Consider the following 72,089-nt stretch of genomic DNA (forward strand, 5'->3'; position numbering starts at 1 on the left):
TTGAAAGCAAATTCCTAGCTAAGCGGCAGGGGCCTTATGAGGTGGTTGAGAAAGTTGGGGAAGTTAACTACAAAGTTCACCAGCCTGGGAAAAGAAAATCTATCCAGTTGTATCATGTGAACTTGTTAAAACCATGGAAAGATCGAAACTCCCTGGAAATGACTTGTTTGGTGGTAGAGGCTAAAACTAACAGTCAGGATGTCACAATTGCGGAGACCCTCTCCAAAAACAGCAATGCAAGGTACTGCTACAACAGAATAGGGATTTGTTCTCAGATTTGCCAGGTCTCACTAATTGTATTGAGCATGAGATTCAAACAAAACCACATGTTCGAGTAAACATAAAACCCTATAGAATCCCTGAGGCTCGTAAGGAAGTAATATCACAAGAGATCAAAAGGATGTTAGAGCTAGGAGTGATTGAGGAGTCCCGAAGTGGGTGGTCCAGTCCAATAGTTTTGGTACCAAAACCATCTGGAAAATGGCGGTTCTATAATGATTACAGAAAACTCAATGAGGCTTCGGAGTTCGATGCCTACCCTATGCCAAGAGTAGACGAACTCATTGAGAGGTTAGGTCCAGCGCGGTATATTACTACGTTAGACCTAACAAAAGGGTATTGGCAGATCCCTCTATCAAAGGATGCTAAAGAAAAGACTGCCTTTTCCACACCTGAAGGGTGTTACCAGTATGTAAGGATGCCATTCGGTTTACAAGGTGCCCCAGCTACGTTTCAAAGGGCTATGGACAGGATCTTAGGCCCTCACAAAAAGTATGCAGCTGCATACCTGGACGATATCGTCATCTTTAGCCCAGATTGGGAGAGTCACCTGGGTAAAGTTCGAGCCATACTAGATTGCCTAAGAACAACCGGATTCACCATAAACCCCCAAAAATGTGCCATGGGTATGGAAGAGGCCAGATATCTCGGGTATGTAGTAGGGAGAGGTCTAATTAAACCCCAGATTAACAAAGTGGAAGCAATTCAAACCTGGCCACGTCCACTTACAAAAAAACAGATAAAAGCTTTCTTGGGAATAGTGGGCTATTACAGACGATTTGTACCAAATTTTGCTACGATAGCTGCCCCGCTAACGGAACTTACAAAAGGTACAAAGTCAGTCATGGCTAGATGGACCCCGGAAGCTGAACAGGCATTTAACGAGCTTAAGCTACAGTTGTGCCAGCAGCCAGTATTAGTGGCCCCAGATTTTAGTAAGGAATTCATAGTGCAGACAGATGCCTCAGAGGTAGGTCTAGGCGCTGTGATGTCCCAAGAGGTTAGGGGGGAAGAACACCCGGTGTTATACCTGAGCCGAAAACTTACCCCCTGCGAAAAAAATTATTCTATTGTGGAAAAAGAATGTTTGGCGATAAAGTGGGCATTGGACTCCCTTAGATATTATCTACTGGGTAGGAGGTTCAGGTTAGTTTCAGATGATGCACCACTAAAGTGGATGTCTGAGAAAAAGGGGAGTAATGCCAGAGTAACGAGATGGTTTCTGACGTTACAGGATTTTAGTTTTTATATAGAACACAGGCCCGGGAAGTTGCATGGGAATGCCAACGCCTTATCAAGGGTACATTGTTTGATGGTAACAGGTGCCTAGCCCCTCGGCTTTAGGCAGAGGGGGAGGGTATGTAGTAACCTAGAGGGGAGAATCGTGGATGGTCAGTACATCTCACTGAGAATGTATGCCTCAGTGATATAATTCCCGGAAATAAGTATACCAGTAACATTAGGTTGCTGGGAGGTTTTCGTTAAAGTGGATTTTGGGTCCGGGTTTTAGGAGTGACCAGAGAGCTTGGGTGGGACAGGTCACTCCCGTACTCCATCCAGGGTTTTCCTACTGTGTGGTTAAAAAGGGTGTGGGAATCTCAGCTGAGGAGATCAAGTGTGCACAGGCTAATTAAAGCTGAACAAGCTAAGAGTGAGGACTTGGTTTCTGAAAGACCCCAGAGAGTGGTGAGACCATATTGTTGTTACCTGATTTGGACTGAACACAGAATGTGGGATTTTATGTTATGCAATATTTGTGGGCTGAAGAAAGCTTAAAGCTAAAGTTTGGACATGTTTATCTTTGTTTGCTGAAATAAACACTGCTTGTAGTGAAGAGTGAACTGACACGCGTGTATGTGTGCACAGTGACAGAGTTAAAACCCCCACAATGGAAGGACAGATGGCAGAATCCTAAAAGTATTTTTACCTGGAACCAAGAGAACCTGAGGTCAAGGCTATCCGTGACGCAAGAGACGCCCAGTCTGGGCCAACCCAGATGTATCCAAGATGTATCCAGGAGGGACAAGTGGGCAGAGCCCCAGGAGATTCGACAGCCGCTGCAAAAGTACATCACACCAATGCAACATGACAAAGTATTCGAGATCGCAGACGTGAAGATATGATGCCAAGCACTGCTCGCTAATTTGAGTTGCCAAGTTGCTGACAAGCCAGGAAGCTATTACTTCCAGTTTTTCATTTTAGCAGCAACGTTATTAAGTTAGAGGGCCAAAGAAAGATCTTAACTAGAGACATGTTTCCAGAAAGTCCAGAGAATGACCAAAACGTCTTTCTCTCTACAGGGGTCATAAAATAAAATAAAAAAAACAATTGTATAATAGGCGTTCTATGAACTGTCGCGTTTATCACTAATACAAGGAACGTAACATACTTGTAGTTAAACTAATCAGAGTTTGTGCGTTAGATTTGTGTCGTAAAAGTACACACAAAGTTGTGATACATTTATTCCAAGGTAAAACTTGCGTTCCCAATCCATAATGATTTGGAGCATTTAGCCCTTTATTGCATTTCAGCATAGTCAACCTTCTAATAACGAAATTGAATATGCTGAAAAGGGGGGATTTGTTGTGCCTTTTCATAGGTAAATGCTTTGATATCCAATTCATTCTAGTCAAGATGGATGTTCATTGTCTTTAAGAGCCATGCTCGACTATAGTTACAATTTTGTATGTCTTGAGTAGGCCGAAGTAAGGTCGCACAAAGGTTTCTGTGTAAAAAGCTTTCTACTCTTCAGTGTTATTCTTCTCATTAATGTACCAGTCTGAGAAGAGGCCTCTCCTTGTCTACTTATAAATTTATGACGGGAGATAAAGATAAGCTCTATGCAGCTGGTGATAATTACCTATACAATTAGGTATTTATTAATGAAGCAAAATATATAATATCTATGTATTCATTTATTGAGCCTTAGTTAGTCCTTAGCATAAAACAATCAGTAGGACATATATATATATATATATATATATATATATATACACTCACCTAAAGAATTATTAGGAACACCCCCTTTGCCTTCAGAACTGCCTTAATTCTATGTGGCATTGATTCAACAAGGTGCTGATAGCATTCTTTAGAAATGTTGGCCCATATTGATAGGATAGCATCTTGCAGTTGATGGAGATTTGAGGGATGCACATCCAGGGCACGAAGCTCCCATTCCACCACATCCCAAAGATGCTCTATTGGGTTGAGATCTGGAGACTGTGGGGGCCATTTTAGTACAGTGAACTCATTGTCATGTTAAAGAAACCAATTTGAAATTATTCAAGCTTTGTGACATGGTGCATTATCCTGCTGGAAGTAGCCATCAGAGGATGGATACATGTTCTCATTCTGTTTACGCCAAATTCGGACTCTCCCATTTGAATGTCTCAACAGAAATCGAGACTCATCAGACCAGGCAACATTTTTCCAGTCTTCAACAGTCCAATTTTGGTGAGCTCGTGCAAATTGTAGCCTCTTTTTCCTATTTGTAGTGGAGATGAATGGTACCCGGTGGGGTCTTCTGCTGTTGTAGCCCATCCGCCTCAAGCTTGTGCGTGTTGTGGCTTCACAAATGCTTTGCTGCATACCTCGGTTGTAACGAGTGGTTATTTCAGTCAACGTTGCTCTTCTATCAGATTGTGAAATACTCAGACCGGCCCGTCTGGCACCAACAACCATGCCACGCTCAAAATTGCTTAAATCACCTTTCTTTCCCATTCTGACATTCAGTTTGGAGTTCAGGAGATTGTCTTGACCAGGACCACACCCCTAAATGCATTGAAGCAACTGTCATGTGTCATAGCAGTCAGGGAGAGCTCTTAGGGTTTTATAGGGCTCACCCATATGCTCCTTAGTTTGGGATCAAGCCAGTCGGATGTTTATTTATAAGTTCCAGCTATCTGCAACATCATCCGTGACGTTATAAACCGCCATAACCGTCTTAAGCATGGATCCGGTTTCAGCCTTGATTGACCGCATGCAAGGTCTTTCGCTGGAGGTAGCAGATCTCCGTAAAACTGTGTCTCAGTTTCAGGTGACTGGTTCTGCTGGCGTTCATGAAGTTTGTTCCGAGCCTAAGATCTCGCTTTCGGATACGTTCTCCGAGGGTAGTGAGAATTTTGTTCGCTTTAGAAAGGCTTGCAAACTCCATTTTCGCCTACTTCCCCATTCTTCTGGTGATGAGGAGCAGAGGGTGGGGATCATCATCTCACTGCTCAGGGATAACGCTCAGTCTTGGGCCTTTTCGCTGCCGGTGGGGGCACGGCCCCTCCGATCGGTGGATGAATTTTTTGTAGCCCCGGGGCAGATATATGATGACCGGATCGTATTGTTCTGGCTGAATCTAAACTGCGTCTTTTATGCCAGGGTAAACAGTCCGAAGAGATATATTGTTGATAATTTCGGAGATGGGCAGCTGATACTGGTTGGAATGATGCTGCACTCCAAAGTCAATTTTGCCATGGTCTTTTGGAAAGATTGAAATATACATTTGCTTTTCATGAGAGACCAGCCTCGTTAGAGTCTGCCATGTCTCTAGCTGTTCGTATTGACAGGCGTCTTAGAGAGAGAGAGGAGACTACTCCTTCCTGTCATATTCAGCCCAAGGACAGTGGGGCTGTCTCATTCAGTGCGCAGGGGTCTCAGTCTCTCTCAATCCCCTCTGAGGAGGAGGCCATGCAGCTGGGTTTGCTTGCTTCTGATAGTAGATGATTCAGCTCTCAGAGGAGGGTTTGTTTCTGTTGTGGGGGTATAAATCATTTGGCTAATGTTTGCCCCTCTAGGAGATTCATGGAGTTTTCTGAGGGTAATAAAAGAAAAACAAAAAGAAAAAACCCTCTAAAAACTTTCCATTTGCTACTATTGCCAAGGTTGATGCGGAAATTGAAGGTTTGCCGTTTGCTTGTAGTTCCCGTTTTCTCCTACCTGCCAGGGTGGCGCTAGACAGCAAGAACATTGTTTGTGAGATTTTTGTAGATAGTGGAGCAGCTGTCAATCTCATTGATAGTCAATTTGCAATAACGCATGGTTTCCAGGTATGCACTATCGATTCCGCTCCACTTTCTCAAAGATCGTTAAAGGGCATAGTTCACAATATCCGTTTGACTGTGGCTGACGCTCATGTTGAGGATATGTCCTGTTTCGTCCTAAGCGGATTAGCTACTCCTCTAGTGTTGGGGCTACCGTGGCTCACTAAACATAACCCCACCATTGATTGGCAAGCAAGGCAAATAAATGGTTGGAGTGAGTCCTGCAGAGAGAATTGCCTTACGGCGTCTCTTTCAGAGGTTTCTACCAAGACTGTACCATCTTTTCTCTCTGAATTTTTGGATGTGTTTTCCTAGAGTGGCGTCCAGGAGTTGCCCCCTCACCGGGAGTACGACTGCCCTATTAATCTCATCCCAGGCGCCAAACTGCCAAAATCCCGTTTATACAATCTCTCCTAACCTGAAAGAGTCGCTATGCGTACTTATATCTCTGAGAGCCTGAGAAAGGGACACATCCGACCCTCGAAGTCACCTGTTTTTTTTGTTAAGAAAAAAGGTGCTTCTTTAAGACCTTCTTCGTGACCCATATCCGCTTCCTCTGATCCCGGACCTGTTTAACCAGATTGTTGGGGCTAAAGTTTTTTCTAAGTTGGATTTAAGAGAGGCATACAACCTAGTCAGGGTCAGGGAAGGGGATGAATGGAAGACGGCCTTCAATACCCCTGAGGGTCATTTCGAGAATTTGGTTATGCCCTTTGGTTTGATAATTGCTCCGGCCGTCTTCCAACATTTTGTGAACAGCATTTTTTATCATTTAATGGGGAAATTTATACTGGTGTATCTAGATGACATTTAGATTTTTTCTCCTGATTTCAATACTCATCGGGACCACCTACGTCAGGTCTTGCTGATTCTGCGGGAGAATAAATTGTACGCTAAACTGGAAAAATGTGTGTTTGCGGTTCCGAAGATTCAATTTCTTGGTTATCTTCTCTCCGCTTCTGGTTTTCGAATGGACCCTGAGAAGGTCCGCGCTGTGCTTGATTAGGAGCTTCCTGAGAATCAGAAGGTGCTGATGCGGTTTTTGGGTTTTGCCAATTATTACAGAAAGTTCATTTTGAATGATTCCTCTGTTGTTAAGCCACTCACTGATATGACTAAAAAGGGGGTAGATTTTTCCTTGTGGTCGGTAGATGCACTTAAAGATTTTTCTAGTATCAAAGAGAGTTTTGCTTCCGCTCCCATTTTGGTACAACCTGATGTCTCTCTACCTTTTATTGTTGAGGTGGGTGTGGGTGCGGTCTTATCTCAGGGTCTCTCTCCTGCCAAATGGCGACCGTGTGCCTTTTTCTCAAGGAAACTCCCCTCTGCAAAGAGAAATTACGATGTGGGAGATAGGGAGTTGTTGGCCATCAAATTAGCTTTTGAAGAATGGCGCCATTGGTTAGAGGGAGCCAGACACCCTATTACCGTGTTTACCGACCATAAGAATCTGGCCTACTTGGAATCGGCCAAGCGTCTGAACCCGAGACAGGCCAGACGGTCTTTGTTCTTTTCTAGGTTTAATTTTGTTGTCACGTTCCGCCCTGGGGTTAAAAATGTGAAGGCGGATACCCTGTCACGTTGTTTTCCGGGAGGGGGAACTTTGAAGACCCGGGTCCCATTTTGGCTGAAGGGGTGGTCGTCTCTGCTCTTTATCCTGATTTGGAGGCAGAGGTTCAGGGAGCCCAGGCAGAGGCTCCTGATCTTTGTCCTCCTGGGAGGTTGTTTGTGCCTCTCGCTTTACGACACAAGGTTTTTAAGGAGCACCACGATACTGTCATTGCTGGGCACCCGGGGAGTAGAGCCACAGTGGATCTCATTGCTCGGAGATTTTGGTGGCCGGCTCTTCGTAAGACGGTTGAGGGTTTTGTGGCAGCTTGCGAGACCTGCGCTCGTGCCAAGGTCCCTCATTCACGGCCATCGGGTTCTCTCCTCCCGTTACCCATTCCTTCCCGTCCTTGGACGCATCTGTGCATGGACTTCATTATGGACCTGCCTCGTTCCTCGGGGAAGACTGTGATTCTGGTGGTAGTTAACCGTTTTAGCAAAATGGCGCATTTCATTCCCTTTCCTGGGTTACCCAATGCTAAGACGTTGGCGCAATGCGTTTGTTGATCACATTGTTAAATTGCATGGCATTCCTTCAGACATCGTTTCTGGTAGGGGCACGCAATTTCTTTCCAGATTCTGGAAGGCCTTCTGTTATCGCTTGGGGATTCGGTTGTCGTTCTCTTCTGCTTTTCACCCGCAGTCAAATGGTCAGACTGAACACGTCAATCAGAATCTGGAGACATATCTGCACTGTTTTGTGGCGGAGAATCAGGAGGATTGGTATTCTTTGGATTGGTCACTTGCTGAGTTTGCTTTAAATAACCGTCGCCAGGAGTCCTCTGATAAGTCACCATTTTTTGGTGCATATGGGTTTCATCCGCAGTTTGGGACATTCTCTGGAGTGGGGTCTTCTGGTTTACCTGATGAGGAGAGATTTTCCTCGTCTTTGTCATTTATTTGGCAAAAGATTCAGGGTAATCTGAAGAGGATGAGTGAGAGATATAAGCGTGTGGCGGATAAGAGACCTGTGCCTGGTCCGGACCTGAGTGTGGGTAATCTGGTGTGGTTGTCTACAAATAATATCTGTCACGACCATGGTCATGGTCGCGACTCCTTGAGCCGCATGCAGTTGCCCGCGGTCTGCTCTTGTTGTCAACCACAGGTGAGGGCTGTTAGTATGTTGCCTCACGTGTGGTTGCCGTTGGCAACATGAGGTTGTGGGCAGTGGATCAGCCTGAGCTGGTTGCTAGGCGGTCCGCTGTCTATGCATGCTGTTGCATCAGGCAACATGTGTTTGTGTGCACTTTCTTTGTTTGGTATGCACAGGATTAAGTTGTATGTGCACTTCCCCTTTTAGTGGCTACCTTACCTTGTCTGGTGTTGGAAGGGATAACTCCCTTCCTAGTGTGTGTCTGTGTGGGTGTGGCTACTTGGGCTATTTAGCTTCTGCTGGATGCCTGAAGCAGGGGGGTACTCCAGCCATGCTGCATGTTGGAGTCATCCTCCTGGTCTCCTTATGCCATCTATCCAGTGAGAGCCACCCTTGTGGTCATTGACGTTAAGTAAATGTCATGATGTTAAGTTTATGTTCCGATGCTGTCTCACCTTAGTGCAGCTATGATGTCCTGGTTTCCTGTGTGATTTGTGATGTGTGCTGTGTCCTTTTATGTTGGTGTGGACATCAGCACTTGTGCACGGGTTCCAGTCAGTGTGTCTGTGGCAGGTAGGGTGGAACTGGTTTAACTTACCTGCCATATCCATATGCTGTATATGTTCCCTTCTACTTGCAGCTTGGCCAGTTGAGACTCCTGTTCGTCCGTGATGTGGAGGAACAGGTCGTCTTACTCTGCTCCTAGTCCAGGGATTTCCTGAGGGCTAGTAGGGACCTGAGGTTCCGGAGTATGAGCCCTCCTACCATCTGGATTGGCTCATACGGTTAGGAGTCAGGGTCAGAGTTAGGGACGCATTAGGAGGTGACCTGCTCCCTGATTCCTGTCCTGGCCTAGCAGCTTCCCATTATCCCTTTAACATCGCACGGCGGGGGGTTTCCCCCACTCTCTGCCGTGACAATATCAATCTGAAGGAGAATATCAAACTGAAGGTTCCCTCATGGAAGTTGGGTCCTAGGTTTATTGGGCCTTACAAGATCTTGTCCGTCATCAATCCAGTTGCCTTCCGTCTTGATCTTCCTCAGAATTGGAAGATCCATAATGTTTTTCACAGGTCCCTATTAAAACCTTATGTCCAACCCACCGTACCCTCCTCTTTGCCTCCTCCTCCGATTTTTGTTGATGGCAATCTTGAATTTCAGGTCTCTAGGATTGTGGATTCTTGCATTATCCGCGGTTCTCTCCAGTACCTCGTTCATTGGGAAGGTTATGGTCCTGAGGAGAGGATGTGGGTCCCAGTGGCGGACATTAAGGCCACTCGTCTCATCAGGGCTTTCCAAAGGTCTCATCCTGAGAAGGGGGGCTCAGTGTCCGGAGTCCACCCGTAGAGGGTACTGTCACCGCCAGTTCTGTGAGAAGGTCTGGCAGACGTTCTTCTCTACCTCTTGCATGATGTTCTTTGTTTTGGTTTCACTTTGTCATCTCCTTTCCTTCTCCCAGGTGTCACCAATTTAGACTAATTGTCTCCCTTTATATTCCCTCCCATACTGCCTCACTTTGCGGTTTATACTACTTCCTGGATGAGGTGTTCACTGCTGGAGGCTGTTGCTGCTGTTTGCTAGGATAAGTCTTTTTCTTTATTTGTGTTTCCTTGCTGGCTTGATTCTAGGTGACCCTGACTCCGTCCGTATTAAGTGCAGGGAGCCGGTGGTCGTGTCCCCTCACTATTATAGGGTCTTCAGGTGTCACACAGTCTTAAGTACGTGGGCATGCAATCGTCTACCATTCAGACCCTTGCATGGGCATAGCAGTCAGGGAGAGCTCTTAGGGTTTTATAGGGCTCACCCATATGCTCCTTAGTTTGGGATCAAGCCAGTCGGATGTTTATTTATAAGTTCCAGCTATCTGCAACATCATCCGTGACAATAACCTTGTAACCAATAAACCTGTGTATTATTGTATAATGCAGAACTACATGTTTATCATTAAAGTCATCTCATGTCAAAAATAACTTATTTATCTGAGTAAATAGTCGGACACAGATGTGAATTGTATCAATTAGGTTGTCTTCAATTCACCAGGTCATGATTTTAAGAATTTATGACAAATTTTATATATTTTATTTTGTTATGGTTAATTATTTTTATGACCATAATTAAAAATTCTTAATTGAATTATTACTTCCCGACAGAGGGTGGGTTCCTGCACCCACAAACGCCAGGTACACAATTGTCCAGCCAGGGCACAAAGGTGGAGGATGAGGAGATGGGAGGTGGAGGAACCATGTTTACAGCAGGGTGGCACCCAGACTAGCTCATGGCCATCACCGGTGCATGGCTGGGGTGATACAGAGGACACAGACGATACACCTCCAACAGAGGACAGCTTTTCATTGCCTCTGGGCAGCCTGGCACACATGAGCGATTATATGCTGCAGTGTCTCCGCAACGACCGGCAAATTACCCACATTCTAACTTGTGCTGATTACTGGGTGGCCACGCTGCTGGATCCCCGTTACAAGGACAACGTACCATCCTTATTTCCTTCACTGGAGCGTGATCGTAAGATGCGTAAGTACAAGTGCACGCTGATAGACGCGCTGCTGGTGGCATTCCCACCTGACAGCGTGGGCACAGTGGAAGCACAAAGCGAAGGCAGAGGAGGAAGAGGTCGCCAACGCAGCTGGGGCACCGCCAGCAACTGAGAAGGCAGGGTTAGCATGGCCAAAATGTGGAAAAGCTTTGTCACGCCACCACAACCAGCACCACCAGCTGATATGGAGCGTCTTAGCAGGAGGCAGCATTTCACCAACATGGTGGAGCAGTATGTGTGCACACGCCTACACGTACTGAATGACGGGTCTGTCCCCTTCAACTTCTGGGTCTCAAAATTGGGCACATGGAATGAGCTTGCCCATTACCTTGGAGGTGCTGGCCTGCCCTGCAGCCAGTGTATTATCTGAACGTGTGTTTAGCACGGCAGGGGGCGTCATCACAGACAAGCGCAGCCACCTGTCCACAGCCAATGTGGACAAGCTCACGTTCATTAAAATGAACCAGGCATGGATCCCACAGGACTTGTCTGTACCTTGTGCAGAATAGACATGTATACCTGCCTTAACCAGCCATTGTTATACTGCAGTGCAATTGCTTATTCTTGTATTTTGGATATTTCACACTCTTTTGAAGTGTACCCTAATTTTAAAAAAAAAATATTTTTACCAAAAACCAGTGTTGGCTATCTCATCCTCCTCCACTGCTGCTTCCACCTACACCGCTACATCAACTGCCTCCTCAAACTCCTACTCCATATGGACCTCCACGTCATAAATCAAGTTTTTTTTTAATTTGTACGTATTTTATTTTGTCATTTCACTAATTTGTCAGTTACATTTTTGGGTGAAATTCACCAATTTTTGGGTGCTACATACCCCTGCTCTACCTAGTTGACAGCTTACATTCTTGGGTTGACATTTTACAATTTTTGCAGTAAATAAACCCCTGCTCTGCATAGGTGACAGGGACTGAAATTAGTAAAAATAATCTGTTCCATTGGTGGGTGACATTAACCCATTTCTGGCGATGAAAAACCCCTGCTCTGCATAGGTGACAGGGACTTAAATTTCAAAAATTCGTCTTTAATTGGCCCTTTCATTCGATCCTTCTGCTTTAATAACTTGTCCCACATTTCCGCTTCATCCCATTGTAGCCATTGACCTCCCTTGGATGAGGTCTCCCTTTCTCACGCTCCCTCTCTGGCGTGGAACCCTGATTCGCCGATAACCATGAACAACATGGTAGGCTCAGAAAAGAACATCGAAAGTTGATAAGATATCCAAATGGATCGTGGACGTCACAGGGACGTGCGATCAGGCAGTTATCTAGAGTCAACAGGGCCTCTCCTGGCTAAAGTTTCCAAATCCAAAATACCCCAGTGACATTCCCTATAATTTTTTATTAATCATTCCAATAACAGGGCATCTTTTTTTCCCCATCTTTTTCATAACATACAAATAGGGCATTATTAGACAAATAGAGGCATTAAGTTATAGCAAATATAATATGGGTACGCAGACCCAAATACACAAAAAATAGAGAAACAAAGAGAATTAGAACAAATCTCCAAGAATATCACAATGTAAAAAATAATAAAAAAAACTAAATAAAATACAATATCTTTAGAACATCACTCGCAATATCAAAGGATCAACAGGTGCGAAAAATATCATGCATCTTGCGTGAATTAGAATCTTACATATGACAGTCTGCCTGACCAAATTCTGTTTGTACTTTGCATGAGTAACAATACTTCAAAGACCAAAGAGGGTCTTGTTCAACAACCCACCTATCTCACTATGTTTGTATCCCTAAGCTGTAGTCTGCCCAATCTTCCTTTCAGTTGTTCTAGTAAATACCATTCTGTTAAGGAAAATTGTTTCATTATGAATTGAATCTCATTGTCTGACATGTGCTTGAGAATAAAATGTTTCAATTTTTTTAACAATTTATGAGTGGATCGTTCTTTTGACTGAAATGTTGCCAAACGTTCTAGATGAAATAACTGTTTTAGTTGTGTAATGATAGTGCAAAATGTGGGGATTTCAGGTTACAGCCATTGCTGTAAGATACAACGTTTAACAACCATGCAAATTGAGTGAAAAAGATTAGGAAGGCTTCCCCCATCGTGTTCTTCCCCTTCACAATGAAAAAGGAACAACATTGGGGTCAAACTCAATTTTCTCCCCCATAAGTCCTCCCCCATATCACCCACCTCAAACTAGAGTTTTCTACTACTAAGTCCATGAAAAAGGTCTGTATGACCTATATGACATTTAGGACAGTGTGTTATACGGTCGGGTTTGAGCGGGTGAGAAGGTATATTGAAACCAAAGATGGCCCTATGGATAATTCTCAACTAAGTATCTCTCCATGCCTCATTTATTATATGCTTCCTAACTCGCAACCATCCCTTATGCATCAATTGTGTAATGTTTACTAAACCCAACTGCTCTTCCCATTTTTGAAAACTTCCTTCTCTATCATTTAATAGTTCTTCAGTTCGCAATCTGTAGTATAAGTGGGAGACTGAAGTTCTCCCTCCCAGCTCCAATATTTTGTCCAAAATATGTTTTATTTCCTTGTGAACCATAAGTAGATTTGAGTGTATGGCTGCCTTTACTTGGGCATATTGTATAGTCTTAAAAGGGGTAAGAGATAATTTATCTATCACTTCCGACTCCCTAAGCCATCTGGGCTCCACGGGATGTAGCAAGTGCTTGACCTGTAGGATTCCCTTTAATGCCCATTCTTTAAAAAGACTATTTGTATATCCTTGTGGAAACTCTGGGTTATTCCACAATGGAAGGTGCTTAGATATCCTATATGATAACCAAAACTTTTTCCTCAATTCTCCATGTAGCAATGGTATCCTTGACAGAGTTTTTAATCCAAGCGGGAATGCTAATAAATCTCACGTGTAATAGGGCTACCAAGGACCAGGGAGCGCAGAAACCAGCTTCGAAAGGCAAGGCCATTATTCCAATCAGCAATGTGTCTTGCCATACAAGTCAGGTTATAACCTCTTACATCTGGGAAAGCTATACCACACAATTCCTTAGGGGCCATTAGCTTACGCAAACTTGGGCGCTTGCCGTGCCAAAGAAAGGTTGTGAAAGCTTTGTTTATCCTATTTATGTCAGTATGTTTCAAGAGAATAGGTATAGTTTGTAGGGGATATAATAGTTTAGACATTGACATCATTTTGAGGAGATGATTTCGGCCCATTAAGGATAAAGGGAGGTTGTGCCATTGTCGTAACTCATTAATGATTTTATTTATTAAAGGGACATAGTTTAGCCTGTAAATGGATTTCAAGGTTTTACCCATCTTGATGCCTAGATATTTAATAAATGACTTTGCAACTGGTATATTCTCCACTGTATTCTCTCTTACTCCTGAACCGGCACTTTGCAAAAAGAGAATTTAACTTTTGGAATAGTTTTTTTGTAGTCCTGAGATTGAGCCAAAAGCCGAGAGCATCTGCATTTTTCTGGCTAAATCAGCAATAGGATCCGCCATGAATAAGACAATATCGTCCGCAAATAAGGCCAGGCGCATATTGTGAGGGCCCAATGACAAGCCTTCATATATTGCAGAGGAGTCTAAACATCTAGCCAGTGGCTCAATCGCTAGATCAAAAAGAAGGGGGGACAAGGGGCATCCCTGCCTAGTTCCTCTCTGTAAAGTAAAGCTGTTAGACAAGAATCCTGCCACAGAGAACCTGGCCTTGGGGTTTATATACATTCCCGATAAGACTGAGCGAAAGAGACCTTAGAAGCCCATAACGTCAAAGACCTGATCAAGCCAATGCCAATCTATGCTATCAAACGCTTTTTCTGTATCTAGCGTGACAATAGCCGGATTTTTCCCAGACTATTTCGGGGATCCAGGCAAAGAAAGTGCCAAAAAGACCTTTCTAATATTAATGACTGCAGACCTCCCCTTTATAAAGCCCACTTGTTGAGGTGAGATTAAAGAAGGGAGGATAACTGCCAGCCTATTGGCTAAAAATTTTGATAATTTCATATCATGGTTGATCAGAGAGATCGGTCTGTAAGAGGAAGGGTCCTCCGGTTCCTTCCCTTTTTTGTGAATTAAGCTAATCAAAGCTGTGTTCATATGTTCAGAGATGGTTTGTCCTTCTACTATAGAAGAATAGAGTGTAGCGAGCACAGGAGATATTTGAGTATTTAGGGACTTGAAAAAATCAGCAGAGTATCCATCAGGACCAGGTACTTTGCCAGAGGGGAAAACTTTTATAGTGGACTGGATTTCCACCGCCGTAATTGGGGCATTTAAATTTGCGAGTTGTTGTTCCGAAATTTTGGGGAGGGATAAGGCCTCCAAAAATGCCCTACCCTTTCCCAAATCTCACTCTCTCCTCTGGTAGAAGCGATCAAAGTAATCTCCTAGAAGATTGGTTATCTGCTGTGGTCTGCGCTCCCTAGCCCCATCCCTTCCCTTAATGCAGTGTATTTGGGTCCTTAGGCGCCTGCCTTTTGATAAAGATGCTAGTAATCGTCCTGATTTGTGCCCAAATTTGTGCATTTCAATGTCAAATTTAGTTTTCTTGAAACTTTCTTGCTTGTCAGCCCAAATATCAAACTCTCTCTGCGCCAACACCCATTTACTTTTTGCCTCTGGGGTCTGAGCGGAGAGAAAGTCCACATAAGAGGACCTAAGAGACCCGCTGGCTTTTTGAAAGCGTTCTCTTGCTAGTTTCCTAATGGAGGATGTGTACGCCAACAGACGCCCTCGGAGTACCGCCTTTCCAGTCTCACAAAATAGCATTGGCGACTAAATATGGCCTTTGTTATCGTCCACAAACTCCATCCACCATCCCTGTAGTAATTTATGGAAATTTTCATCCCGTAGCAGGAAGTCAGGGAATCTCCAGATATATTCATTCCCCCTGGGATACTGATCAGTAAGATCTAGGAGAAGAGGGGAGTGATCCGATATTACCATGTCTGAAATTACAACATCAGAGACTCTCGGGAGAACCCCAGGGGATATGAAAACATAATCAATTCTAGACCAACTGTCATGAACATGTGAGTAATGCGTGAATTCTCTATCCTGTGGGTGGAAAAGCCTCCAACAGTCTTGAAGAGAAGTATTAGTGGCGAAATCTGCCAATGTTACCTGCTGCTTTTGGGTTTTATCACTTTTCTTATCCTTTCTTATCCTTCCTTCCTTGTCTGTGTCTACAGAGAGGGTTACGTGAGAGAGGTGACGCGATATAAGGATCAAGACACCCGCTTTTCTACCCACTGCCTCAAAACCCTGTACCTCACCCACCCATAGTTTTTCCATTCTAGGGAAGTCATCCTTCAGTAGATGGGTCTCCTGCAGCAGCGCAATATCTTTAATCGCTTTAGGGGACGCAGAATTTTCATATGCTTGTTTGGGGAGTGCAACCCCTTTAACATTCCATGAAACTATTCTCATGTTACACCGCTGCAGGTAGAGCCATATCCAGAAGTTGTATACGTGTTAGAAAGATGATGCCCCTCACAAGGATCACCTCTCAGGAAGGGGTCACCTCCCAGCAGGGCTCCCCCCTCCACAGTCAGGCCACCCATATGTTGATCCCATAGTTGCAGAGTGGAAAACCAAGAGCTTACAATATAATAAACTAAAAAAAACAAAACTGTAGAACATAGAAAAAACATTGGACAATAACATAACGTCAAGTGACCTTCCTTTTTTCTGGTACTCGCAGCAATAACCTCACCGCCATTCCTTCAACTTATATCACACCCCGCATTGACATTTTCCTACCCCACACAGGACAGTCTTTTTGATCTTCAGTAGTTGGCAAGATGATGTCTGGCTGAAAGTCTTTTCTCTTTGGGAGAATTACGAACACTTGACTGGGAGCCTGTGGGGATACGGTTTCAATCTTGCCGCCCGCGCGGCGCTTCAGAGGCCCTCCGTCTGGTGTCAGCTTCTTTTGGATCCACAAATTGGCAGATTTCACCGTCGCCTTGATTCACTTTCAAAACTGCGGGGTAAATGAGTTGAAACTTGACCCCCAATTTATGCAGACCTGAACAAACAACGCTAAAGGCTCTCCTTTTCCTTGTGACTTCAGCAGAGTAATCGGCAAAAAGGAGCGTTTTGTGGCCCCTCAGGATCAGCGGCTCCCTTCTCATTCTATAGGCCCGCAAAATGTCCTCTTTATCCGAATAGTCCAAGTATTTACAGATAACTTGGCGTGGTCTTTGGTTTGAGTGAGCTGAAGACATATTAGACAGATCTCTTAAAGGGCCCACTCTGTGCGCTCTCTCCACTCTTCTTGTTCCAGGTAGTCCCAACGCCTGTGGCAAATCAGCGTTAAAGAGGCCACGCAACTCCTGAGGCGGGACCGATTCAGGCACCCCCACTAGCCTCAGGTTACTTCTCCGGGACCTGTTTTCTAGGTCCTCAACCGTCTCATGAAGGTGATTAGCCAGCTGCAATAAATCAGTAAATTTAGCGGAAACGTCCGCAGAGTCCTCTTCCAAAAATGCCACCCTTTGTTCCACCTCCTCAAAACGATGGTCATGCAGGGCGACCTCTTCTTGCAGCTTATTCAGAGCTGCTTGTACGGTATTAGAGAGGGAGGCTATTATATCAGGGGCAAGCTGCTTTGCCCCTTCTATGGCTAATAGCTTAATGTTTACTGTACCTCCAGTTGATTCGAATAGATCCGCCTGTGTCTGCAGGCGCGCTGTCCTTTCTCTCTGGTGCCTCGTGCGCCACTGTCTGAGAGGGGGTCGGTGCCATCTTTGATTGTGCACGGCCGTCTGCGGAGGAGTTGCTGTGGCCGGAGAAAGAGGTCTTTTGCCCGCTCCGGAGAAGGTAGCTTTCCCTACAACTGAGGGAGCAGATGAGTATGGAGGATGTGTGTGCAGAGCGGGACTGGTAAGTGTTAGCGGTGAGATGCTAGCTGCCACACGTCCTCACATACCAGCGCCGGAACCGGAAGCCATAACAGGGCATCTTAAGAGTCCTGTATTGTTATTTATCATCACTACCTCCCCGAGTCGGGAGTGGGTAATTGCTGCACGCCCCCTTCTTAACTTGGAAGCTTATGCTTCAATACTTTGTCCCACATTTCCGCTCGATTACATTTAATTTCATCCATTGACCTCCCTTGGATGTGATATCCCTTTCTCAGGCTCCCTCTCCGGCCTGGAACCCTGATTCCCCGCCACCCGTGATCACCATGGTAGGTGCATAAAAGAACATCGAAAGGTGATAGAGAAGATATCCAATTAGATCGTGGACATCACGGGGACGTGCAACATGGTGGACAAGTATGTGTGCACACGCCTACAAATTGGGCACCTGGCCTGAGCTTGCCTTTTACGCCTTGGAGGTGCTGGCCTGCCCTGCAGCCAGTGTATTGTCTGAACGTGTGTTTAGCACGACTGGAGGGGGTTATCACAGGTTATATTTCCCAATGTTTTGGGGTGTACCCGAATTTAAAAAAATAAAAATACATTTAAAACCAAAAAGCAGTGTAGGCTACCTCCTCCACCACCGCTTCCACCTACACTGCCTCCTCAACCTCCTACTCCATATGGACCTTGTCCTCCAAGATCAAGATTATTATTTTGTATTTTTACGTATTTTATGTTATTTTAAGTCATTTCCCTATCCACATTTGTTTGCAGAGCACTTACCACGCTCTGAACCACATGTTGATGCCAAAATGCCCTCTAGCCCTTTCCATGACATTTTTAGAGCCATTACATACCTCACAGGTCCTACAGTACTGGTCTATGTCCTGTGTGATTCCGGGCCAAAAGAAGGTCTGAGTCAATCTATTCCGGGTTTTCTTTATCCCTTAATGTCCAGCTAGGGGAATGTCATGGCTAATCCACAACACTTCGGTTCGGTATTTGCGGGGTACTATTAGTTCATTTTTGGTCACTTGGTTGGCCCCCCTCTCCGATCCCATCTGTCACCCTGTATAACCATCCTTCGTCCCATTGAAACATGGCCTGGTCTGTGCCTACCCCGGGTTTCTCTACAGCTCTGCAGTAACCTGGTAGGGTCTTCCTATTGTTCCTTCTCAAAATCTTGGGGGTGTCCTAGTACATAGTGAGGTTTAAGGCAAGCATCAGTTCCTACCTGGTGTTCCTGACAGTGTGCGGTCTCCGTGGCCCGGGTCTGCTGCAGAGTAGTCACCGGTAAAGCTCCCTCCTGGGCTGGCATAACAAACTCAGTGATCTTACATCCCAAGTCATTCTCCAACAGCACTTCGGCTGGCAGGTCAGCCATAATCCCCACCTCCAGCGATTTTGCTCCCGTACCCCAGTCAATATGAACCCGGGCGGTTGGTATCTTACCAGCTACTCAGACTGCTACGGTGCGTCCAGTGTGTTGGGATGGCTTGAGCCAGTAGTGGCTCTGCTATCTTAGGCCCCTAGCCTCCTGTCCATTTAGGTGGACGGACTGGCGGCTCGTACAGGGTTGACCTCTTGCAGTACAGACCATTGCTCAGTGGGTTCTGGGGGTGAATATTCTGAATAACTCCCTTGGGTAGCTTTACTGTAGTCCTTCTGGACGCAACGGGCTGCAGTGGTTGTCAGCCCTCTTGGTTAGATGTGTACTGCGGGCAGTTGGGTTTGATGTGCCCTATTTGGTTACATCCATAGCACATGGTTGCTGGCCTCCGTGCTCGCTGAGTGCAGTGTGGGATGCATTGGGCCTGGCCAGTGTCATGATGTTGGGGTACCCCGAACCGCCGGTGCTCTGCTACTCTCCATAGGCCTATCGTGGTGTTCATCAGCCAGGTTACAGGCACTGCCCATAGATGTACTTGTATTAGTGAAAAAAGCAGGTATATTTAACATTAGTGTGGAGCATTAGACGGCTGGTCTGTCTTAAAAATGCACCTCACTCAAAAGCCATTTAAAAGGGTGGTATAGGCCTTTCTGATTACTATATTTTAAGACAACCCAACTGGCTTGATTGATAACTGGCGTTTCCACAGCTAGAAATAAAAAAATAAGCCTCTTGCACACAAACTTTATTTTCCCCATTTAAGTTCAGTTTACAGAACCATTCATTTCAATGGATCTGCAAATTTAAAAAAACAAAACACAGAAGCAAGGATAGGACTGTTCTATCAAGGGCCAGCTGTACCGTAAAAAAAACTGAATGCACACGGACATCATCCGTACTTTTTGCGGACCGCAAAATACTGAAAAAGCTGTATGGTCATGTGCAAGAGGCCTTACCAGTACTGGCTGTGGCTCAAGAGGGCCCATCTCTGTAATTAGTGATTTGACCAGAGATATGCTAAAGGTCTATAGAACACATTTTGCCTTCTCATTCGCCAAGGGTCTGATCCCTCTCCTCTTTTGGCTAATAAATGCCTTCTTACATGGTAGAGTACACTGCTACAAGCTTCTAAAATAAACACCACTCTTATGCAATTGTACAGTAACTAAGCCTACCTTTATCACATCAGGAAAGGGAGCTTGGGCATGCCTTTACACAGGAGATAGCCTTGATACTGTCAAGCTCGCATGGTTTCTCAAGGATACATTTAAGACTGTCACTTGCTGGTATAGAACACCAGATTACCTTTTTAAGATAGTCACTCCTGATAAACACTTAAAAGAGATGTGGGCACTCCCACATACTTTGGGATTGTCACCTAATAAAGCACTTTTGGTCCGATGTGATACGCTAAGCCGGATATGCCCAGCCACTAAGATTGATTTTACTTTTGCTCGCATTGGGCTACACCCATCTTTACAGCATCAAGATTGTTGGTCCCCATTTACTGGTGATCACACTTACACCCCCCATACCCTGGAAATGTGGATTGATAGTCAATCAGATCTGCAGGCTTGAAGATCTAGTGTGGTGGGAAAAAGTAGTGAAATCACTCCAAATATTGTCACCTTGGATTGACTATGGCTCAGATATCCCAAAGAGTTCACCTAATACTGAATGCTTGGTCTTTTATTTAACTCCCAGATCTTTGAGTCTTATTTGACCCTCATTGAAACTCCTTAGCCATTGGTTTGGGAGTTTACTTGAGCCCAAGAATACTCATGATCCCTAAGTGGGGCCTTGACTATCTGGAGCGTACCGTTTCTCTATTATTTATTTTTTAAACTGAACAGCATTAAATGTATTGGAGTCAGTTAGTTTTTGTCCAAAGTTGCATGAGATTTAGTTAATTCCTACTGCATGCATATGAGCGTATTGAAAAATTTAAAATGGCAATCCGAACTGCGTTTAGTACCGATGTGCCAAAGCCCAGTTGAATTGCCATTTTAAGTTGTTTTTCAATACACAGATATGCATACAGTAGTTATTAACCAAAGTCTCATGACTTTAGACAAAAACTTTAGCATTAAAATCTATTGGGTCTGTGGAGCCATACAGATACAGCATTAAAATCTAAGTATTTTAACCAATTGACTTTGGATCTATGATCCGAAGGTCATTTCTCTTGAGACTAGATTCAAGACCAGTCTATATTTAAGAGGGGGCCCTTAGCCTCCAACAAACCTCCCTGGATACTGCAGGGGTGTCCAAACTTTTCGAAGAGTGCCACATTTGATGAAGTGAACATGTGTGAGGGATGACCATTTTGCCTGACATTCTTTGAACCATTAAAATTAAATGCAAATTAACAGGCTCTTGTAAGAAAACTGCTGTTGTGACATTAAAACCACTTCAAGTTGCTTTCTCTTTTCACTGCGGTCGTGCCCTGTTAGCTTGTCGTATGTGCCATGTCTTGACTAGTAGTGTCTCTTGACATTAAATTCCTCAGAAACTGCCAGTCTCTTGGCATAGACAGAGATTTCATATTTCAGTGAAAAAATATTCCACTTTCCACCTGTCCTGGAAGCGGCATCCCTCACGGTCAACCTTTGGTTTCTTATATGTAGTTTCCATTATAAAAAAATGGCCAGAAAGGGAGAAGTTATGTAGCGAGTACTAGGAGCACAATCAGATAATCAAATTATAGCAGTGACAGGTTAATGGCGGGTATGACAGCTTGCTACTACAGATTCCTATTACGCTCCCTTGTCTGCTTTATTATAGAAGTATCCTGAGTTCACAGCCCCATCTGCCTGTGAGTATGTTTTTTTTTCTTCAATAGGCTCAATAGCCCTTTGATTGCCCTTGTGGCTGCATGTGGAGGCACAGGGAGAAGAAAAGGCCAAATATAGATCCACCACTCAGGACCTGGGATCTCTCTCAGCAGGACTATGTTTCCCTGAGCCGGCTGATGACGTTGAGCCCCGTGGTGATTGATGAAAGGAGGAGTCCAAAGCGGTGCTTGGGAACTCACTCCGGGGGCCATAAGATCTATATTTGGCCAAATTAGCTGTGGGGCCTTATCAGTCCGGAACACAATTGGCCCGTGGGCCGGACTTTGGACATGACTGCTGTAGATAATAAACTGGCATAATAGTAAGCCTTCACTACCAACATTATTTGAATTTTTTATAGTTCTGGCACAGTATTTTTTTTAAACTGCATTTACACAACTGGGTAGACATCTTTATTGAGCAGGCCATTACTTACAAATAGGTCTTTCGTTCAGTTTTACACAGTAAAATGTTTAAAAGTAATGTTTTGTCTCCATTTGAGCCATATTTCTATTTTTCTGCCCATGGTCTTGTTTTGTCATATTTTAGGTCTATTGGTACCATTTTGAGAGTACATTGTTCTGTTTACTTTATATGCTTTTTGGTGAGGCAAAGTGACAAAAAAAACAAAAAATTAAAAATAAAATAAAAAAACACTGTTCTAGCAGTTATGGTGCCCCAACAGGGGGATCACAATACTCTTCTAGAGCAGGTCATTATAGACAGCAATACCCAATATATATTTACTTTTAAATCGCTGGGGGTGAGAGGGGTTAAAGAGCACACATTTTCCTACATTTGAAAGTTTTTGTAAAACTATCCTGGTATGGGACTTTTCCAATGCAGCATGATGCATGCTGTATTGTACTGCAAAAGAGCCTGGGGGCTCATAGGCTCCCATAGCTGTCAAGCACCAAAGACTTTGCAATGACTCAAGCTGTCATTGCACCCAGTGACCACATGGCAGGGAGCAGGTGGGTTTAAAGGAACCCCCTGACGCCAAATGTAGACAGTGGTCAGCAATGACCGCAGCATCTAAGGGTTAATCTGCCAGCACTGGAGTTTTCAGCGATGCCAGAGAAAACAGCAGGGGCCAGGCTGCTGATCAGGCAAGAACCTGTGCTCCCTGTACATGTACTGCAATGGTTGGAAGGGGTTAAGGGTTAAAAAAAAAAAAAAAGCACTCACTTATCCACATGCACATTCCAACCATAAACTGAAACAGGTTACTCAAAGTTGATTTTATTTCAAAAGCTTTGATAGCTTCAAAAATGTAATGGTGAATTTGCACATGTAAAATACCTTACAATACATTAGAATCCAAAAAGGTACCAAAAAGTACAGTAAAATTAACACTTCCAAATCTGGAAATGTATGACACAAACAATACTAAATAAAAAGGTGGAAGTTGACACTGGTTCCCTAGGATGAAGCCTTCTGTACAAAAGGAGCGAGAGTCCATACTTAACTCCAAAAGGCAGTTCCTAGATGCAGAGCTGCAGTTTAAGCAGGCCCCAAAAATCAGCTGTATTTAACCTAGTGACAAAATATATAAATAATCACTTATTCATACAAATACCAGCAAAACATCCAATTTTCAGTGTACATGCAATTCTGAATTAAACCCAAAATTAGAGGCATTTTGGCAATTAGTGTGCAATCACAGAACAAATACTTTAATACATTGTGAAGTACCCATAGTGAGACTACTATGATCAGTTCTATAATGCTTTTGGTATATTCTGTATGTCATAGCATTATTACCCATCATTCAAACTGACAGGCAGCATGATAAACAGCCCAACAGACATGCATACATGGCAGTCTGGTTCCTCTAAGCATCAGCTGACATGGCAAAAACTGGTACCAAGTGCTCAGATGAAGACTGGAAGCAGCCCCCCTTCCCCCCATAAAGGGGTTCTCTGAGATTTGTATACTGATAACCTATACTCCAAATTAAAGGTTTAGAAAAGTGTTTAGAATGCTGTATTTGAGCCTCAACCTCTTAAGACAACTACCTTAATATTGACTGCTACTGTAGAATGTATGGCCTCCGGAGAGCTTTTCAAAGGTTCAGCAAATATTGTTAGACTTTGTCTGGTCTATCAAGTCACTGTTTATTCAAATTATTGCATCAAAATAAGCCAAACTCCTCTTTAATAAGGCACGAAGAAGAGATTGGCTTCGTACTATGATAAGTAATTTATGCAAACAACGTGACACGATAGAGGCAAGACAAAGCAAGTCGCGCAATAGCTGATGAAACTTTCAAAAGTCCTCCGGAGCCCATACATTTTACAGTAATACAGTCGATAGTTAACGAAGTTTAAAAATGAATTGTGTTCGGATAGAGCTGAACCAGAGTTTGGCACCAAGGTTTTTACAGTAATAGAAAATTACATGAATTTGCGAAGTAATTATGGTACATTGAAGCTCCTGCCCTGTACAGTATCAAAGATTTATGTGAATAAGCTTCAGATGAAGCATCCGAAGTCAATTCACTCATCCCTAGGTATCAGTATCTGATCAGTGGTGTCTGACACCTGATGCCCACGTGGAACAGCTGTTGATGACACCAGTACTCACAGAAGCACCATAGCTTTCTCTGCTCACCAAGCACAGCACCATCCATTTGATAGCTGCAGCGCTTATTGCAGATTAGCCACATTCATTTCAGTTGGTCCAAGCTGTGCCTAGCCCATGTGACCAATTAACAGGTCACATAGCCTAAAGAAAGCTGCGAGAAGGCAGCTAAGCTAGCGCAACTGCTGATGTCTCACCAAGCTGATCAGCAGGGGTCCCAGGCGTCCATTCCCCATAGAACAGATACTGAACACTAAGTCTCAAACCCTTTTAAAGAGGTGGTGTCACCATAAAATGCAATACAATCTGCAGGCATTAGCAACTGACAGCATTCTGTGCAAGTGTGTATAGTGAGCCACTCACTGATAATCTCCCAAATGAACAATGGGAGGAGGGACTTAGAACTTGTACATTTAAGTTTCACCGACTATTCACAAACAATCTGCTCAGCTCTTCCTGCAGATTGCACTACGTTTTGTGGTGGCAGCTTCTCTAAGACCTGCCAGTCACCGATTCATTTAAAACTTCAGTTATGTCCACCTGGCAAATTTTGCAAAAGGCAAACTCCACTATGCTTCTCACTTTGAAGGCCATGACCTGCTACCATTTTAGCCCAATTCCAGTGGAGTCCACCCTGGTACCACTCCAAGAAAAAATGTCATTATGCTGGCCACAACTAAAATAGAATATTAAGTCCCAGACAACCCCCTTTAAAGTCATGCTGGAATTTGACCAATGCATACCTGAAGAAATTCAATATGGCTTGTAGTTATTTTGATGGCCACCACGTCTAGGAGCTTTGCCATAATTTGCACTGCCCTGACCTAATGGGAAACAACAAAGGCCTTAGAAAACAGATTCAGCATTGCTCAGTGTGTAGAGATTATGAGTTTGACAGTAACTAGTCAATCCAAAAGCACTTACTGTAATCATAACCTGGTCCATATCCATAATACCCATATCCAGAGTAGTCATAGTTTCCATAGCCACTATATCCCTGTTGGCCATAGCCATATCCCTGATTGCCATAACCTTGGTTCCAGTAATTGTTGTATCCTTGATTCCAACTCTGTCCTTGACCTAAGAATAGATATTTTTCAGCACATGCCATCCAAAACAGATTTATATTAAGGTAAAAAGTGGACCAGTCCAATTAACACTTTCCTGCCAGATTTACTGTCTTTGCATTTTTGTTTTTCACCCATCTGCCTTACCAGCACCATAACTTATTTTTCTGTTCAGTCAAGAGGACTTGTTTTTTGCAGAACAAATTTTAAATTTCTAATGGTGCCATTTAATATTGCATAGGATTAGTGGAAAGCTGGAGAAAAAAAAATTCAAATGGGGTGGAAAGGGAAAAAATACAATTCTGCTACAGTTTTATGGGTTTTGTTTTTACAGCATTTACTATGCAGTAAAGCAGGCTTCAAGTTTCTTTTTTTTGTATTAAAATGCAAGAAACTCAAAGTTATAATCAGAGCCATATTATGATTCTCAACTTTTTTTTATAGTTTTGTTTAGATATGCGGGGGCTCATTTGTTGCAGGACAACCTGTAGTTTACCATTTTGGCAGGTATGACTGATCACTTAAATTTTTTGGGAGGTAAAGTGATTAACTGCAAATCTGTAATTTGTATGTTACGCCATTCACTGTATGGGATAAGTATGTTTTTGTAGCGATGTCCATGTTATTTTTTTTAAAGTAATTTTTATTTTGGGGAAGGCAGAGATTTAAATTTTTTACATTTATTTTAATTGAAAACTACTGCCTTCTCTAAAAAAAATAAATAAAAAAAATAAATAAAAAAAAAAAAAAATCACACTGCAGCTGGGCCAAGGCATGTGAGGTACCATAACACTTGTAGGCAACTGCACCATGAAAGGCACTGCATCACGAGCCAGCAAGGATGAATCGTTCATCGGATAATCAGTGGTACATTTACATCGCCAGCTCACTGCCGACTAGAGTTTCTAGGAATGCTAGTTAGGGTACTTTCACACCTGCATTAGGTGCGGCTCCATCTGGTATCTGCAGACAGATCCCCACCTATAACGCAAACACTTGTATCCGTTTGCATTATTCTTTTTTTAAAAAGTCCAAGTCAAAACGGATCCGTCCTGACTCATTAAAAGTCAATGGGGGACAGATCAGTTTTCAATTGCACCATATTGTGTCAGTGAAAACTGATCAATCCCCATTGTAAGTCAGGACAGATCAGTTTGGCTCCGCACCGCCAGGCAGACACCAAAACGCTGAAAGCAGCGTTGGTGTCCGCATGCAGAGCGAAATGGAGCCAAACTGATGCATTCTGAACGTATCCTTATCCATTCAGAATGCATTGGGGCTGAATGGATCCGTTTTGAACCGTTTGAGATCAGTTTCAGGGATCTCAAACTGAATTCAAAACACCAGTGTGAAAGTAGCCTTAGTGACGAGCTTTTCAGTTCTTGGACCTCAAGACAGGATCCACCATTCATAATAAGTGATTATACAAGGAAAGAACAGCAGCTTTGGCAATGACCTCTACACAGGTCACAGCATGCCTAGAAAACTCCCATATGAGTCAAAAAGATGCTGGTGTCTATGGCCCATGTGGCTGTTGTAAAGCAATTTTCTTAATGCCCGCATGGTTAGGTGTCTGCACACAGTTTTGGAAGCTATAGGAGTGATTGTAAGACAGACGAGATATCTGTCCTTTATACTTTGTGCTTTTATGATCCACTCTGGATCTTTGCTTTCAGAACTGCATGCAATAACCTGAGGGTGTTGAAAAAGCGCAGTTGGGATGCAGTTACTGCATTGAAAACACATGACAAATTAAATCTAGCCAGCTGCAGTTAAACACTGATTAAATGATTTAGTTAGGTGCTAAATGCCATAACTGCTTTGTGAATGTGTTAGCCGGTGCACTAACTGCATCACAACTGCTGTGAGAAGCTCAGGCATGATGGCAGCAATCAAAAAAAGTTTAGCTATCTAGTTTTACAAGCATATATAGTTCCAGGCAGTGAATTTACCCCAATACAACATCTGACTTTAGAGTTCTCTATAACACATACCTTTTCCACCCCGTCCACCTCTACCACCAAAACCTCCTCGTCCACCATACTGTTGCTGATATACTTCTTTTGGTTGGGCAATCTTGATCTCACACTGAAATAAAAATGTTATGCCAGTGAACAGTCATACCTATCCAGCAAAAAAGTTACATAAGGAGGGTTGGTGGGGACCATGGCAAAATCATAAACAAGCGAATGCCATTTCAGCACAATTTTAATCATTGCATTGAAGTGTATAGCTTGATACACTGATTAGTCAGCACAAGCCATTAAGTTAAAGGGGTTGTTTCGTCTGACCGTTACCAAGGCAAGATGGCGCTGTCCCAACCTCCTGGCTGGGAAACAGTGCTGCAGCGCTCACCATTTCAGTAGCTTCCATTGCAGTGTTTGAGCATTACAAAAACCATAGTACAGCAAGCTATGCCGTTTCCAAGATGGGGCTCACGTGCACAAACAAATTTGTTCTGCATTTTTTGCAGGATGGATACAAACCCATTCATGCCAATGGCTGTGCGAAAAAAACAAAAACCACAACATATCCAATTCTTGTCCATTTTCTATAGCGGACCAGACATTCTGTTCCACAAAATGCAGAATCTGTTTTGCAGACTGCAAAAACAGCAATGTCTTGTGCATGATTCATAACTGAGAGGCAGCATAGCTTGCTGTGCTAAGCAGTTTCCATATGGGAGCTACTGAAACCGCAAGCGCCAGAGCCAGAGCCTTGCCTTAGTAATGGCGAGATGTGACAACCACTTTATGTAGCCCAAACCAGACACCTGCATTAGAAAACATTAAAGTCTGGAAAAAAAAAATTATAAAAAAAATTACCTTGCTACCACTGACGTTATGAAACTTCTTTTCCAATATCTTTTTTACAGGTTCTTCTTCTTTAAATGTAATGAAAACAAAGCCTCTTCTTTTATTAGTTTTTGGATCCATTGGAAGTTCAACTGATTCAATCTGAAATGTTTCAGAGCAGAATCAACCAGTTACAAAAGTATTTCACACAAACATTAGGGAAAAAAATTAATCCAAAATATAGCCAGTTTGTTAGAAATTTTGCAGCGTTAATTTTTTGGCATAAAGATATTTATTATCAGAGTCAGTAAATGATTTTTTTGTTTTACTAATGTGCAACAAAACACCCTCTTTAAAGGGATTCTTTCACCTGGATTTTGCCTAGAGTTGGACATGTGCCGTTAGCTCGCTGCTAGCACATCTGCAATACATTCCCATAACTCAGTGCTTTTATTTAGGCAAAAAAAAAAGTTATGTAAATGAGGCAAGTAAGGAGCCTAAAAGGCTGTTACCAATGTCTCTGGAGCCCAACCACGCCCACTGTGAAGGAGCCTAGCACCGCCCTGCATCCTCCGAGTCACATTGCTACCTGAGGTCACCAAGAGCGCTGAAATCTTGAACATGTGTGTATGCGGCACGTCAGTGCCGGCATAATGTTCCTTCCCTGTGCTGGCATCAGCCACAGGAAATGAACTGCGCATGCGTTAGAGCACTGTAATCTCGCAGCCAACTTTGTGACGTCCGGGAGCAAGGAGGAGATTCGGAGGATGTGGGCGGTACTGGGCTCCTTCAGTGGGCGTGGCTAGGCTCCAGAAACATTAGTAACAGCCCCTTGGATATGGAGATATTTTCTTGCAACTGTGTAATATATATGTGAACCCTTTGGAATGATATGGATTTCTGCACAAATTGATCATAAAAGGTGATCTGATCATCTAAGTCACAATAGAAAATCAGTCTGCTTAAACTAATAAATAATTAAATGTTACCATGTTTTTATTGAACACACCATGTAAACATTCACAGTGCAGGTGGAAAAAGTATGTGAACCCTTGGATTTAATAACTGGTTGAACCTCCTTTGGCATCAATAACTTCAACCAAACGTTTCCTGTAGTTGCAGATCAGACGTGCACAACGGTCAGGAGTAATTCTTGACCATTCCTCTTTACAGAACTGTTTCAGTTGCGCAATATTCTTAGGATGTCTGGTGTGAATTGCTTTCTTGAGGTCATGCCACAGCATCTCAATCGGGTTGAGGTCAAGACTGACTGGGCCACTCCAGAAGGCGTATTTTCTTCTGTTTAAGCCATTCTGTTGATTTACTTCTATGCTTTGGGTCGTTGTCCTGTTGCAACACCCATCTTCTGTTGAGCTTCAGCTGGTGGACAGATGGCCTTAAGTTCTCCTGCAAAATCTCTTTATAAACTTGGGAATTCATTTTTCCTTAGATGATAGCAATCTGTCCAGGCCCCGACGCAGCAAAGCAGCCCCAAACCATGATGCCCCCACCACCATACTTCAGTTGGGATGAGGTTTTGATGTTTGTGTGCTGTGCCTCTTTCTCCACACATAGTGTTGTGCGTTTCTTCCAAACAACTCCAATTTTGGGTTCATCTGTCCACAGAATATTTTGCCAGTACTGCTGTGGAACATTCAGGTGCTCTTGTGCAAACGTGCAGCAATGTTTTTTTTGGACAGCAGTGGCTTCCTCTGTGGTATGCTCCCATGAAATCCATTCTTGTTTAGTGTTTTACGTATCGTAGATTCGCTAACAGGGATGTTAGCATATGCCAGAGACTTTTGTAAGTCTTTAGCTGACACTCTAGGATTCTTCACCTCATTGAGCAGTCTGCGCTGTGCTCTTGCAGTATCTTTACAGAATGGCCACTTTTATGGAGTGTAGCAGCAGTGCTGAACTTTCTCCATTTATAGACAATTTGTCTTACCATGGACTGATGAACAGCAAGGCTTTGAGATATAACCCTTTCCAGCTTTTATGCAAGTCAACAATTCTTAACCGTAGGTCTTCTGAGAGCTCTTTTGTGCGAGGCATCATTCACATCAGGCAATGCTGCTTGTGAAAAAGCAAACCCAGAACTGGTGTGTGTTTTTTATAGGGCAGGGCAGCTGGAACCAACACCTTTAATCTCATTGATTGGATTTCAGTTGGCTGACACCTCACTCCAATTAGCTCTTGGAGATGTCATTAGTTTAGGGGTTCACATACTTTTTCCACCTGCTCTGTGAATGTTTACATGGTGTTCAATAAAAAACATGGTAACATTTAATTATTTGTGTTATTAGTTTAAGCAGACTGATTGTCTGTGGTTGTGACTTGGATGTAGATCAGATCACATTTCATGACCAATTTGTGCAGAAATCCATATTATTCCAAAGGGTTCACATACTTTTTCTTGCAACTGTACATGCCAGCACCCAGCAATCACATCTGCTCCCTCTAATACCACTTACATGTGGTGGGCATCATTGCCCACAGCATGTAAAGGGTTAAACATCCCAGAACTGCACTCCTGCTGGCCAAGCTCCCACTCTCCACTTAGACTGGGATGTTGTGAAAACGCAGCAGCCCAGCCGAAGACCCCTTAGTGACTGCTGTAAAAAAGGCGTATGGGTGGTCACTAAGGGGTTAAAATCTTTAACATTAAACTGCCAGGTTACTTATGCATTCCTATGTGAGGAAAATGAGCGAAAGAACACGAGTTGTAGGAAATAGATTTAGGATTTGGAATTGAGTAAAATGCAGACAGAACTTCTAGGAGACAATCCTGGTTACCAGATTTAATTTGTTGGCAATTTGCAAATCGCTTCATTTACCACCTTCCACACCTTGCCAATGTTAATTTTTGCAATGGGCCCAACTGCAAACTGAGCCAATCTACATGTGTTTTGTGAAAAAAATGACACATACCTCATTTGTGCCATTAGATTCTTTGGATACTTAAAAATATCGAAGGAAAAACAATTGATATTTCCCTCTCAATTTTGTCCGGTTACAAAAATACAGTAATGGTTTGAGAAATATTGTATGTTAATATTTTGAAACTGCATGCTACATGTGTAAATTTATCTACTGGCTAGGCTTCCAACAGACTAGAGTGCATTTTGGCAGCCCATTTTTGTATTGCCAAAACATTATAAACTTTCAAGGTGACTCAACCCCTTCCAGACAGTCGTATATGTACAGCAGAGGTCATCTCTTTAAAACGCCATAACTATTCTGTCCAATCGCAGCGGAGAGCGTCACAGCCAGGGAGAAGGAGACTCCCACTGAGAGACTCAATCTCCTCCTCATTGTTCCGATGCTAAATTTAACATACCAGGCAGCAGAATACAATGGGGGCCACAATGGGCGAATGGAAAAAAAAAATATAGTAAGTGCAGTTAGATGCGGGGCCTCGGAACTGAGCAACGGATGCTGACAGCACACAGTGCTGTCCGCATCTTTTGAGGCCCCACTGAAGTGAATGGGTCTGAACCAGAGCTGCAAAAACTGCAGCTCGGATGTGGACCCGAAAAACTGTTGTGTGCATGAGGCCTAATAGTGGTTAGGGTGGGGAAGAATTGCTGTGACGACAAGAAACTGTTAGTGGTCCGCTAATGAATTCCTCTGGGAGAAATTTGGACAAAGTTTTTTTTTTTGGGGGGGGGGGGGGGGGGGGGATTAGAGTACATGCTTTATATATTTACATGATGCTCCTGCACCCGCCCGATCAGCAGGTCGGACCCAGCAGTCACCGACAGCCGGGCCCACTGCTACATACGCCCTACTGAAAACACCGATGTCGGCATGTTAACTCCTTTTATACAGTGGTCAAAGCTGTCCGCGGCATGCAGAGGGCACGGGTGGCCTCCACTTCCCCATTGGGTCCCTGCATTGCAGAGTTGATCAGACCCCAGAAGTTTAGGTCCCAGAGTTGGACAAAAATAAGTTACTGTATTTCATTAAAAAAAATTGTTACGGACGTTTGTCTTTTTTCGACCGTATTAACCATGTAAAAAAAATTAAAAAATTTGTAATAAAAAAAAAAAAAAAAGAAAGACATTGCCGGTTCTAGAAAAATATTGCATGGTCCACCCCCTCAACTGAATGCCATAGAACAGAGAACATTTGTCACCTTACATCCAAAAAAATGCAACACCAAGCCATCAAAAAGGTGTATGCCTCCCCAAAATGTACCAGGTGTATCTCCCGGTGTCTTAAGTCATCCAGCAGCGCCCCTGGGATAGAGAAGCCTCGGTGTGCTCAATGCACTGCACGATCCATGCTGAGCAAGTCATGTGCCACATGGTCGCCGCAAAACCAAGAGCCGCACCATCCCCCCAGCCGGCTTCATAGAATCCATAAGACGTCACACTTCGCGCACGCGTCCAGACACCCAGCTGCGGCTGACTTTCCAGCAGAGGAATAAAGCCCACCATATGGAAAGGACCACAGGCCCCAGCTTGAGCCAGGACGAGGTCCTTGTTGGTCCCGCTGTCCAGCCTTAGCCCCTGCCGCAGGAGATACCGGTAACTTTTATTCTTCACCTCCCCTCAGGGAGGACTGTTAACCAACATAGGGGTAAGGGGTAGATTTAAACCGTCTCTGCTGCTACAGAGGTCAAGGGAAAATTAAGTAACCAAAGAGCCGTACACCTCAGAACGTTAAATAAAAAGTACACAGCCCTGTAAAAAGCTCCATACACAACTACAAAAAAGTTATAGGGGTTAGAATATGGTGATGAAAAAAAATTACCTTTGAAAAGGTTTATCATTTTCAGTATCAAAACGCAAGAAAAACTATATAAAAAAAAGGCATCACTGGATTTGTACTGACCTGTAGAATGAAAATATGGCAATTTAACTTGGAGTTTAATACCATATCCAATTACACAATACTAGCCTTCAGCACATCTATTGCTAAAGGAGCCCCCCCCCCCCCCCCTTAATAATGCTATGAAGAAAATGCACACCAAGCTATGCAACCAGCGTTAACCAAGAAGTCTGGAAGAAACTTAACGTGGCCACACCCATCACTCCAAAATTGAAGATTTCACAGTGTGATTGCTTTAGCTGACCAGTGACCACCTACCACAGTCAGGAACACATCTGCAATGTTTAAAGTTTGCCAGTCCATAACTTCCTTGAAAGATTGTTTGCCATTTGGGCATGCACAGTGGTTAGAACTGGTGCCTTGCAACACTGGGTTCCTGGGTTAGAATTAGTATCGGCCAAACCGATAATCGGTCGATCCCTATCGGCCGATATTAAGGATTTTGAACGTTATCGGTACGGGCATCTATTTTGCCGATATACCGATAACGTATTGGGAACACAGAACGCGCTGCTCTCAGCGCTCTGTGTTCCCTCCGCAGCACAGGGGAGAAGGAAGCAGTGTCTCCCCCCCCCTGTGCTGCTGCTGCCGCCAATGACAGAAGAGAAGACAAGAGGGGAAGGGCTGTGGCCGCTGCGCCACCAATGAAGATAGGCCTTTCATTCATTCATATACAGGAGGCGGGAGCTGGCTGCAGAAATCACATAGCCGGCTCCCGACCTCTATGAACGGCAGCTGCGGTCCGCGGTAGTTAACTCATCAGGTGCCGCGGATCGCAGCTACCGCTCATAGAGGTCGGGAGCAGGCTATGTGATTCTGCAGCCAGCTCCCACCTCCTGTATATGAATGAGAGACTTATCTTCATTGGTGGCGCAGTGTGCCCCCACAAGCCCCCCAGTATTAATCTTTCGTGGCGCAGTGCGCCCCCCACCCCAATCCTGGCCAATAGTAAACACATTGGTGGCGCAGTGCCCCCCCCCCCCCCCACCCAGTATTACTCATTGGTGGCAGTGGCCACAGGGTCCCCTCCTCCTCCGATCGGAGCCCCAGCTGTGTAAGCCTGGGGCTCCGATCGGTTACCATGGCAGCCAGGATGCTACTGAAGCCCTGGCTGCCATGTTCAGCTCCATGCTGCTGTGTGCACAAAGCACAGAGCAGCAGGGACAGTGTGAGCTCCTATTCACCCTTATAGAGATCTATCAGGGGGAATAGGACAAGGGTTCTAGTCCCTAAGTGGGCTAAAAGTTAGTAAAAAAAAACCACAAAAATATTATGTATAAATGAAAAAGATTTATAAAAAAAACACAACAATAAACATTAATTTTCAGCAGATTTGTGTAGGAATTTTTTTCTCCTCAAAACTGAAAATTCCCAGAATATCGGCATAAATTATCGGCTATCGGCCTGAAAGTTCACAAATTATCGGTATCGGCCCTAAAAAATCAATATCGGTCGATCCCTAGTTAGAATCAGACCAAAGACAACATATGAATGAAGTTTGCATGTATATGGTAATAGTGTATATTTTTACACATGGCTTTTCATCTTTTTGATTATATTGGTGTTAATCTTTTCTATAATGTGCAAGCACGACCACCATTGATTGCAGGGTGGTCTGTAACCAGGGAAACAAGCAGTGTATAATGGGAAAATGAATCGAGTTGGCAAAGGGAGCAATATGTATAATTAGTGGCTTTTATTAAAGGGTTTCTACCACCGAAAATACTGTTATGTAGCTGACTGATATAGCGATATTCTGATGTCAGCACTACATAACAGTGTGTTTCTAACATTTGTCCCTGCAGCAGTTTGTTAAAAAAGCACTATTATATGCTAATGAGCCTCTAGGTGCTATGTGGGTGTAAAATAAGCACCTAGAGGCTCCGTCCACTCACCCATTATGCCTCCCAGGTCCAGTGTTGTGCCCGCCCAGCTCCTCTTCGCATCGCTGCCGAAATCCCGTGCCTGCGCCGTTCACTTTTGTCTTCGGCGCAGTGAGTGAATGATGCAATCCTGGTGCCGGATTCATCACTGCGCCGGCTACGACAGTGAGGAAGCCGGCATCAGGAGAGCTGCCTTCACTCACTGCACCTAGAGGCTCATTAGCATATAATAAGTGGTTTAACAAAAACGGCTGCAGGGACTAACGTTAGAAACACACTGTTATGTAGTGCTGACATCAGCGCATCGCTATATCAGTCAGCTACATAACAGTATTTCTGGTGGTAGAAACCTTTTAACTATCTACATGATAAATGCAACTTCCTGAAATGAGAACACCTTTAACTGCTTATACAAACATTACAGGAAACATACCTCTCCAAACGTTACAAAGTATTCCCTTATTTTATCTTCTCCAGCTTCTGGATTCAACCCGCCAACAAATATTTTCTTTATTGGATCTTTCTTCATTGCCATTGCCTTTTTAGGGTCAATCAGCCTCCCATCCAATCTGTGTTCTTTCTGTTCCAGAACCTAAAAGTCAAGGTTTTGTAAAATGTTGAAGCGTTCCACTTATAAAAAACTGTTGGTAGACAACTTTATTGTTAATGTCCACATGGTGTGACTTTTCTACATGGCAAGTAAGAGCAAATATAAGCTTAAGCACAACTCTATACATTGTTTCTAGTGCAAAAAATGCTTGCCAATTGAGTTAATCCTACAAATGAAAAAACACTATTGCCAGCAATTTTGCATATACCTGAATAAGGGGATGCCCATGCAACAGCATTTCTAAGGGCTCTTTCACACCTGCGTTCTTGTCTTCCGGCATAGAGTTCCGTCGTCGGGGCTCTATGCTGGAAGAATCCTGATCAGTTTTATCCTAATGCATTCTGAATGGAGAGAAATCCGTTTAGGATGTCTTCAGTTCCGGACCGGAACGTTTTTTGGCCTGAGAAAATACCGCAGCATGCTGCGCTTTTTGCTCCGGCCAAAAATCCTGAACACTTGCCGCAAGGCCGGATCCGGAATTAATGCCCATTGAAAGGCATTGATCCGGCCTTAAGCTAAACGTTGTTTCGGCGCATTGCCGGATCCGACGTTTAGCTTTTTCTGAATGGTTACCATGGCTGCAAGGACGCTAAAGTCCTAGCAGCCATGGTTAAGTGTAGTGGGGAGTGGGGGAGCAGTATACTTACCGTCCGTGCGGCTCCCCGGGCGCTCCAGAGTGACGTCAGGGCGCCCCACGCGCATGGATGACATGATCACATGGATCACATCCATGCGCATGGGGCGCTCTGTCACTCTGGAGCGCCCTGGGAGCCGCACGGACTGCAAGTATACTGCTCCCCCGCTCCCCACTACTACTATGGCAACCAGGACTTTAAAAGCGTCCTGGCTGCCATAGTAACACTGAACGCATTTTGAAGACGGATCAGTCTTCAAATGCTTTCAGTTAACTTGCGTTTTTCCGGATCCGGTGGGCACCTCCGGCAAATGGAGTGCTCGACGGATCCGGACAACGCAAGTGTGAAAGAGGCCTTAAAGTAGCGGGAAATTTCAATCTGTTCAGTTTCAAATCTGCCAGCAGAATGTAAGCAGTATCAATGCTTTAATTCTGTGCATGGAGCAGTAAACTACACAAGCATAGGCTTAAAGGGAATCTGTCATCTGGTTTGAGCATATTAAGGTGTTACTACTGCCATGTACAATAAAATACCTTATTTCTTGCTGTAGTCTTCATTTTTTGTTTCATTAGCGATAAAATCCACTTTGCTATGGCTATGCAAATGTGTCCAAGGTCCCCAGAGGGGCGTTATCCTTCTCTGGAGCCCAGTAACTCCCCGTACAGTGCCCAGCCTACCTTTAGAGCCCAAGCACGCCTCTTCCAGCATAAGTAACTGCCCACACCTGAACTTTGCCGCCGCCCCCTCCGCTATGTAAAATCTTGCGCAGTACCGCTGACTGACTGCGCAATGTAGAAACTCCTGAGGGCAACAGCTTCAAATGTGTCACTGGGCATGCGCAGAGCCCAGTGACAAATTTAAAGCTATTACCCTCAGGAGCTTCTACATCACGCAGGAAGTCCGCAGTACTGCGCCTGTGTGAGATTTCACAGAGGGAGCCGTGGCAAAGAGTTCGGATGTGGGCAGTTACTTATGCTGGAAGAGGCGTGCTTGGGCTCTAAAGGAAGGTGGGCTGGGCACTGTACGGGGGAGTTACTGGGCTCCAGAGAAGGATAATAACGCACCTCTGGGGACCTTGGACACTCATTTGCATAACAAGAAATAAGGTATTTTATTGTACATGGCAGTAGTAACACCTTAATATGCTCAAACCAGGTGAGAGATTCCCTTAAATGCAATTAAGTCCTGAGAATCATACAACCCACTCAGGATCATAGACAAACCTTGTCAACACTTGGAGCATCTTTAAAAAGAATGAATCCAAAACCTCTAGATCTTCCTGTATTAGAGTCCATCTTGATTGTACAATCCGATACCTCCCCAAACTTTGAAAAATAATCTTTCAAGTCTTTCTTGCTCGTGTCCCAGCTGAGACCTCCAACAAACATTTTCCTATAAAAAAATAAAATACAAAACAGATTATGCTAAAACCACCACATGGATTCCATGCCGATCTTTTAGGCATGTAACACCAACACGGAAAAGTAATTTTAAGAAACAGCAAACTACGCTGTAGAAACCAGTGTCAGGCAGCTGCTGCCAAGGCCAATAAGATAATGGGTCGCATCAAAAGGGGCATAGATGCCGTTGATAACATAGTCCTAACACTTTACAAATCGCTAGCCAGACCACACATGGAGTACTGTGTACAGTTCTGGGCTCCTGTGAACAAGGCAGACATAGCAGGGCAACTAAAGTAATAACTGGAATGGGTAGACTACAGTACCCTGAACAGGTCGCAGTATATTTTTTCCAGAAGAATAAAAATACTCATTTGAGGAGTATGAAAATTGCAGTAATTCAAATCCCTAATAGATCAGCCTACACTTGCTCACATCTGCGTTGGAGGCTGCGTTTGGAGTCTGTTGCAGATTCTGTTGAAAGACCAGACAAAAGCCTCATATGCAGCTCTTTGGTAAAAATGAGTTGGGAGCCTAGAGGCAGTGAAGGGAAAACAGGCGATATTAGCAGCGGTTGGGGCAAGAAGCAGTACTTTATGTCCACAGGTGGCGCCAAAGCCAGAAGAATGCAGCAGGGTTGCATTGCAAGTTATCCCACTACCCCAATGCAGAAGCAAAGATTAGTGCTGTCCATCCACTGATCCTCAGCTTGTGCCCAGAAATCAGTTGGCCTCCTCCCAGGCTGCTCCCCATTCCCAAGGGCCTCTTTTTGCCCCTCGTAGCCTACAAAGTCAGGTACTCTGGTGCAGCATGAAGCAGCAGAGTGCCAAAATTGGAAAAACAGTCAGCCTCCATAAGAGTTCCTTACTTGCTGCCTACCCTAGACCTGCAAGTATGGAGCTTTGTTATTGGATGTTTTGTGCACAGCAGTATTGCTGTGCTTGCCTGTGCTATTCACAACAGCCTTGTTAAGTGAGAAAGAATCAGAGTTCCATTGCCTAGACATTAGGTGTATTTTACAATATCTGAAGACTACTCTGCCTTGGAGGGCTTCCTCTCGTCTGCTACTTTTATTTCATGGAGCTAGGAAGGGTTCTGCTGCCTCTTCTCAGACTATTGCTAGGTGGATCAGGCAGGGCATTTCCTTAGCTTACTCTAAGGGAGTAATTCTGCCCTCAGGGTTTGGGGCTCACTCTACAAGATCAGTCTCCACATCATGGGCAGAGCTTCAATTGAGCAGATGTGTAGGCACTATAGACTACAACTACCTTCTAATGAAGGCCTTTCCTTTGGCAGTAAGGTGCTGCAGGCTGTGGTCCTGCCCTAAATGGGATTCTTGTCTATTCTCATCTGTCATAGGCGAAATATTGGATTACACTTACCAATAGTTTTTCTTTGAGCCTATGAGAGCATCCGGTTAATTCCCACCACAAAAAAAAAAAAAAAGTTAGGTCTTAGTTCTTGAGAATGGACTGGATGATCCATCTTTTAAAAAAGGCAGTTCTGGTTCCTGTCTGGAGGAGGCAGTTTCTCCAGGGGTGCTGTCATGGGCTCAAAGAAAAACTATTACAGGAGTCTAAAATCATCCCTAGGAAGCTGCACCTCTGGCTTGGATGCAAATTGCACTTTTCTAGATTTATCTCCCATCCTAGCTTTTCTAGAACTTCCATCAACCAGGCAATCTGTCCCTGAAGAGCCTGATCTGACTGACACAAGAAAGTAGTCCAGGTAAGGTATAATGACTGACCCTTTCTCCTTCACGTGGGCCATCATTTCTGAAACAAATCTTAGTGAACACCCTTGGAGCCTGCGAAAGCCCAAAGGGTAAGGCCTGAAACTGAAGATTTAGAGCTTCCTTCCCCAATTGGACTGCTACCCTCAAACATCTGATGGCTGGGATGGATAAGGACATGGTAATATGCATCCCTCAGGTCCACTGTGGCCATAAAGCAGTCCGGGGAAAGATTGCTTACTGCTGACTCCATATGAAACCTTACACCAGATACTGGTTTAAGCATTTTAAGATTATGGGCCATTTTGTTTCTTGACTAGAAACAGGGGAACGCAAAACCCTAGTCACCTCCTGCTCTGGGACCTTTAACACTCTTCTCCATTAGGGAAAAAGACTTCTGCAATAGTTGGCTGTTTTGTGGGATCTGATGGGTAATTGCAACTACAAATCTCCCCTCTGGAAAGATTTGAAAGTTTAACCTTAGGCCTTCCCTTATTACCAAAGGTACCCATGTGCTGTCAGATCTCCTGCTACTGATGGGCGAAGAGACGACCTCTGACCAGGGGGGCCTGGTGTCATTGGGACTGCTTTTTTGAGGCATGTGGCCCGGAAGAAAAACTCATTTTCTTCTAGTGACAACACTAAACTGCTTTGCTCCCTCCTTTCCCTTAAATCCTTTATTAAATCTAGGACAGAAAGACCTCCTAGGTTGACTAGCGGAGGGAAAGCCTTTGTTGGAGGCCTTTTCTAGAGGTTATCAAGGACAGGGCCAGACAAAATTACCCTGACACGGGATAGCACAAAGCTTTGCTCCAGAGGAAGCATCCCCATTCCAGCCCTTAAACCAAATATAGCGTTAGATAAGGCCGAAGCCCTAGCAGAAAATCTTGAGTCTGCAGAGGCATCAGCCAAGAAACCTAGGGCATTGTTTATAATGGTGAAAGAGGTAAGCAACTGTTCCCTAAGGGTACCTCCTTTAATGTGGGCCTCTAACTCCCCCATTCACACCTTTAAGGACCTAGCAACAATAGCAGGTTTAAAAGCTGCTGCAGAGGCCTCCCAGTTCTTTAAACAAACCTCTGCCTTTCAGTCCATTGGGTCCTTAAGGGAACCCATATCTTCAAAGGAGAGTTGATGTGCCTTTACAGAAGTGTAAACAGTTATATCTACTTATTCTAGTTATGATCGTTTAGTCACTATTTTTGCATGGACTTTTGGGAATGAGACTTCAGATAAAGTTATGTTTTTGTAACCAATAGTCATTTAGAAGATACACACCACCTGTGGTGATAGAGGCTTCATTGTATTTCTCATCTGAACATAAAAGCCACAATGTGAGAAGTGTCAAGAGGTTCCTCTGAGTCTATTATAATTGGTTCATGTATCAAAGTTTGTCCCTCAGCTCTGAGATAAGGCTTCCAGATGTCAGGTGTGTGTAGTGTTAAAGATGTCAGAGTTAACTCTTAATGGTATGATTCTTATAGCTTATACAACAGTCCCACCTAGGTATGAGTAGGTAACACTACACCACTTGCTAAAGAGCATTCTGGGTAGTGTTATGATGTCACATTCCTTATCAATGTACACACCTATCCGATTTAAAAGTTCCAAACTAAGAAGATGTTAATCTGATAAGTTTAGTTAAGAAACCAGATAAAAAAATAAAATAAAAAAAAAGGGGAGATAATGCAGCATGTCCCCCCCTAGGTGATCCTGCCTATGACTGCCAGTACAAAATCAGGCCGGTCAACGATCACTTTGGGGCAAAATTTGTGCATGCTTATGTACCTGGAAGGGAGGTTGCGGTTGATGTGTCAGTATGTTCCCTCTAAGCAGGCGAGGTATGGCGTGAAGCTGTACAAACTTTGCGAGTGTACCTCAGGGTACACTTACAAGTTTCGTGTGTACAAGAGGCGAGATTCCCGTATTCAACCCCCAGAATGTCCCCCCACTGGGTGTTAGCGGGAAACTTGTGTGGGACCTTATGCACCCACTGTTAGATAAGGGTTACCACCTGTACGTGGATAACTTTTATACTAGCATCCCCTTGTTCCAGTCCCTCGCTGCCAGATCCACATCCGCTTGTAGGACAGTGTGGAAAAATCAACACGGTCTCCCTACCTACCCCCTCCAGGTACCTATCCCAAGGGGTGAGACCTGTGCCCTTACCAGTGGAAACTTGTTGCAGGTCAGATATAAGGACAAGAGGGATTGGGGAAAATTGGCTTCTACCTCACAGGTTTTTTTTTGTCCTTCCTCTGGATCAACTTGCAGGATGACAGGCCGAACTGGATGGACAAAAGTCTTTTTTTGGCCTTATGTACTATGTTACTATGTCCTTGTACTGTCCACAATTCACAGTAACGGCATCACCACTGTCCGAGGTAAGGCTGCAACGGTCCTCAAGCCCAATTGTATTGCAGACTACAATCGGTATATGGGAGGAGTTGATCTCTGATCAAGTCCTCAAGCCATATAATGCCATGTGCAAAACCCGGGCATGGTACAAAAAAGTTGCAGTCTATTTGGTACAGGTTGCCATGTACAACTCTTATGCTGTCCCAGAGCGCTGGCAACATAGGGAAATTCCTCCAGTTCTATGAGGCAGTCCTCAAGGCCCTGATCTTTTCTGACTGGGAAAGAGCAGGCCAGAGTACCTCGGGAACTGGAGGCGCCCAGATCGTCCCTGGCCAACACTTTCCAGGTGTGGTCCCCCATACTGGAAAGAAGGGACGGACACCAAAAAAGTGCAGAGTGTCACAGGAGGGAGATACAGAAGGACACTACTACTTAGTGAGACACGTGCCCGGATCATCCGGGCCTCTGCATTGACTGTTGCTTCAGGGAGTACCACACTTGCATGGAGTACTAAATTTATATTCCCCTTCCCCAATTTAGCCACTGACAATCGGATAAAAAAAAAGCTATGGTTCTCAGACTTGACAAAAAAAAAGCTCTTCAAAAATATTTAGTAAAACTAAAGTAAATAAAAAAAAAAGTAGACATTCGGTATTGCCACATCCGTAAGAATCTGCTCTATAAAAAAAAATAAAAAAATGACCTAACCCCTCAGATGAAAACTTTCAAAAAAAAAAGTGCAAAAAACCTGTCACCTTACATCACAAAAAATGTAATAGCAAGTGATCAAAGTCATATGCCCCCAAAATAGTGCCAAAAAAACTGTCTTTTCTGGAAGGCAAATTTTGATGGCCTTTTTTTGGCACCATGTCCCATTTGAAGCCCCCCTGATGCACCCCAAGAGTAGAAACTCCATAAAAGCGACCATCTAAGAAACGACACCCCTCAAGGTATTCAAAACAGATTTTACAAACTTTGTTAACCCTTTAGGTGTTAAACAGTTTATGGCAAATGGAGATGAAATTTCTGAATTTATATTTTTGGTAACCTTGCCTCACAAAAAATGTAATAGATGGGGCGTGGCTGGAAGCTTATATGAGCGGACGCGGTTAGCAGAAGCTCTGGACCTCATACCCTAACCCTTGCCTTATCCTGAATGTAAAAGAACGCCAACATTTCAGTATCGGTGGGTAAGGGATCAGGCAGACCCCGCGCTCAGAAAATGTCCCAAAATAAAGCTCCATCAGCAGCCTTTTCATACTTACCTGCTGCCACCGCGCCGTTCACTTCCTGGATTCTGGCTGGGGGCTGGCTTCATCTTGATTGAAGTCTTCTCCTGGCTGGGCCGTGCGCTGGACTGAACGCGCACGCTGCCGCGCATGCGCCATATTTCTGGCCAGTATAGTACAGAGCCGGCGTTCGCAGCTCTGTACTATTCTGGCCAGGAAGAAGTCACTGTCGTGCATGGGCGGCAGCGTGCGCGTTCAGGACAGCTAGCAGCCCGGCCGGGAGAAAAGGAGTCTTCTGAGCAAGCGCGACCATCGGGATTCTGGAGAAGAGCGGTGGCCGTAACCAGGGGAGACCGAGTCACAACAATAAGGTAAGTGGGAATGAGTTAATCAAGTATATTTACAAAAATGATCACTGTCAAATCATTAGTGATCATAAAGGATTTGCACGCCTGGATAACCAAGATGGCGGCAGTGCAGGAGCTTCAAGTGAATCAGTGCTTTTACTGGCTATTACGACCTTGTCGCTCTTCTGTCTGGGAAGATGGTGGTGGTAAAGGTGGATATACGTCTTTTAAGAGCCAATATGCAAAACATGCGAGAGCGTATTAAAGAGTCTGAACAGAGACTTTCCGATATGGAAGACAGAGTGAATCCGATACCGGCACAAATATCCGAATTGGAGAAGTGAAATTTTGGCAACAGAAAGTCAATGACTACGAGAATCTCACACGGCACAAAAATTTACACATAATAGGGCTACCGAAATGAGCCATCGGCGACATTTGCACAAGTACTCATGCAAATGTCCTGTATCAGTCCCAATACTGGTATCGGGACATCCCTAGTTTCTTTGCATTAGGGTTTATGCACACACCTGAGGTTCCATATACTCAACTTTGGCCATCACTTGAAATGAGCTACTCAATTTCAAATTGCAAACTCAAGCAGATTTTTAAATTAGCGAAGAGCACACATTAAGTTGCATAAACCCATTGGTCTACAGGATTCTGCATAAGTGTTCACACATACTGCAAAGTCTGGAAAACAGGCATTTAACCTGTAGAGGACCCACATCATACATGTACAGTGCGGCAGGGGCCCAACACTCATTGATAGCTGGATCCCTTCTGTATGCGCAGGCATCGGTGAAAACATGGATGACGGCGCATTAACCCTTGATGTCCATGGTCCACACTGACCACAGCATGTGCGCTGTCCATACGGGTATTGGAGCTGCCATTGGGTACCTGCACTGCTGTGACAGGGTACCGATGGCATGGAAGGCAGCCCAATGCCTTACTTGGGCATAGTGGCTGCCTTCTGGGACAGCCTGTGAGATCCAGCCCCCCTGAGTTATTGTAAAGCATTGTAAAGGGGATTAGACCCCCAAAAGTTGAAGTCCCAAAGTGGGACAAAAATAAATAGTTTGTTTTAAAAAAAATATATATAAAGCTGCAAGAAAAAAAAAAAAAAAGCACGTCCTTTTCCCAAAATAAAGTAATAAAAATTTGTAGACATTAGGTAACGCTGCATCCATATTGACCAGCTCTATAATAATATCACGTGACCTAAACCTTCAGACGAACAGTCAAAAAAATTGTGCTAAAAAACATTTGCCACCTTACATCACTGAAAGTGCAACACCAAGCAATCAAAAAGGCATACGCCTACCTAACAGTCACCGCCCCCCGCAAAAAATGAGCCCCTACCTAAGACAATCACCCAAAAAAAAAAAAAAAGGAAACTATGGCTCCCAGAATATGGAGACAATTTTTTTTGTTTCAAAAATGCTGTTGAACTGTAAAAATTTACTTTAATTTATGTGACATTAGGTATCGCCGTGTCCGCAAGAACCTGCTCTATAAAAATACCAAATGATCCAACCTGTCAGATGAATGTTGTAAATAACAAAAACTGCAAAACACTGAATTGGTCTTACTGGCAATTCCCTTTTCATGAAGCCTCCATGACTGCAACTTACTTTGAGATTATCCTCCTACCAGACAGGAACAGCAAGCTTTAAAAAAAAAAAAAAAAAAAAAAACCTCCTTGCCATCCTCAGTGTCTTCTGGACTTGACAGGCCCTAAATTTCAACACTCAACCACAAAACTTCAATTCCTTAAGTTTAAAACTTAAGTCAACTAGGTTATACATATTAAATTTTATATAACTACAGAGCCTTATTATTGTATTTCACAATTAGGTTTCTTCCTTTTTTATTGGGTGGGAATATAAGCAGTGCCATCATGGAGGCTTCATGAAAAGGGAATTACCAGTAAGACTAATTCAGTTTTTCCCCTCACCTCCATGATGGCATCTTACTTTGAGAACTAAAGGAAACAGGGACAACTGCAATAAGAACCTTTCTCCCGTAAGAGGTCCCTCCTAGCATCAATATCCACCCTGTAGTGTTTGAGAAGAGTATGGTGATTGGTTGAACCAGGTTGCAGCTTTACATATCTGATCTAACGAAGATGCCTTTTCCGCCCAGGATGTCGATCCTGCCCTGCTAGAATTGGTTTTCAGATTAGAAGGAGGTTCCTTCCCTATTACTCTGTAGGCTTCACAAATGGCTGACTTTAGCCAATGTGCAATGCTCGCTTTAGAAGCCTTTAAACCTTTTCTACCCCTAGAAACTGAGTGAAGAGGAAGAGGTTATTGAATTTTCTCCAGGACTTAGTAGCAGATAAATATTTCAAGACACATCTTTTGGTCCATTACCATGGTGATGGATGAGCACAGTGATGTCACCACAGGTACTGAAGAAAGAACAGGAGACCGGCAGCTACGCGATCAATTGGAGGAGAGATAGAGAGAATATATATATAACCCTCATTGGCACTGCCCCACCAATGTTTATTATACTGGGGTGTTGGGGGGGCGCACTGCACCACCAATGTTCATTATACTGGGGGGTTGGGCGCACTAATACATTCCTATGGGTAAAAATGCCGGATCAATGGCATTCAGGCAAATCTTCCGTTTTTTCCCGCCGGAGATAAAACCGTAGCATGCTGCGGTTCTATCTTTTGCCTGATCAGTCAAAATGACTGAACTGAAGACATCCTGATGCAAACTTAACGGATAAGGCCTCTTTCACAATTGCGTTGTCCGGATCCGGCGTGTACTCCACTTGCCGGAATTACACGCCGGATCTGGAAAAACGCAAGTGTACTGAAAGTATTTGAAGACGGATCCGTCTTCAAAATGCTTTCAGTGTTACTATGGCAGCCAGGACGCTATTAAAGTCCTGGTTGCCATAGTAGTAGTGGGGAGCAGTATACTTAGTCCGTGCGGCTCCCGGGGCGCTCCAGAATGACGTCAGAGCGCCCCGGGAGCCGCACGGACAGTAAGTATGCTGCTCCCCACTACACTTTAGCGTCCTTGCAGCCATGGTAACCATTCAGAAAAAGCTAAAAGTCGGGTCCAGCAATGCGCCGAAACGACGTTTAGCTTAAGGCCGGATCTGGATCAATGCCTTTCAATGGGCATTAATTCCGGATCCGGCCTTGCGGCAAGTGTTCAGGATTTTTGGCCGGAGCAAAAAGCGCAGCATGCTGCGGTATTTTCTCCGGCCAAAAAACGTTCCGTTCCGTAACTGAAGACATCCTGAACGGATTTCTCTCCATTCAGAATGCATTAGGATAAAACTGATCAGGATTCTTCCGGCATAGAGCCCCGAAGACGGAACTCTATGCCGGAAGAAAAGAACGCAGGTGTGAAAGAGCCCTTACTCTCCATTCAGAATGCATGGGGATATACCTGATCAGTTCTTTTCCGGTATAGAGCCCCTGTGACGGAACTTTATGCCGGAAATTAAAAACGCTAGTGTGAAAGTACCCTAAAATATAAAGTTTAAAATATCAGGGCTGTGGAGTCGGAGTCAGAGTCGAGGAGTCGGAGGAAAACAGGGACGCTTGCCTGGGGGTTAGAATATACAGGGCGCTGTAGTGAGCTCTTTACTTGGATTATTACAGGATATCTCTTACTTTGTCTTAGCTCTGTACTCCGGTAATAGCAGAGCAGGCAGTTCGAGGGGCGGCGCTCACTCACTGTCACTGACGTCACGCGCCTGCTCCTCCCACTAGGCGGAGCAGGCGCGTGACGTCAGTGAGTGAACGCCGCCTGCACTGCCTGCTGTTACCGGAGCTAAGCCAAAGTAAGAGTCAGAGACTCAGATTTCAAAATAATAAGAAAATAGCTCTGCATTGAGAAATGAAGTGACTGATTAGTTTAATATACTGCTGCTGAGCGTCGGGGAGGGGGATCTGTGGATGACACTGTAGGGGGATCTGTGGTCTGTGGATGGCAGGCAGTGCCATCCACAGATCCCCCTACAGTGCCATCCACAGACCACAGATCCCCCTCCCCTAAACAGTGCCATCCACACAGATCTCCCCCCTAAACAGTGCCATCATGATGATCAACCCCTCCCACAAATATTCATGAGGGAGAGATGAGTCATTGTTGTTACTGCTGCATGTAAACACAGCAATAACAGAACCTAGAAAAGGTGTAAAGATCGTTTTTTTTTTTCAAAAAATCAAGCTTGACTAATGTATATGTATATCCTGATTAATTTTGTTAGGTTTTATTTTTTTTCCCATAACTCTGATAACCCCTTTAAATTATAAAAAAAAATCTATGCGGTGAGCATTTGCCATTTTTTTGTCACCTTGTCACTCCAAAAAATAGGATAGGACTGTTCTATTATGGGCCGAAAGTTTCATAAAATGCGAAATGCACGCCGCTTTTTTGCGCGGTATTGAGCATCGCAATACTTTTTTATGGTGACAAAAGCTAATCAAAATTTTGGTATCTAAACAACCCTACGCAAATCTGATCGGCGTAGCGTTGTCACAATACCAAAATTTTGATTCGGTTTTGATTTGGCGTCAAATTTAATTCAGCTCCTACATTTTTCAGTTCAGGAGCCAATGGCTACTAGGTATTTTCTTTAGTCTGGAGCACTGATTCTGCTTTGGAGACAGACACCAAAACGCTGCTTGCAGTGTTGGTGTCCGTCTGATGAAACGGAGCCAAATGGATCCGTACTGGCACACAATGTAAGTCAATGGGGACGGATCAGTTTTCATTGACAATCTGGCACAATAGAAAACAGACCCGTCCTCCATTGACTTTCAATGGTGTTCAAGACAGATCCGTCTTGGCTATGTTAAAGATAATACAAACGGATCTGTTCAGAACGGATGCAGACGGTTGTATTATCTAAACGGATCAGTCCATGACGGATGCGTACAAAACACGTGTGAAAGTAGCCTTATACACTGATCGTATCCATATTACAATCCATCAGTAGTCATGCTTGCATAGTAACAAAGTGGTGTCTTATGAACACTCCCAGCCACAATCATGGGTACAAGGGCATAATGTGATGAAACAGTGAAACTAAACATTAAATAGGCAATTTGGACACATTAGTAGCATTAGCTGAAGTGAGACAACTGTCTAACAGTGCTCCAGTTACAGTGTAATGCATATTTACAGGAACTTCAGAAGCTGGAGATAACTATGGTTTAGGCTTCAGGTACCTTTTTTTCTTACAGCATAGTAAAAGCCTAAAGCTACCATTTACCACAGAAAATTATGGCATTGGCTACTTATGAAGGAGTTGGAGTCACAACACAGCCCTGTCCATGAATATTTTTAAAATACCTCTACCATGCCATTCCTCCATCATTCTTGCTGCAGGTTTATGAATGACCTGCCAAAGGTGCCATAAACTTCCAACTAGGTATTTCTGGTTAGGTGCAAGTCTGCACAGTGCCACTGGCAGCAGGACACACCCCAATGCTGGCAGCAGGACATACCCCAATGTTGCAGAATTCCTACATGGGAACTGCAAGTAGTTACTACATGTCAGGTCATCTTTAAAAGACCAAGTTACAGATGTTAAGAAGTCACAAATGTTTAGAGCAATTTCCTTGTACTAGTATGGTCAGACTTGCATGAATGCGTTTACTCACACCTTCCTCCAGCACAGTTCTGTGGCACTGGTGCAATCCTCCTGCAGCAGCCACATGCCATACACCTGAAGTTTAAGACAGGCATCCTCAAACTGCGGCCCTCCAGCTCAACTCCCACAATGCCCTGCTGTAGGCTCTTCAGGCATGCTGGGAGCTGTCGTTTTGCAACAGCTGGAGGGCCGCAGTTTGAGGATGCCTGCTTTAAAACCTTTAATTTGAGTTTGTTCTACAAATGCTTCCCCACAGGATAGGCGATAAGTGATGGGGTCAGACCCCCCCGGAGAACGGAGTTCCTGAAGTGCCTCAGAAGAATGAGGTGACACTGTTCGATTCACTTCTATAGGAGTCAGCACACCCATAGAAGTGAATGGACAGATGGTTACACACCACCATTCCATTCTCATGACACTTTGGAACCTCTGATCATCTCCTGCTGAGGGTCACATCGGTCAGACCCCTAGCATCCCTATCCACTGGCAAACGGTACTTTCACATTTGCGTTGTTGGATCCCGGCAGGCAATTAAGTCGCCGTAACTGCCTGGCAGATGCAGCAATCTATATGCAAACTGATACGGATCACAAATGCATTGCAATACCAGATCCATCTCTCCGGTTGTCATCTGCAAAACCAGATCAGTTTTTCCGAAACACTTGGGCATTAATGCATTACAAGGGAAAATAACGTCGGATCTGGCGTTCCAGCAAGTGTTCCGGAATTTGACAGAAATTTAATACAGCAGCATGCTGCGGTATTTTCTCTGTCCAAAAACATAGTGCCTGAACTGAAGACATCCTGAACAGATTGCTCTGCATTCAGAATGCATTAGGATAAAAAACGGATCTGTTTTTTTCTGGTATTGAGCCCCTAGGACGGAACTCAATAGCGAAGAAGTTTAACTCAAGTGTGAAAGTACCGTTAAGATACTTTCACATATGCAATTTGGTTTTTAGATCGGTTCCAGTTTGACTACATATCAGTATGCATCTGTTCTGTAGGGAGGCGGTTGTGTGAAATTGAACAAACTGGATCTGTCACTAAATACATTGAAAGTCAATGGGTGACCGATAATGTTTTTTAGACTCCTAAAAACTGAACCCATCACCATTGAGATTGTTTTTAGTGATCGATCTGGTTTGTTCTGGTTCAATGACTGGACTTAAAGGGAACCTGTCACCTGGGTTTTGGGTATGGCCGCTAGCACATCTGCAATACCCAGTCCCCATAGCTCTGTGTGCTTTTATCGTCACTGACGCATCTCAGGTTAATTTGCATATGTATAAAAAAAACACACAATAAAAGCACACTGAGCTATAGGGACTGGGTATTGTGGATGTGCTAGCGGCCATCTAGCAGCCCATGTCCTCAGCTCCTTACCCAAAATCCCGGTGACAGGTTCCATTTAAAACCACAGCTTGCCGCAGTTTTGAGTCTGGTGACAATCAGGATGCCTTCCTTTTGTCACCATTTAAATGGATTTTTTCCATTCAGAATACATGGGAACAAAAAAAATGATAACCAATTTGGCCCAGATACTAAAGCCAAAACCTCAGATGGAAAAGTAGCCTTCATTGGTTAACCATTATTAAATGTAAACCCCAGCTTGTAAGAGCAGTGCACAGCTCCGGTTTGGCCAGCCATAAATTGGGGCTCACCTACAGATAAACCCACAATCGGCGATACATGGCCAGCCCCTCCCCCTCCAGCAGATGGCGCCAACAAAAGCAGAACAAAGGATGCATATAAGAACATTGTTAAACGCAGAATATTACCAGAGGAGAGCTCCACAACTTACGCTGCTTGATTTACACTGGGAGAAATATCAGGTACGCACCCTGCGTCCTCCTCGGCTTTGCTTGCATCGATCTGCTCCCCCTCGGAGCCATTTTGGCCTACCGGCATCACGGACTGTTTCGTGTCGGCGGAGTCACCCTGTGCAGTCTCATGGCCGTTCTCGGAGGTTTCCATGTACTGCTGCTCGGTCTCTGCCATTTTCGATCACTCGAGCAAGGGGATCACGTCTTTAAAAGAAAGCCAAGGGTTACAGATGAGAAGACGTGCACACGCTCATGGCGTATTAAACAAGCAGACACTGCGCTGGCTACAAACAAAGCGTGCGGGGCCTAACGCAAAGTACCTTAAAACAGTCGCGGTGCGTGCGGACTCGGCCTCCTCGATGCTGCCTGTTCGCGAAGCCGCCTCTCACCCTTCCCCCAAAATGGTTTCTCTTGAGACAACCGACTCGTGGCTACCTTTATAAAGCAGAAACGTCACACCACTGAATATGGCCGCTCGCTATTGGTTAATCCACCAACACGCTCGTATCATTGAGCTTCCCTATTGGTCTGATTACTGCAGAGGTTGAAGGCGGGGCGATTTCCTGCGTTTCACCGCGAGACTTTAAAGTGGAGGAACATGGGAAGCTTTTATTGTCTGTCGCTGGGACCGCTGATCTCTTCGCGGAAGGCCGTGGGGTCATTATCGGTAACACTACTTGTAGGGGTTTCCACAAAGTGTTGAAGTACTTTCACACCAGCGTTAGTCTTTTTCGGTATAGAGTTCCGTCCTAGGGGCTCAATACCTGGAAAAGAACTGATCGGTTTATCCTAATGCATTCTGAATGGAGAGCAATCCATGCAATATGCATCAGGATGTCTTCAGTTACTGCAAAACGGATCCGGTTTCCCAGTCTTCACATGCGCAGACCTTTTAAAAATGCAAAAAAAAAATATACCAGATCCGATTTTCCGGATGACACCGGTGTGTTTGATCCGGATCCATCTACAAATGGTATCCGTTTGCACGTGGATTTCTGGATCCGGCAGGCAGTTCCGGCGGTATGTAATATGTTATTTATTTATTGTTTATATATTTTATATGTAAATTTGGGAAAGGGGGTGATTTATCCATTTTATTTTTACAGTTTATTTAATAACAATTCCCCCCCCCCCCCCCCCTTAGGGGCTAGAACCTGTGATCTTTTAATCCCTTGTCCTACTCACCCTAATAGAACTCTATTAGGCCCCTTTCACACGGGTGAGTTTTCTGCGCGGGTGCAATGCAGGCCCCATAGAAGTGAATGGGGCTGCGTGAAAATCGCAAACATCTGCAACCAAGTGCGGATGCGGTGCGATTTTCACGCACGGTTTCTAGGTGACTATCGAGATGGGGACCCGATCATTATTATTTTCCCTTATAACATGGTTATAAGGGAAAATAATAGCATTCTGAATACAGAATGCTAAGTAAATTAGGGATGGAGGGGTAAACAAATAAAATAAATTAAACTTGCCTTATTCACTTGTTCACGCTGATGGTGATGGACCATGTGATGAGCGCAGTGACGTCCCCAAAGGTCCTTTTCTCCCAGGTCCTCAAAGAAGAAGAAAGAAGACAAGTCGGGCTGCGCAAACAAGTGGATGAAGTGAGTTTAATTTTTTTAACCCCTCCAGTGATGTTTTACTTTGCATTCTGTATGAAGAATGCTATTGTTTTCCCTTATAACCATGTTATAAGGGAAAATAATAATGATCGGGTCCCCATCTCGATAGTCACCTAGAATCCTGCGTGAAAATCGCAGTGTCTCTCACCCCCCCGTGCTGCTGCCACCACCACCAATGAGAGGAGGGAGGACAAGAGGAGGGGCGGGGCTGTGGCCACTGCTCCACCAATGAAGAGAAATCTCTCATTAATTCATATACAGGAGGCGGGAGCTGGCTGCAGAATCACATAGCCGGCTCCCGACCTCTATGAGCGGTAGCTGCGATCTGCGGTAGTTAACTCCTCAGGTGCCGCACCTGAGGGGGTTTACTGCAGCGGATCGTAGCTACTGCTCATAGAGGTCGGGAGCCGGCTATGTGATTCTGCAGCCAGCTCCCGCCTCCTGTATATGAATTAATGAGAGAGTAATTTTCATTGGTGGAGCAGTGCGCCCCCACCCAAGCCCCCCAGTATTGGTGGCAGTGGCCACAGGATCCCCTCTCCCCTCCTCCTCAGTGGCAGTTCCAATCGGAGCCCCAGCAGTCTAAGCCTGGGGCTCCGATCGGTTACCATGGCAGCCAGGACGCTATTGAAGACCTGGCTGCCATAGTCGGCTCCCTTGCTGCTGTGTGCACAAAGCACAGAGCAGCAGGGACAGTGTGAGCTCCTATTAGCCCCCTTAGCGTTCTAGTCCCTAAGGGGGCTAATAGTTAGTAAAAAAATAAATAAATATGATAGATATATAGATATAGATAGAGAGATGAAAAACGGACAGCACTCCAAGTAAAAGATAGTGGTGTTTATTCACCCATGTGGATGGCAACGTTTCAGCTAATACAAGATGGAGACAATGCGCACCTCTGTGTACCTCTTTCAAGATGGCCAATGAAGCTTCTCCACACTTGTGCGCATGCTCCGGCTACGTCATTTGAGGAAGCCATATTATGATCTGTATGCGACTTGGCGCCTGCGCATTGTCTCCATCTTAACGCCGGACGTGGCGGTATATGACATGTGCGGCACGGATAACGGCCCCGGGTATGTCATCGCTCCCCCCTCCCTTTGGCAGCATCATTTCTTCTCGCCCCTCCCACTATCTGTGCACCTGGTTTTTATTAAAGAGGACCTTTCACCTGTATAAACTATGTGAACTGAGTATGCTGCCATATAGAGCGGCGCCCGGGGATCTCACTGCACCTACTATTATCCCCGGGCGCCGCTCCGTTCTCCCGTTATAGGCTCCGGTACCTTTGCTTTTTAAGTTATAGTAGGTGGGTCTTCCCTTGTCCTGTGGGCGTCTCCTTCTCCTAGGCTGCATTGCTGGCCAATCGCAGTGCACAGCTCACAGCCTGGGAGGTTTTTTTCTCCCAGGCTTTGAGCTGTGCACTGCGATTGGCCAGCAATGCAGCCTAGGAGAAGGAGACACCCACAGGACAAGAGAAGACCCACCTACTATAACTTAAAAAGCAAAGGTACCGGAGCCTATAACGGGAGAACGGAGCGGCGCCCGGGGATAATAGTAAGTGCAGTGAGATCCCCGGGCGCCGCTCTATATGACAGCATACTCAGTTCACATAGTTTATACAGGTGAAAGGTCCTCTTTAATTGATTAATACACTTTTATGTCATAATGGATTCACTTTATAATGTATTTTGTACACATTAGTGATGTATCTTGTCGCTGATTCATATGACACTGTTATACATATATTTTGATATGCACTATTTGCACTTTATTGTACCTGTTTGCTTATTGATTATACTGTGATGTAATAGGGGTTGGACTATATATACCCCACTTTGCACTGTGTTCATTGCTTGAAAAAGGCTCTTGTATGAGCTGAAACGTTGCCATCCACATGGGTGAATAAACACCACTATCTTTTACTTGGAGTGCTGTCCGTTTTTCATCTCTATCAGACGGGGTGAGCTGCTACATCCCTGGACCTAGCACCCTCCTTGTGTTTTTCCAGTGCCGCCATTATTTTCTTAGATAGAGAGAGAGATATAATAGATATATAGAGAAATGGATATACAGTACAGACCAAAAGTTTGGACAACACCCTCTCATTCAAAGAGTTTTCTTTATTTTCATGACTATGAAGGCATCAAAACTATGAATTAACACATGTGGAATTTTATACATAACAAACAAGTGTGAAACAACTGAAAATATGTCATATTCTAGGTTCTTCAAAGTAGCCACCTTTTGCTTTGATTACTGCTTTGCAAACTCTTGGCATTCTCTTGATGAGCTTCAAGAGGTAGTCCCCTGAAATGGTCTTCCAACAGTCTTGAAGGAGTTCCCAGAGATGCTTAGCACTTGTTGGCCCTTTTGCCTTCACTCTGCGGTCCAGCTCACCCCAAACCATCTCGATTGGGTTCAGGTCCAGTGACTGTGGAGGCCAGGTCATCTGGCGCAGCACCCCATCACTCTCCTTCATGGTCAAATAGCCCTTACTTTCAAAGTTTTCCCAATTTTTCGGCTGACTGACTGACCTTCATTTCTTAAAGTAATGATGGCCACTCGTTTTTCTTTAGTTAGCTGCTTTTTTCTTGCCATAATACCAATTCTAACAGTCTATTCAGTAGGACTATCAGCTGTGTATCCACCTGACTTCTCCTCAACGCCACTGATGGTCCCAACCCCATTTATAAGGCAAGAAATCCCACTTATTAAACCTGACAGGGCACACCTGTGAAGTAAAAACCATTTCAGGGGACTACCTCTTGAAGCTCATCAAGAGAATGCCAAGAGTGTGCAAAGCAGTAATCAAAGCAAAAGGTGGCTACTTTGAACCTAGAATATGACATATTTTCAGTTGTTTCACACTTGTTTGTTATGTATATAATTCCACATGTGTGTGTTCATAGTTTTGATGCCTTCAGTGTGAATCTACAATTTTCATAGTCATGAAAAAAAGAAAACCCTTTGAATGATAAGGTGTGTCCAAACTTTTGGTCTGTACTGTATATATAATAGATATAGATAGATATATTGGCCTGCACTCCAGTAGACTTTCAAAATAGTCAATGAAAAAACTCTATTCACCCATGAAGTGGCACAGAGCGACGTTTCGGCTCATACATGAGCCTTTCTCAAGCATTGGTACAAAGGGCATTGTTATTCACAGTGGGCATTTCATCCAACCTCCAGGCACGATCCTTGTCCACAAAATCTTCTCCCAAGTGTGTATATAAGTGTCTGGAAAAAGTGAAAAAATTAAATGAATATAAATAATATCACTTATTGGATTGAACATTGAATACAGATATGGTGCTATAGTGTGAGTACTGGTTGGCTTGCCTTTATTTCCTTGTATTGTACGTGAAGCCTCCTAGACGGGTTCATTGGTTAAAAAAGTAAAATACTTTATTTTTTTTTATTTTTTTTCTGTACTGTGGTAGTAATAAGTGATATTATTTATATTCATTTTATTTTTTCACTTTTTCCAGACACTTATATACACTTGGGAGAAGATTTTGTGGACAAGGATCGTGCCTGGAGGTTGGATGAAATGCCCACTGAATAACAATGCCATTTACCCCTTTTTTTGAAAAAGGAACTCTTTTAATAAAGTGTTTTCACATGTCCCGACTGCATTGCAAGAGGGTTTCCCTTTTGTTCTAGTAATATGTTTTTTTAAATATTATAAGTAAGGAAACCGTATGTATTGTACTTTTTTTGTTTTTTATGCAGCAGGATTCCTTATTCTTCATAGCTGAGTGCTAATTAAAGCGCAACTGTAACAGCCGACAGAGAAGAACCCTCTTAGTCAAGATACCTAGCAGGATGAGGACCCGTGGTGGTGCTGGCACTGACGTGTTGTCACCACTCGGGGTCCCCTATGTGGGAGGGCTATTCATCTTGGAAGGGATGGATGCTCACCTGACCTGTTAGAGACTGGAATTAATCCATAGTGACTGGTTAGCTTTGGCGCTTGTAATTTGTGAGCACATGGCGACCGTAATGTCATTTATTCACTTAGAAAGGATGTTAGAGAATGACTGGCAATGATCCCTTTTCAAATATGGCGTGTTTTGCAGAAGGTTCTGTGACGCGCTTGCGCCTCTTTCTTGCCCATAGTCAATGGGTGTGGAACATGGTGTGCGCAGATGCCGCTCTGGTCATAGGATGGCGACCATGCGGCGCATGCGCTCTTCCATCCAGTCCTGTTTGATGTAATGCAGCCGGGGCATGTGCGACGGTAATCTCTGAACGCGCCGATTTGCGCGCTGGTGTATGTGGGCGCCATCGTTCATCCAGGTACGAATATGTCCTCTCCTCCTACTTACTTGTGCACCGATGACGTATATGCACTGATTACACATGTATGTGATACAGATGAATTCAATTATGCACTTACATGGTTTTTATGTAATGTATTGTACATTATATCTTATTCGTTGTATGCACTTCATCACTTTATCTTGCAGCGTCCATATTTGATATTGTATGAATATGTTTTTTATATATGTTTTTTTTTTTTTCCCCCCCTAATCATCAATTATGTAATGTCACTGATCACTTTGATACACCTTTTATATGTTCGCTGTTCACTTTGTATCAATGCTTGAGAAAGGCTCCTGTGTGAGCCGAAACGTCGCTCTGTGCCACTTTATGGGTGAATAAAGTTTTTTCATTGACTATTTTAAAAGTCTACCGAAGGGCAGGCCAATTTTTCATTCTATATCAGTGGGTAAGCACCTATTGCCATACTTCTTGGGCTTTGCACCCGTTTCCCTCTCTTTTTCTTGCATGGTATCGGCCCTAAAAAAATCTATATCGGTCGATCCCGATACCTCCATCCCTAATTTACTTGGCATTCTGTATGAAGAATGCCATTTCCCCTTATAACCATGTTATAAAGGAAAATAATAAAATTTACACAACACCGATCCCAAACTTCTGTGAAGAAGTCCGGGTTCGGGTCTGGGTACCAAACATGGAGATTTTTCTCACGCGCGTGCAAAATGCATTAAAACGCTTTGCACTCATGTGGAATAATCGTGCATTTTCCCGCGACGCACCCGCCTTCTATCCGGCTCTCACACGCGACGCCCGTGTGAAAGAGGCCTTAGGGTGAATAGGATCTCACACTCTCTGCTGCCCTGTGCATAGTACACACAGCAGCAGGGAGATTACCATAGCAGCCAGGGCTTCAGTAGCATCCTGGCTGCCATGGTAACTGATCGGAGCCCTGCAGTTACACTGCTGGGGCTCCGATCAGAAACTGCCACCAATGAGAGGAGGTGAGGGGCTGTGGCTACTGCCACCAATGTTTTTAATACTTGGGGGTGGCACCTGAGGGGTTAATTGCTGCTGATCGCAGTGCCCTGTCAGAGGCAGGGTGCCGGCAATGTATTTCTGCCGCCGCCAGAATTTGTAATGTATTAAACGTTAGTTATCATTGGTTGCGCAGTGGCCACAGCCCCTCCTCCGCCCCTCTGCGCTCTAATTGGAGGCAGCAGCAAGGGGGGGGAGGGAAAGACTGCTTCCCTCTTTCCTGTGCTGCTGAGAGCAGTAACACAGCCTAGTATCGATAAATGACAAATCCCGATATCGTATCGGGCTAAAAGTATTGATTGGATATCGAAAGTTTGATACCCAAAACAACCCTACCAGGGACTGGAAACAACTTGGAGAAAAAAAGGTTTAAAAGCCTCCTCCCCTTTACCATGTCCAGTTGTTTCCTGTCCCTTGGGTTGAAGTGGAGTGATGCTTCAGGGGTTCCCTCCTGCTTAAAGAGGACCTTTCACCGATTCTTACCCTATGAACTAACTATACAGACATGGAGAGCGGCGCCCGTGGATCTCTCTGCACTTACTATTATCCCCGGGCGCCGCTCCGTTCTGCCGTTATGCCCTCCGGTATCTCCGCTCACTAAGTTATAGTAGGCGGAGATACCAGTCCCTAAGTTATGGTAGGCGGAGTCTGCCCTAGTGCTGGCCAATCGCAGCGCAGAGCTCACAGCCTGGGAGGTTATTTTCTCCCAGGCTGTGAGCTCTGCAATGCGATTGGCCAGCGCTAGGGCAGACTCCGCCTACCATAACTTAGGGAACGGAGATACCGGAGGACATAGCAGGAGAACGGAGCGGCGCCCGGGGATAATAGTAAGTGCAGTGAGATCCCCGGGCGCCGCTCTACATGGCTGTATACTTAGTTCATAGGGTAAGAATCGGTGAAAGGTCCTCTTTAAACATTTTTTTTCTCTGCCTTGGTGTAAGTTGCCCTGATTTTAGTCAGGAGGGCTGATGCAGGGCAGCGGTCTCCGGAACAAGAGAGCAGGGTGGATAAAGATTATTTTTTTATTTATTTTTTTAAATCTGCCTTTTTTTTTTTATTCAGATTTTTTTTTAATATAAAATGCTTTTTGAGGAAAATATATTACCATCCAAAGGTTATTCCATCATGAAATAAAGATTATTTTTTTTTAATTATGTAGAATAAGGCTGTATATGTTTAATTTTTTTTGGTAAATAAATTCCATTAATCCATTCACAATGTCATGCTCTTCCAGAGGTTTTTGTAAGATTATTGGGCAGTTTCTCTGCCTACAAGATATTATCATAGATGCTTGGTTTACTTTTGCAGTTCTCAAAACTGAATTTGACTCCGCAGAGATCACATGCCTCTTCACAGCAAAAATTTTATAACCTGAACAGAGTTGAGAAAAATACCTTAATCCTAACTTCTACAAACCTATGAATACAGAATCAACCTTTTCAAACTAATATGAAAAGTTGTTCTAAAAATCTTCATCTACTTGCATATTATAAGTTATACCAGCAAGAATTAGTCTTTTTGTAGAAAACTATGATTTAAATCAAATCCACCCTGCAAGAGAGCGGTCCTTCCGTCTGCCTAGGCCTAAGTCCTGCAGTGCCAGGCTGCCCCGGGTGTCTATGCACCTTCTGTTAAGGTGCCTGGGAGGTGTGGTCCGGCATTTTCGTCACTCCAGGGGGCGGAGTCTCGCGATACTGGGTCACGTAGGGGACATGCAGCTGCGCCCCACGTGACCCGGAGTTCAGGTAAAAATGCTGACTCAGTACAGGGATTGGCGTTCCTCATCGGCGCTAGTGTCTGGACGGATGCAGCCATGTCCCTTCGTGCAGAGAAGCCATCTAATTGCTCCCAAGGCCCTCAGCCCAGTAAGCCTCCTCCTCAGTGAAAAGTTTTTTTATTTTATGCACCACTTCAGGTCTTGGTCACTAGGGAGTTATTTTCTTGGTGGAGGTCCCTTTTCTTTAAAAATCTAGCCTCCTAAGGATACTTTTATTTTTTTTCTGGATCAGGCAGCGTTTTAACGGATCCGGTTATATTATCTTTAACATATTTTTAAAGGGGGTTGTCCCGGTTCAGTGTGTTTGGTGATGTCACTGGCTCTGATGGGCGGGCTTTAGCGCTGCCATAGCTGTTTTACTGGCTAGGGCAGCGCTAAATCCCACCCATCAGTGCCGGTGGCGTCACCGTGCTTCCTGGCAGCCCCATGGAGAGCCCTGGTACGTCATCGGATCTCCAAAAAATGCCTTTGCCCTGTGCGATTTTAGCGCAGGGCAAAGGAGAGCATCAGAGTATGAACTGCTCCGATGCTCCTGTCAGGGGGCTGCCTGGGGGAAAATGGAGGTATGTCCGGGTTTAGCTCTGAACACGGACAACCCCTTTAACATTGCCAAAACGGATCCGGTACTTTGATATGGATTTTGACCTGGATGATAGTGAAATTACATCAGAATTTGACTCTGTTTCTTCTGACGACGTCTCTGGTGGACCCTTGTGTTCTGTGGAAGAAACCAAATCTTTGCTTAAGACTATTAGGGCTACCATGAATATTGAAGAATCCAGAGAAACCCATTCCATTTAGGACCAAATGCTTAGAGGTCTTGGTGATGGGGGGAAAAAACAAGTTTTTCCTATTCATGAAAGTATATTCAAAAAAAACATTGCGGAGTCTCAAGGGTTTTTAAAAGGAAATATTCCTTAAGTGAGTCCGAATCTGGCCACTGGGATGGGATAAAACTCCTAAGGTTGTCACCCCTATAGCTATAATCTCTAAGAAGTCCTCCCTAGCTTTTGAAGATGTAGGGATTTTGAGAGATTCTATGGATAAAAAAAATGTGAGCCGCTTCTTAAAAGATCTTGGGAGACCTGCGCTTCCATGCTGAGACCCAGCATTGCAGCCACTGCCAGGGCCCTGTCCTTGTAGTTTTCTCAACTACAGGAACATTTTAGTTTCAGGAACACCTAGAGAGGATATTTTATTCTCCCTGCCAGTTCTAAAACAGGCTTCGGCGAATTTAGTTAGATCTGCGGCCCTTTTCTAATTCTGCCAGAAGATCTATTTGGTTAAGATCGTTGTCGGGGGACAATACTTCTAAGAGCAAATTGTGTAGTATTCCCCGTGAGGGCGACAGACTCTTTTGGTCAGTACTAGATGATATTTTCGATAAGGCATCTGATAGAAAGAAAGGTTTCCCATCAGAGTCTAGGTTTTTCCACCAACGCCAATCCTTTCGTAACCAGAGGAAGGGTAGGCTGGATCGGAAAAAGGAGAGTTCAGGCTCCTGGCAGCCCTCAAAAGGCAGAGGCAGGGGTTTTCTGTTTAACCAGGAGAAATCATCAAAACAGCCCAGTCAATGACGCCAGGGACCTGGTGGGGGGGAAGATTAAGAAACTTTGTTTTGTTTCCGCCTGGGAAAATATTGCAAAATCCCCCTGGAGTCTAGATTTAATTCAACATGGCTGCAGACTAGAGTACCCCCCCCCCCCCCCCTCCCTTCTAGAGTCAGATTCTGGCATTACTAGAAAAATAAGTCATTGTTCCAGTACCACTAGAACAGAGAGGGAAGGGATATTACTCCCAATTTTCCTAATAAAAAAACCAAATGGTACATTCAGAGCCATAATAAACCTGAAGGGTCTCGACAAACATATCACTTACAAAAAATTTAACATGGAGACTGTCAAGTCAACAATCAACCTACTACCCCAGGACTATTATATGGTAACGCTAGATTTGGTGGACGCTTACTTACCATGTTCCCATACACAGATCATCAGAAGTACCTACGTTTTGCAGTCTACCTAAAAAAAAATTGACTGCTTTACCTACAATTTCAAGTCCTACCTTTCCATCTGTCATCTGCTCCCAGAGTTTTTACGAAGCTCATGGCGGAGGTTTCAGGATTTCTTCATCAAAAAGATTCTATTTATTCCATATCTGGACGATATTCTCATTGCCGCCTATTCTCTGGAAATCCTTCTCAAGAATCTACAAATAGTCAAAGATGTCCTTCAGTCCCTAGATTGGAAGCTAAATCTAAAGAAGTCGGATTTGTCCCCCAGCAACAGGAAGATTTCCCTAGGAATTCTTCTGGACTCTAACCTTTTTTGAAGTCTTTTCTTCCGGTTCAGAAGATATGGGACATATCAAGGATATCAGCTTTCCGGACACATCTGAAGTTGTCCTTCAGGGATATAATAATGGTTCTGGGCCTAATGACCTCAAATGTCCCAGCAGTCAGGAGGGACCAGTTTCGGGGAAGAGTTTTGCAGGATTTTCTCTTAACCACCTTTAACAAGAGCCAATTCTCCCTGAAGTATCTCTTCCTACTCGGGTGAGGGTTTCTCTAAAGTGTTGGTTAGACCCAGACAATCTGAACCAGGGAGTTCAGCGGAGAGCGGCAGATCAAATGATTATAACAGACACAAGCGGATCAGGCTGGGGTGCCCATTGCGGGGATCAGCTAGTCCAGGGAGTCTGGAGTCTCCTCCTGCTATCCTCAAACTCAAAGGAGCTTTTAGCAGGTTTTCTAGCCTAAAAGCTTTTCTTCCAATCATCCGTTGGAAGGACTTCAAAGTTCTGTCAGACAACAGTGCCACAGTAGCCTATACAAGCAGGGGGCACAATGAGCAGGAATCTGTGTCATACAGCATTTCAGCTATTTTCCTGGGCTCAAAAACGCACAAATTCAATCTAAGCGGTTCATCTAAAGTGAAAAGCGAATACCCTGGCAGATTTTTTGAACAGAAGGAGTCTAGAAGTCAGGAACAAGAAAATATTTCTCGAGTTACGCAACAGATGGGAGACCCAAAAAACAGGTGGATCAGTTCTATTCCCTATCCTACAGAGACAATCCAGTCAGAGTAGATGCATTTTCGGGTCCATTGGGGGGGTATGCTTTTCCTTCGATATCCCTGATTCCCAGGGTTCTGACAAAAGTAATGGAAGACATTTGCCGATTTGATTATGATGGCTCCTTATTGGCTCAAAAGGATGTGGTTCCCACTTCTGCCCAGTCTCTCAAAAGGAAATTTTCCCCACGCCTCCAGAACAGCACTACCTGGAGAGTTACCCACTTCTTAGGGACAGGAAACAACTGTGAGATCAGACAATAAAAGGCCCCCTCCCTCTTACCTTCTCCAGTTGTTTCCTGTCCCTTTGAAGGCAGGTTATGGATCAGCGTTGGAGCGCAGGGCCTTTAGGTTTGTTCTCCCGGTTTGTCCGGAAGGCTGCTGCAGGAGGAGGGGTCGTGGAGTAAGGCGTAAGTTTGGTGTGTGCTGGCTACCCCGGGCTTTGTTCCGTGTTCCCAAGAGGGGAACCGTATGGTTCAGTGGTTGGGGGCATTCCCATGGGCCAGGGAACGCTCTTGTAGTCTCCGGAGCATTGCAATAACGCAGGCGTCAGTGTCGTGGCGCTGACGTCATCACGATGATCCAGGAAGTGGAAATAAGAAGGGAGAACGCCGGGGCACATGCGTTCATCCCTTCTATGGTGAAGACAGCGTGCCTTCCTACCACCAGTATGTCCTTACAGGTGGACAGCTAACCCACCCGCAAGGCCACTGACTCCTCCCTGAGGATGATTTTGATCACCTTTACTCTTCCTCCCTTCTGTGCACAGGAGGTTTGATTATTTTCTTCCTGGGTGACTGCTGTCTATTATGGCTGTATTTTTTTTTGTAATTTAGCTCCCTACATACTTGTGTCTTCCTAGGGGGGAGAGAGAGAGAGCATTAAATGGGAACCGCCCCAAAAGAAGAAATGTTCCTTATGTAAAAAGGCTCTCTGCTTCTTCCAAAAAAATCTCTGTGCCCAAGATGTATATCTTTTCCTGGTTGAGCTTAAGAGCGCTAATTAAAGAGGAAGTCGGTGCAGCAGTTGAAGCAAAACTTTCTGCCGTCCCTCCTAAAGCCTCCACTTCTAAATCCTTTATTCTGGAGGACCAGGCTTCTGATTTTGATGCAGGGGAAGTTTCTTCTGAAAAGAACTCTAGTGTCTCAGAATATTTCGGGACGTCCGCTTTGTTCCATTGAGGATACTGAATCTCTGTTAAAAACTATCAGAGCGATGATAAATTTGGAGGAGCCCAAAGAGCCTCTATCCCGTACCAAATGTTTTTCCTGTTCACAGTAATATTAAGACTCTTATACAAAATGAGTGGAGTGATCCAGAAAAGAGGCAGTCGGCTTCTAAAATATTTAAGAGGAAGTACCCTTTTGCGAGGAAGATTCCAGTTCTTGGGACAAACCTCCTAAAGTCGATGCTCCGGTAGCAAGGATTTCCAAGAAATCCTCTCTGCCATTTGAGGATCTGGGGCTAATAAGGGACCCAATGGATAAAAAAAAAATGTGAGTCTCTTCTTAAAAAGACCTGGAAGTCATCCACAGCCACGTTAAGACCTGGAATATCAGCCACCTACACAGCAAGAACTCTCATTGTGGTTGGGCCAACCTGAGGAGAACATTGAGTCAGGTACTCCCAGGGAAGACATCCTTGCTTCCATCCCTATGTTTAAACAGGCCTCTAATTTTCTGGCAGACCCTCTGCAGACATTGTAAAGCTATCAGCTAAAACTGCAGCATTATCCAACGCTTCCCGCAGGGCAATTTAGTTGAGATCATGGTCACGGGATGCAGAGTCTAAAAATAGATTGTGTTCTCTACCATGTGAAGGCGAACATGTGTTTGGTACTGCCTTAGACGACATCTTACAAAAATGACAGGGAAAAAGGGGTTTCCCACGGAGTCAAAATTCTTTCACCAAAGTCGCTCCTTTCGCCCCCAAAAAACGTGCTAGATTTGACCAGAAGAAAAATGAACCCAATTCTTCCTGGCAATCATCTAAAGGGGAAAAGAGGTTTCCTATTCCTCCCAATGACGCCAGAATTCCGGTGGGGGGGGAGGCTGAAGCATTTTGATTCTTCCGGGGAAAGAATCCATGCCTCAGCTTGGGTGCTCGCAACCATAACTACGGGGTACTGTTTAGAATTCTTGTCCCTCTAGACGGGTATCTATGAAACGTAAAATTAAAAGGAGAAAATCAGGAAGCAATGGACCAGCAGATTGCTCGTACTATGCCATTTTTTTTCTGCAGGAGTAAAGTCCTAAATCTAAAGAAGTCTTGTCTTCTTCCCGAGCAGAAGAGAATAATCTTAGGAGTACTGCTAGACTGTCATCAGATGTCTTCTTTACTTCCCTTACAAAAACAGTAAGATTTGATCCAGAAGATTCTAAAGTTTCAGCGGTTACACATATTCTCAATAAGGGAAATTGTGACAATTCTGGGCCTCATGACCTCCACCATTCCATCAGTGAAGTGGTCTTTCATGTTACAGGCCTAGGACAAGAAGCAGACATCTTTAAACAAGAGAATATAAAAGTTCCAGCAGGGGTAAAGTTCTCTCTATCGTGGTGGATCAGACGGGACAATCTGTCCCGAGGAGTAGAGTGGTGGCAGATGAATCAGATGGTAATTACAACCGACGCGAGCAAGCAGGGTTGGGGAGCACACATGAACAGTACCATGAAACAAGGTTTATGGCAGGCGGATCTGCAGCGGGCATCTTCCATCATGTGAGAACTGCGTGTGGTTTGGCAAGCCCGAAAAGCCTTTGCTCCCTCGATCCAGTTGAATCACGTAAGAATTATTTCAAACAACGCCACCACTGTTGCTTATCCAAACAAGCAGCGGGAAACAAGTCGTTCTCTCTCTGTTATAGCAAAGAACCTCTTTATCTGGGCCAAAGAAAATTTGTTGTCCCTTTTTTAAGCCGTGCATGTAAAAGGAAAGGAAAATCTAGTGGCAGATTTTCTGAGGAGGGAAAGGCTAAGAGAAGGGCAAGGGAATCTGAATACAGTGGTGGTCAGTCAGATTTGTGTGAGATGGGGACTTCCAAGGATTGACTTGTTTGCTTCAAGGAAGAACAAAAAGGTGAGGGGAAGTTCTATTCTCTGTCCCTCCAGAATCAGCCTCTACAAGTAGACGCCCTGTCTGTTCCTTGGCCCAGGGGGACTCCTTTCCTCTGTTCCCTCTAATTTCCAAGGTGTTGTCAAAGATCATAGAAGAAAAAGCTTAAGTCATCCTGATAACACTGTTCTGGCCCAGGAGGGCTTGGTTTCCTGTTCTGAAGAATTTTTAGCAGGAGAAGATTACTGGATACTTCCCCTCCGGCCAGATCTCTTATCGCAGGGTCCATTTCTGCATCCCAAAGTTCCTCAGCTCCGTCTGACGGCCTGGAGGTTGAGAGAGCCATCTTAAAAAGGAAGGGCCTTTCAGATGCAGTCATCAACACTCTTATGCAGAGCAGAAAACCGGTGACTTTGTAAATTTACCCGAGATCCTGGGAAGCCTTTTTATGGTTCGTGAAAGACTCCTGGGACCGAATGTCAGATTGATCCTGGACCTCCTGCAAGCAGGCCTTGACAAGGGTCTGAGAGTGAGTACTCTGAAGGTTCAGGTTGCAGCACTGAGTGCTTTCATGGGGGGCAAAGTTAGCGGATATGGAGCAATTAAAATACGCCCCAATATTAGATCTTGTGTTCCTCCTTGGGACTTGAATCTACTCCTTCTGTTTTGATGTATCCCCCCCCCCCCCCCCTTTTGATCCTATCTGTGATATACCCCTGATAATGTTGACACTTAAGGCTACTTTCACACTAGCGTTCGGGGCTCCGCTTGTGAGCTCCGTTTGAAGGGTCTCACAAGCGGCCCCGAACGGATCCGTAGAGCCCCAATGCATTCTGAGTGGATGCGGATCCGCTCAGAATGCATCAGTCTGGCAGCGTTCAGCCTCTGCTCCGCTCAGCAGGCGGGTGTCCGCCTGGCCGTGCGGAGGCAAACGGATCCGTCCAGACTTACAATGTAAGTCAATGGGGATGGATCCGTTTGAAGTTGACACAATATGCCTCAATTTTCAAACGGATCCCCCATTGACTTTCAATGTAAAGTCTGGACGGATCCGTCTGAACTACTTTCACACTTAGAATTTTTTCTAAACTATAATGCAGACGGATCCGTCTGTGCAGACGGATCCGCTCTGAACGCAAGTTTGAAAGTAGCCTAAGATGGTGTGTGTGTTTTTGTTTTGTTGCCTATTACAATGGCTAGGAGAATAGGGGAGGTTCAGGCCTTTTCTATCTTGCCACCTTACTTTGAAAATTATCTTTGAATTCCTCCCTAAGGTTGTTTCTAGATTTTGTCAACCAGAAATCTTTCCTTTTTGTTCCCAGGCTGGTTTCTGGAAGAAGTTGTTCCAGAACTACAGACATGAGATGTGTGCTTCAATACCTAGAATCTGCTAAAAACCTTGAAGTCAAATCAGCTGTTGATTCAGTATCTCAAACTAAATCGGGGGAATGCAGCAAGCAAGGCTTCTATTGCTCGGTGCATTAAAGAGGACCTTTCACCGATTATTACACTATGAACTTACTATACAGACATGTAGAGCGGCGCCCGGGGATCTCACTGCACTTACTATTATCCCCGGGCGCCGCTCCGTTCTCCTGCTATGTCCTCCGGTATCTCCGTTCCCTAAGTTATGGTAGGCGGAGTCTGCCCTTGTTCTTCTGTAGCGCTGGCCAATCGCATTGCAGAGCTCACAGCCTGGGAGAAAATAACCTCCCAGGCTGTGAGCTCTGCGCTGTGATTGGCCAGCGCTACAGCAGAACAAGGGCAGACACTGCCTACCATAACTTAGTGACTGGAATCTCCGCCTACTATAACTTAGTGAGCGGAGATATCGGAGGGCATAGCGGGAGAACGGAGCGGTGCCTGGGGATAATAAGTGCAGTGAGATCCCCGGGCGCCGCTCTACATGTCTGTATACTTAGTTCACAATGTCAGGATCGGTGAAAGGTCCTCTTTAAGTCTTGCATTTTTTTTGTTATGACGAGAGGGGAATTTTTCCTCCTTCTGGTTTTAAAGGCTCATTCCACCAGAGCATTGGCCACATCTTGGGCTGAAGGCGCCTCTGCTTCTCTTGAGGACTTTTGTCGGGCTGCCACCTGATCGAGTCACTGTACCTTCTTTAGACACTACAAATTGGATGTCTTGGCCAGCAAAGGCTTATCTTTTGTTAGGAAGGGTTTGTCGGCTGGAGTCCCCAACACCCACCCCCGATTGTTAGGCCTCTTGTACACGACCGTGTGGCCGTATTGTGGCCCACATACGGCGGGTCCGCAATACACTGCACACCGGCTGTGTGCATTCCGCATAACTGGGTCCACAAATCCGGAGATGCGGTGCGAAAGCACGGATCTGAATCCCACGGAAGCGCTACGGAGTGCTTTCGTGGGATTCCGTTCCGTAAAAAGATATAACTTGTCATATCTTTTTTTTTGCGGAATAGGCGGATTGCGGACCCCATTCAAGTGAATAGGGTCGCGATCCACATGTGGCTGGCCCATGTTCGGTGCCCGTGTGGTTCGTAGCACGGGCACGGCCAGCACACGTTTGTTCGTGTGCAAGAGGCCTTACTCTGTTATTCCTGCAGGTAGTGCCATTGTGGAAGTGTGGGGAAAAAATGTTAATTACTTTACCGATAATTGGATTTTTCTTTAGCCTCCACAACGGCACGAGGAATTCCCACCCTATTATTCTCTATAACAGATTATTATTTCTGTTGATTTCATATAACTAGATTGTGTGTGTGGTTGTTTTTTGTTTTTTTCCTGTTATGTTTAAACATTATTAAATTATGGCATATGCTTCTGAGTCCTAGGTTTTTAACTTGAGAAGGTAAGAGGGAGGGGGACAGTTGTTTCCTGTCCCTAAGAAGGCGGGTTACCCTCCAGGTGATGCCGTTGTGGAGGCTAATGGAAAATCCAGTTACCGGTAAGAGTAATTATCATTTTTGGTTGCTCCCTCAGATCCGAGAGCTCCTTCTACAAGGATCGGCTCTGCATCCAGATGTACGCCAGTTGAGTCTAGCAGCCTGGATGTTAAACGAACCATCTTAAGGTCAAAGGGACTTTCGGATACAGTCATCAATACTCTACTGAACAGTAGGAAACCTATTGCGTCAAAATTTTTTCTTAGAACTTGGAATGCTTTCCTCCGTTTTGCAGGGGACTCCTGGAATCCCACTTTATCTCCTGACATTAAAATAATTCTGGACTTCCTGCAGAAGGGCCTTGAAGATAGATTAAGAGTTAGTACGCTATAATTCAGGGTCAAATGTCAGCAATACTGATACTGTGATATCCCTATACTGTGGTCAAAGTAACACCCTATATACGCACTGATTATACTACCCTATGGATATATATTTTTGCACTTTAAATAGATGAATTAATGTTACCATACATCTGAAGCCCATGAGATTTTAAATGTTCTTCATTATTAAAGATTTTTGTAATTACAAAATGTTTAATAAAAATGATTATTATTTGAATGGAATTACGGTTTGTGAAACTTTGATCCATACATTCTCTATTATTGGTTCCAATTATTCTGATTTATTTGGTCGTAGATACATAGAAGTGGAAATGTTTATTGGTTGCTTAGTACCAGGGCCGGTGCAAGGATTTTTGCCACCCTAGGCAAAGATCCATTTTGCTGCCCCCTCATGTCACTGACAGACACACATACACTCACTGACAGACACACATACACTCACTGACAGACACACATACACTCACTGACAGACACACATACACTCACTGACAGACACACATACACACACTGACAGACAGACACACACTGACAGACAGACACACACTCAGATACTCACTGAATGACGTACACAACCTTGAGGCGGATGGGCTACAACAGCAGAAGACCCCACCGGGTACCACTCATCTCCACTACAAATAGGAAAAAGAGGCTACAATTTGCACGAGCTCACCAAAATTGGACTGTTGAAGACTGGAAAAATGTTGCCTGGTCTGATGAGTCTCGATTTCTGTTGAGACATTCAAATGGTAGAGTCCGAATTAGGCATAAACAGAATGAGAACATGTATCCATCCTCTGATGGCTACTTCCAGCAGGATAATGCACCATGTCACAAAGCTCGAATCATTTCAAATTGGTTTCTTGAACATGACAATGAGTTCACTGTACTAAAATGGCCCCCACAGTCACCAGATCTCAACCCAAAAGAGCATCTTTGGGATGTGGTGGAACGGGAGCTTCGTGCCCTGGATGTGCATCCCTCAAATCTCCATCAACTGCAAGATGCTATCCTATCAATATGGGCCAACATTTCTAAAGAATGCTATCAGCACCTTGTTGAATCAATGCCACGTAGAATTAAGGCAGTTCTGAAGGCAAAAGGGGGTCCAACACTGTATTAGTATGGTGTTCCTAATAATTCTTTAGGTGAGTGTATATTCATGAGTAGTGGTGTATAGGAGGAGGGAGCCTCCCCCCGAGGAGAGATCCTGGTGATGACAAACAGCCTGACTCAGGATGTCCCATCAGAGGAAGGCACCCATCCCCATTTTATAAAAAACCAAAGAGTTCGAAGTCCGAGTTGAGCCCATGTGGGAGGAGTGTTTGAAAATCAAAGATTCGTCTGGATTTCTGCCGTGACATCCTGGCGATATGGTCTCCTCCTCTCCAGTGTACATCAACTTTTTCAAAGGCAGCGAAGACCATACCTCCAGGATTTTTGTTATGGTGGTGTTTATAGTGCAGAGAAAGAGAATGCTTCTCATACCCGTTTTTGATGTTTGTAATATGCTCTGACAGTCTTTTTTTTAGGGAGCGTTTTGTTCTACCAATGTATTGTTTCTTGCACTGGCACTCTATGATATATAGAATGTTACTGGAACTACAGGTCAAGAAGTCTTTTATCTTCCATACAAAGGCATTCACCTGTGACTGAATTTGTACGTTTTTTTTAGGGAATGTTGTGAGTTTACAGACCCCGCATTTTCCACATCTGTAAAATCCGCTCAAATTTAACCAATTATGTATAGTTGGTTTTCTTGATTCATTTTTATTTTTAATTGATGGGGCTACTTTTAGGGATAGGTTCTGGGCCCTTGTATATGTTATCAAAGGGCCTTCACTGACCATAGGGCCTATTAATCTATCCCCCAATAGGTGATGCCAGTGTTTTTTCACAATTGCTTCTATTTTCCTGTGCTGTTTATTGAATGGCAATATTATTCTTAGATTGTCTTCTTTCTTTTCCCCTGTGTTCTCTTTTTAGTTTTTTCCGCAAAGAAAGTCTCTCTTTGCATGTTTTTCACCTTTATTAGTGCCTTCTCCAATACATTGGTGCGGTATTTTTTATCTGAGAAGTGTTCTTTCATGATTTTTGATTCCTTTTCAAAATCTGCTGATTCTGTGCAGTTTCTTTTTATCCTTTTAAATTGTCCAGTTGGGACCTCCAGCAGCCATCTTGGTAGATGGCAGCTTGAGAAAAGGATATAGCTGTTTCGAGAAACCTCTTTTTGGTATGTACTGCAGATTAGTTGTTTGTTCTGTACTCCAATCAATAAATCAAAAAATTATATTTTCTCTACACTTATGTTCGCAGAAAATTTCAGGTTATATTGATTGGTGTTAATTGCTTCCAGGAATATATCTAATTCTTCTCTCTTACCCCTCCAGACAAACAAGATATCATCAATAAATCTATGCCAGAGTACCAGGCCTGCCCCCAGCATGGGTAGGATCTCCTCATATTCCCATTGTGCCAAAAATAAATTTGCATAGCTGGGGGCAAACCTGGTACCCATAGCAGTCCCCCTAGTCTGGAGATAATAATTGAGATTATATGCAAAGTAGTTGTGAGTGAAGATGAAATTTACCCCCTCAGCTATAAAGTTGATCTGTTCTTCAGGGAAATCACTATGCATTCTCAATTGGGTTTTGAGAGCTTGTATTCCTCACATCTAAGGTCCCCAATATCCAGTCAGGTTCATATTTGAGTTTCTCCACTAGTTTGATTACCTATGTGGTATCCCTAATATATGCGAAGTTCTTTTTTACGCTGGGCTGTAGGAGTTTATCGATATATTCTGACAAGTTTGAAGTTAGTGACCCTATGCCAGAGATGATTGGTCGCCCTGGAGGATTAATCTGATCTTTATGTACTTTTGGAAGACAGTAGAATACTGGTAAACGTTGTTGTGTAGTTGTGATATATTTGAACTCCGGTTCATTTAAAATTCCTCGCTCCCAACCATCTCTGGCATAGTTCCCCAACTCTTTGTTGTATTCTTGGGTGGGGTCCCTCATCAGTCTGGAGTATGTGGCGATGTCCGATAGTTGTCTAAGACATTCAGCCTCATACTTTTGTGTCTCCAGAATGACAATGGACCCTCCCTTGTCAGCCGGTCTGATGGTAATGTTTTCTTGCTTTTGTAGCTGTTTCAAGGCCTGTATTTCCTGAGCTGTCACATTGTTGCCTATTCTTCCATTTGTTTTAAGTTTTCTTATATCATATTCAAAAGACTTCTTAAATGCTGCGATCTCCAACCCTATTTGTTGTCTCTGATACATTCTACTCTTTGGCTTTAGATTTGTATGAATATATGTATTTTTTTTTTCTATTGTATTCATAGTTATGGGATTCCTCATGAAATGCTTTTTGAGGCACAATTTTCTGATAAATA

General features: G+C 44.2%; 1 protein-coding gene across 2 annotated transcripts; it reads right to left on the reverse strand.

The window, feature by feature from the left end:
* Positions 1–22,863: 22,863 nt before the first annotated feature.
* Positions 22,864–51,042, reverse strand: HNRNPAB (heterogeneous nuclear ribonucleoprotein A/B). 2 transcript variants are annotated; one of them, XM_040404811.1, is made up of 9 exons: positions 50,897–51,042; positions 50,594–50,780; positions 37,274–37,442; positions 35,239–35,397; positions 28,117–28,248; positions 27,286–27,379; positions 25,149–25,304; positions 24,968–25,048; positions 22,864–23,177 (listed from the first exon to the last, which is right to left on the reverse strand). In XM_040404811.1, the coding sequence occupies exons 2-8, from the start codon at positions 50,749–50,751 to the stop codon at positions 24,978–24,980; spliced, it is 939 nt and encodes a 312-aa protein (XP_040260745.1). In that variant the 5' UTR covers positions 50,752–50,780; positions 50,897–51,042; the 3' UTR covers positions 22,864–23,177; positions 24,968–24,977. The 2 variants fall into 2 exon arrangements, with proteins under 2 accessions (XP_040260745.1, XP_040260736.1); XM_040404802.1 differs by having other exon boundaries at positions 50,555–50,780.
* Between the last annotated feature and the right edge of the window lie 21,047 nt (positions 51,043–72,089).

Source organism: Bufo bufo, chromosome 1 (genome assembly GCF_905171765.1).
Source record: "Bufo bufo chromosome 1, aBufBuf1.1, whole genome shotgun sequence".
Lineage (NCBI taxonomy): Eukaryota > Metazoa > Chordata > Amphibia > Anura > Bufonidae > Bufo > Bufo bufo.

Excerpts from the sequence above, each read along its gene's own strand:
- HNRNPAB (XM_040404802.1), bottom strand. The coding sequence starts at position 50,751 with ATGGCAGAGACCGAGCAGCAGTACATGGAAACCTCCGAGAACGGCCAT. Across the intron at positions 37,443-50,554 it reads CCCAGTGTAAATCAAGCAGC|GAAAATGTTTGTTGGAGGTC; the intron begins GTAAGTTGTGGA and ends ATTTTTTTATAG. Across the intron at positions 27,380-28,116 it reads ATAACGTCAGTGGTAGCAAG|TGTGAGATCAAGATTGCCCA; the intron begins GTAATTTTTTTT and ends TTTTTATTTCAG.